This window comes from Drosophila ananassae, chromosome 2R (genome assembly GCF_017639315.1).
Source record: "Drosophila ananassae strain 14024-0371.13 chromosome 2R, ASM1763931v2, whole genome shotgun sequence".
Lineage (NCBI taxonomy): Eukaryota > Metazoa > Arthropoda > Insecta > Diptera > Drosophilidae > Drosophila > Drosophila ananassae.
The window spans coordinates 7,367,685-7,439,773 of NC_057928.1; the positions used below are offsets into that span (position 1 = coordinate 7,367,685).

At 43.0% G+C, this 72,089-nt stretch overlaps 2 protein-coding genes across 2 annotated transcripts; one reads left to right on the forward strand and one right to left on the reverse strand.

Annotated features, from left to right (window-relative positions):
* Positions 1 to 22,164: 22,164 nt before the first annotated feature.
* On the reverse strand, positions 22,165 to 50,436 carry LOC6493727 (glutamate receptor 1). The gene is made up of 17 exons (XM_032454133.2): positions 49,851 to 50,436; positions 45,784 to 46,223; positions 44,967 to 45,119; positions 44,448 to 44,575; positions 43,723 to 43,852; positions 34,966 to 35,219; positions 34,665 to 34,829; positions 32,726 to 33,067; positions 32,428 to 32,529; positions 31,711 to 31,951; positions 31,349 to 31,443; positions 31,119 to 31,286; positions 29,177 to 29,291; positions 27,169 to 27,629; positions 25,456 to 25,700; positions 24,674 to 25,139; positions 22,165 to 24,309 (listed from the first exon to the last, which is right to left on the reverse strand). Exons 2-17 carry the CDS (start codon positions 45,953 to 45,955, stop codon positions 24,205 to 24,207), a joined length of 3,342 nt encoding a protein of 1,113 aa, XP_032310024.1. The 5' UTR covers positions 45,956 to 46,223; positions 49,851 to 50,436; the 3' UTR covers positions 22,165 to 24,204.
* Positions 50,437 to 64,106: 13,670 nt separating this feature from the next.
* LOC6506222 (palmitoyltransferase ZDHHC6) lies at positions 64,107 to 65,825 on the forward strand. Its single transcript, XM_001958282.4, has one exon. The coding sequence runs from the start codon at positions 64,189 to 64,191 to the stop codon at positions 65,671 to 65,673; it is 1,485 nt and encodes a 494-aa protein (XP_001958318.1). The 5' UTR covers positions 64,107 to 64,188; the 3' UTR covers positions 65,674 to 65,825.
* Positions 65,826 to 72,089: the final 6,264 nt, after the last annotated feature.

Sequence of the window (72,089 nt, forward strand, 5' to 3'; positions counted from 1 at the left end):
TTGCAGAAGATTAATTCAAGTAAAAAGCAACAAAGTACCAAGAAAGAAATATTTGTATATTTATGGGAGGCATTATCCTCCGCGAATATCCTCATCGAGTGATTCACGGCCAGCAATTAGGAGTGCTCGCTTCTGCCTGAAGGCCAAACTAATATTTGCGGAAAGCCACACAAAATCAAATGTCGATTCCCATCGTCATTATTCTAGTCCCCTGGCCCCCCAGCAACATCCTGGCCATCAATCACTTGACTTGTTGAAAATGATTTCAATCAAATGTTGCTTAAGTTTTGTGGGCAGGTAACATGAGAAATTAAGTTGCCCCTGTTTTTGAGGCAGGTCGGAGCAGGGTAGGTGCTCCTTGGGAGATTGATGGATGTGCGTGTGGCTGCGGATGAGGCTTAAGCCCCTCAAATATTTCCATGCAAGATTTTTGGCGTCGGAAAATGCGTTCGAAGCGCAGTCGAGTGGAAACTTTCAACGAGTGGAAGCCCGACAACGATGACTCCTGTTTGGCTTTGGCTTTGGATTTGGCCAACGGATTTGAGTATTTTTTTATTCCTGTTTGTCTGTTTGTTTGTTTTTCGCCTTTGTCTTGGCTGGCTGGCTGTACGCTCCAAGGATCCTGTTTTGTGTAGGTGCTTTTGGGACGATGACGACGTCCTGGCAGTGCCAAACGTCAAGCATCATTGGCCACAGTCAGCAGCAGGAGCAGGCACTGAAAGAAAACTATAGTTAGATTAAGATTGTACTTGATTTTAATTTCAAAATTAAGCTGCGAGAAACTCCATAGTTTTCCCCAGTGTTTGGTCCTTAAAAGGGGACTCCCACTTGGGTTTTAGTGGGTGCTGCAATCACAGAGCCTCGAAGTACATCTTGTCTCTGTTCCGATTCCTATTTCTATTTCTGTCTGCATCTTTGCATTATTTGCTAATCTGAAGGACGACAAAAACGATTTGGAAATTCTATGGTCTGTGTGCGTATTTATATTTTATTTGTGCAATTCCCGAAGCATTTCCTTGGCCACCATCCTCGCCCTCTCGACATCCCATCAACATCTGTTCTACCTCTGGCTGGATTTACATTTTGATGTGTTTAGCTTCTTAGGTAGTTCGGACTATTTTCGTGTTGATTTTTAAAGTTTCTACGGATTTGACAGCGAGTGCTGAATAATGCAATTGATTTGGACAACTTTAAATGAGTTTGCAGCATAATGGCATAAATTTTGCCATTTCAGGGCAATGCATTAAGCAATTTTGAGTAGCACCTGGCATCTCACCCCGGTGAACAACGCATTACTCATGTTTTGTGGCGGCAACCACAGCTGCCTAGCTGCCTGGAAGCTGGCTAAAAAGCGGGTAGAAATAATAGAGGCTAAAATATATATATGTATGTATATAGCTTCAAAGACATTGCCGCGTGTCTCGGTGTTGAAGTGAAAAATATGTGAAATTTAATTTTCCTAAGTGATTTTTCATGTAATTCGGCACCTGCTATTATTTCTTTTCAATTTCATTCGTTTCGTTGTTGTCTGCTAACACTTTTTCTTATCCTGCCTGTATCTTGATCAATTGTTAATGCCATGTGGATGTATCTTATCTGCCACCGAAAAAAAAAATAATTCCACTCTCCTCGTAGACATTTCAGCGCCTTGTGAACTTGGTAAGGGGCCAGCCATGCATCACTGGGGAAACTTTCTTTCCGTTACTGTCGTTGGCTTGCCAGCAACTTTTGCCAAGAAATATGAAAATTACATTTTCTATATGTTTTTTCTAGAGGTTAGAGGTTGGGGAGGCTTGTTTTTTTTTTGGCTATTTGGTTATTTGGTTGGATGGGGCAATGCAGGCAGGGGCGAAGTTTAGGGGGCCTTTATGGCTTGTGGCAGGTTTTGGGTGTCTATCCCTCAGACCAAATGAGCCCTACAAATGGTGCATGCAAAGCGTGTGCGCTGATTGCGCACAATGATTGCGCAAACGGGCGAGCATGACGGAGCGTTTTGGCCATGACATTTTCCGGGAATTGGGCTAGCAGTAAGTAAGTGCAGGGCACTGCGAAAAATGACAAAATTTCTATGTTCATAGTTGATGTTTTCATAAGAAAAGCTTACTTGCTTACTATAGTATGGTGTAGTATTTTGTTCACTGCACGAAATGCATCAGATCCCGGATTAGGCGACACATTTGACATCCTGCGCACCCATTTATCGTGCCCACATAGCCAGACTCCCCACCGAAAAACCCGACACAAGGACTTCACACCCTCACGACTCTGACCCCACGTACCGCTTGTAACCCGGAAAGCATGCCACAGAAAGTTTAAAGCTCAGCAAGTTCATAAAAATCAACACAACCCAAAAACATAACTAAATGGGAATGAATGCTGGCGTTATGCAGTGTATTTTCGAAAAGTACATGGAAAATGTACGCTCACTAATTGAATTTCACAAATGATCTTAATTGAAGTTGGATTAATTGTTTATTCTTATTTCTGTGGCAACAATGAAAGTTATACGTTTACAAGTATATTAATTATAAGTATTATAAGTATGCAAGGTATTTGAAGCTCTAGAGGGGAAATAAATACTTTTTTAATAACTCTTTTGCAACAAAAATTAAATACAATTTAATTAAATTTTCTAAAAAAAAATGTGTTTACAGTTTTAATTGGATATACTACTATAGAGTTTGTTTTTAAAAAGTGTATTTAGTAGTCTTGCTTTTTCTCTACCAGGAACTTTGGTTTTGCTCTGGTTTTCGAGACGAGGATGGAGCCGCCTTCGCCGGAAGGGCGTGAAGTTGCAAGAGAGGGGTGAGCCTCATAAATTTGCGGCGCTAATGCCATAATGCCGTTTTATGAAGATGAAAGTCGTGCGTTTATTTCATTAAACAAATAATAACAGCCGAAAATAAACCGCAGCAACAACGCTTTTCCACTCCATGGTTTTTGGCTCGATTTTTCCCCCCCGATTTTCTTCATCGCTCCACACCCTCCACGAAGCCACACCACATTGCCACCCATTGGATCCAACGGCTTAATGAGTTGCTGCCGGCACATGCCTCATTGAAGGTCGAAAGGCTTACTCCAAGATACACTCCCCACAATTGAATTTATGGCAGCACATGTACGCTACTGTAGCTACTGCTACTGCGGAGGATACGAGGGGTATGCTTTCCCGGAAAACTGTGTAAATATTTCTTATGGCATTAACGCAAATTTGTTAACAAATTTGTTTGTGCCTACAAATGAATTAGCCGAGAGCCCCGGCCTCAGCATCAATTAAGTCGCTTGCAGTCTCAATCTTTCACTTTCCACATCCAGAAAAAAGACTCTGAGAGTCGCCAGTCAGCTGCGGCGGGTTAATAAATCAGACCCAATAAAATGTGCAGAAATTCAAGTTTGAGTTGCGACTGGGTCTCATATTTCAAGCTGCTTGTTAAGTGCATGTTTTATGATTATTATCGCAATAAAAACTCGGGAGAATCAGCCAAGGGGCGCCTAGGCGGTGGGCGTATTACCATTCACTTTGCCTTGGCCGCAAACAAGTAAATGATACGCCCAGCCGTCTTTGCCAAGACCTATACACTAAAGAAAAAATATGCTAATTGTATAAAATATTTATAAACAATATATAGTGAATGCCTTCAATCATAACATCATTTATCTCATTAGAAATGGGGTTAAAGAATATAAAACTTACTCTAAAAATAATAATTTCTGTGTATTTATCAAGGTGATGGCTGGGTGGCAGGATGCAGGACTCTCTGGTTGGGCCGACAGGTGGGCCCAGGGCCCAATGCCTGGCTGGGGCATTATAAAGGCAATAAGATTTTCAAAATACGACAATTTATGCAATAAACTTTGAAATTTATGCCATTTTGTCGGCACAAACGCAACGCAGACGTCCTCCAGTTTAAGGAGTCTCCTTTCTCAATTTTTTGTGCCAGGACTAAGCTAGCTTACTCCTTCTGTTCGGTGGTTCTTTTTTTCTTTATTGCCGGGGCCGAGTCCTTATGTATCCAGTGGCTGACGTCTTAAAGTCAATCCTTGCGCTAATCCCCAGCAAGTGCGTTCCCGTTGACGCTGACTTTTGACTTTCCCAGCCTCGTTCCCTTCGGCTGCAACTTTATTTTTTAGCAGAGCTCCCTCCTTTCAGGCCCCCGTAGTCGATTGTCGCTAATGTAAATTTATTTGCACTGAAAGTTCTTTGCTTTTTGGGCTTGGGATTTGCATGAAATGAGATAAGCAAGTGGCATTTTGCCCGGAAGCCATGAACTTGGCTTAGACTGTCTTTGGCTTTGTGGGGTTAATAAGTTAAAGTTTCGTTTAGTTGCTTGGAGCTTCAGATGGGGGCTTAAAGTTTTTGATTATTTGTATTTAAAACTTATTTGATTGCATTTTATTTCCTTCTCATTATTTCCCTTTCATCTGATTTTGAAACACTGAATGTGGGTCTATCGTTTTCAGAACTCTTTTATTCTCCTGGCCATTCTATAATTAAAATTTTGTTGCTTACTCTAAGCCACGTTATTCCACAGCCTCCGTTTTTATTAACTCGCAAAAAAAGAAAGGGAAATGGTAAATTATATAGCTGCTGTAGGTGTTTATATAGCCATATAGCCATAAACATTGTTCCGGCCCGGCAATGCCAGCTTTTGAGAAAAAAAAAAGGAAAAATGTATAAAAAATATATTGCCTACTTTCCTGCTGAACTTTTAAGCACCCCGCCGACCGACATCCATTCGTCAGCTGAAGCCAAAGCCAAAGCCGAGCAGAGTGTCCTGTTTTTTTGTGTTTTGTTCTGGGATTCGGATTTTGAGTCTCCTTTTTGGGGATTAGATGAAGCGGCCAAGAGCGGCCCTAATCTTTAGCAAATCAACACCCCGAAGAGGCAAAAAAAGCAGCAACATTTCGCATCAAATCTTTTTTTCGCCAGCCCAAGCACACCTGCTGTACTACCTTTTCCGCTTTCGGGCCATTCGAATGGCGAATGACCATTTTGGCTAAGCGAGCAATCCCGACATCCCTGCGCTGCCCTGCTGCCAACACCCCATAATGCTGGGACGCATTTTTTTCGTTTTTATTATATTTTTTTGGTCGGCTTCCTTGACAATATACTCGCACCTTTTGCTGATTTTTATTTCGATTTTATTTCGGCATTCGGCATTTTATTGACGCCCTTTGCCACGCCCCCTGGCCCGGAGGTCCCTGGCAGCCGGGCAACCTTTTCCTGTGATTATTACTATGACTTTGACGCCGAGGCAGGACGCCTCAGGACCCGGATCATAAACGACCAAACGAGTCTTTGAGCGTAGTTATGTTTTATATTTCTTTCTACTTTTTTGCCTATTTGGCCACGCCCCCACTACACTCGCTTGCATATAAATGTAGATGAGTGTGTGAGTGGGTGGTTATGTAATTTCGTAGTATGGCCATAAAATATGGCAACAAATTTTATGCGCAAGAAAAATCTCAATTATTTGGCAATCAATATTATAGAGCCCACCAACGGCAATCGGCGCCAATAAAGGGGCTATAAATTATATAATAAATGTCATTGCCGATGTCCTTGAAGCGGGATTAGTTAACATAATTTAAATTTATGTTTTGTAATCTACAGCCAAGCAGAAACAAGGCCGCAGACAGCTTGACCGGAAGAGCCCAGTTTCGAGTTGCGAGAGCCAAAGCCCAGAGAATGTCTCGGGGGAGTCGTTAATCAGCGTTTTTTACGCTTGCCTGCTAATGATCTGTCTGTCGGTAGTTGCCACCATCTTTTTATATCTTTTTTTATACCTCCCTACTAATACATATACATATTTTTTGTGTGTCTGCGTTTTGGCCAGGTGTTGTCGTGTCTGTCTCTAATATCTAGGGATCAGCGGCGGCAGACATTACGTTAATTTATCCTTGGGGACTACGGCTGCTGAGGACCATGAACAAAGTTTAAAGTAGGGGAAGTTTTAAAGGACTTGCATGTCCACATGGAAGAGTCTAAATAAATCACTCTTCAATTAGCCTTGATATTGAAGGACATTACTTAATCAGGTAACGGAAAAGGTTTAGTGACATAATAGGGGAGAATCAGAGAACGCAAGGATGTTGCAGGACAAACGTCTCCGGGAACAGTGTAGAAGCCAACAGACAAACACACTTACCTACGATAGCTAGTACGGTTTGTCTGTCATTTCGACACACTTTCAGCAATTACAACAATGTTTGTTTGCACACTACTGTGGTGATGGCTTCGGCCACTCCCTCAAGCTGCCAGGACTCCCACTTTCGGGCGATGATGGTGACATACTTGCAAACACCTACATAACACGCCAAGCAACATTTATAGTCGTGTGAGATGGTTTCAGGCGACGAGGGGGCCGATGGTTTTTGTGGGTGGTTTCCCATGGGGTGTGTCGGTTGGGGCAGTGGGTGGTGGGTGGTGGGGTAGCCATCTCGTTGGGTAACTCGATTGCTGTTGCATATTTGATTTCAATTGAATTGCCGTTGAGTGCTGGGTACACCAACTCGCACACTCACCCAGCACACGCATGTAGGGCAATGCAACGCTTATTTGACAGTTGATTTGACTACATTTTCAAAGTGATTGACATTTGGCACATAGTATAGGCCAGGGAATGGCTATGGCTATGGCTATGGCTGCGACTATGGAAATGGCAACGAGAGCCTGCTATCGATGGTCCATGTCAGCCTCATTTGGTCAACTAAGATTTGGCTTGTACAAATACACAGAGAGATATTTTATACAAACTTTATGTATTTCCAAAAAATACAAATATATAAACAAAGTATTATTTGATCTAGAAGGATTCAAACTATATATTGGTTGGAATATATATATAATAGATTACAAAGGATATATTACAGAATAAATTGTAAAATCAAATGTATAAGTTAAGTTTTTAAAATATATATTAAAAAACATATTTAAACTCATCTCACTTAGAAAAATAAATCCAAAATTATGATTATGATGCTTTAGCTTTAAGCCAAAAATTGTATCAAATCATTCGGAATAGCTGCTGGCCGAGTTAAAATTGTTTTGCGTGCTGCTGCATAGTTTTAAGCCCCTCGAGCTCCACTGGGCCAAGAAACACTGGCGAGCGGGCCTCGAATTAGGGCCCATCACTGTTGCTTCAAATGAATTCGAGGTCGGGAGGACATTGGGCCACATGCAATGCTTGTAACTCATAGCCCTTAAGGGTTCAGTGGGGTTAAAATGGTATCTTCTAATATTGTATGTGCTTATATATATTGTATATATACGAACAATCCCCTGGATGTCCATAAACTCATTTGCTTATCAGCAGTTGAAAGGAGCGATGTGCGAAAGCGCGGCAAATTGTTTCGCCAGCCAGAAAACTTGTTTTGAAATACTTTTGCCCCAGCCAGCATTTTGCGGGAGAAAAGGGCCCAGAAACCGGATCAGGAGCCGGAAAAGGAGCAGGACCGGAACCAGGACCAGGACCAAGACCAGTTTTCGACCCGCCCAGTGTGCTGCCAGTTACCAAGAACAAATGATGCAATAGAATTTTATGAGCCACACTAAATGTGGCTAATAGATTTCAACAACGTGGCAATAGAAAAGATACAGCCAAAGTCTAAGCCAAGCTACTTCTTTGCCAATGTGCCGAATGTGTGTGTGGGCTTGGCGCTTTATTACAACAATTTATTTTTATATTTGTTTGGCAAGTTGCGTAGAAATGGGCCAATGTGAGAGCATTGAGCTACTGAAAATCGCTCAAAAGCTTCCAACGGACGGCTGATACACACGCCCAAAGACATCCCCACACACACACACATTCACTTTTGCGACTAATGTGCATACTTGTGGGTTAGTTGTTCTCCCAAGTATTTAGCCGAAAGTATTTTAATTTGTCGGAGGCAACTTTTTTATGCCATCATAAGTTTTTGCGGCTTGGCTCGCATTTGAATTTATGTCCGGGCCAAAATGTGACTTAATATTTTGTCAAAATTCCGCCAGCTCGCAAATGATTATCAATTTTTAGCCCCCTGGGTAGGTGGGGCGTTCTTTTTGAGTTGCTGTGTGGAATGGCGGGAAGAGTCTGTAACCCAGAGTTCCACAATTCCATAAATGCGACACTCGTTTCGTTTGATGCCACCTTGGGGCGTGATTATGAATTGTGAGCGCAGATTTGATGTTCTGACTTTTACGGATGCAAATGTTCTGGCTCATAACAAAGCATCAAAAATGCTGGGTGAGAAAAAACAAAAATAAAAAGCTAAAAAAAAAAAAATAAAGAGATGGAGACTCAAATGAAGCCATTAGAAAAGTTGGCGAAGAAATTTAATAAGCTCCGCAGGACCTGCCAATAAAGTGGCAGCTGAACAAACAGCGACTAGAGCCCCGCCACCAAAAATGATTGGCCAAGTTAACCTTTTTTGGTTAGGTAACCAAAGCGCGGCCAATTGGTTACGCAAAGTATGAGAACAAAATTCCAAAGAACAAAAAAAATACTGAAGAAACCCAAACCGGGCACTGAATCAATTTGCAGGCTAGAAAGCATGGCGGAGAATATACAAAAAATTCAAACAGGAAAAATAAAACAGAAATTTGTGAACAAAATTCAGTGCAAGCTGCTGGCCAAACAAACGACCCATGTCAATTACGAGCTGAAAGCAAATATATTACAATATCATAAAAATGAAAACTCAAACAGCCAAAAGTCGACCGGCAATAAGAAGGAACTTTTGCAGCGATTCTCGTTTCTTCCTTCCCGGTTCTCGATTTTTCAATTCCTGGGATTTCGGATGGCCGCCAAAAGCGCAGTACAAACAAAAAAAAAGGCAGAGGGGTCGAGGCGAGACCTAAAAGGGAGAGCGGGGGTCAATTTTGAAGACTTTGTTGCAAGGACTCTGGCTACCATTGGTCTTCATTACGCCTTAAAACTATGAGGCACCTTGGAATTCACTTCAAAAAGCATAAATATCTACACAACTCTATCAACTTTAAGCCCTTTAAAGCCGTTCAAATTTTGTTCAACCTGAGTTGGTGTGTTTTCGAAAATAAACTAAGCTTAATTTAGTTCCCTTAGAGTATCTAGTATTCCCTTTGGCTTACCATTTACGTTCACATCCTGACTTTTTTCCAGTCTGTTTATTTTTAGCAAATTGCGCGCATTGACTAACTTTCCCTGAGCACGAAACGAAAGGAAAGTTGCGAATTGCTGGAATGGGTCAAAGGTCAGTCAGAGCCAGAGCCAGAGCCAGTCAGCCAGCTCTGCCAGTCCTACTAGGATTGGCAATCAAATGTTGCCGATTTTACTTTGTGTTGAGTGCAACTTAAATATATGATCGGAAATGGCGGAAACAGAAACAGTAGTCCTGCTGGAATCAAAGTGATTTAAGCCCGATTCCGGATGAAGTCAGTGAGGCGTTTTCATTTGAAAGGCCTTAAATTTGAAGCACTTTCGTGTTAAGCAGAGACTGATCCATGCCATAATTTGCTGTTGTCACCAGAGGAAGGGGATTCTGGGGGAAGGGGAGAAACGCGGCCAACTGGCTTTTGGCCATAATGAGCCGGGCCCAGGAGGATGGCCATAGCCATAGTCATAGCCATGACCAAATGATAAGCAAGCATCGAGGGTCCCCCAAACGCATTTCCTTTTAAGACACAGGGGGAAATAAAAAAAATTAAAATTAATTAATTACTTTATTAATTACTTAAGTTGTTCCTGTTATTTAAGAAATGAATGTATTACAATTTTTAATTTAAAAGTATATCAGAACAAGAGGATCCACAACAAAGATGAATCTTACAATTCAAATGAAAATTTTAAATATAAATTTTATCTCGAGTTGCTTAAGTATTTTAATTTTTTGAATTTTTTATAATAGATTAACAGATTTTTTCTCAGTGCCCACATTATGGTAGTTCCTGCTACAGCTCCTGTTTGTCACGAGCTTTGAAATCTGAAATCTGAGGTCTGGCCCATGTGCAATGGTGCACGAAGCTGGGACATGGGCGATAATTGAAACTATCATTAAGCCAGGCCAAATCCTTTGCCAAATAAGTTGCCTCCGCCTCCATCTGCCCCTGCCTCGCTACAGTCATGCCCTTGCCCCTTTCTTTCTTTTTTTTTTGTGTGCCACACTTCTAAGGCGCTTTTGTTTGATGTTGCAGTCGGGTCAGGTAAGCTGGCCAAGCCCATCCAATGACGTCGAGATAAAATGATGGCCAGCAGGGCAGAAGAACTTAAAAACTTTAAATCTCTGCAGCTTCAGATATTGTGTATATCTGTTTGAGTAGAGTGTGTGGGGGGAGCGTGTGTTCCTGTTGATCCTGTTAACTTTTTGCCTTGGTATGCCGCCTTTCTGGGCGTAGCCAGACTAGTCCTGGCAAAACACTGCCGGTTTGCTTATGAAATATGCAGCACCACCACTCATTGGCAGCACATTTATGCGATTAGGTGCAACAGGAAGAGGAACAGGAACAGGAACTGCCAACAGCCAGCTGTCAGCCGACACTGGGATTTGAAAATGAGAAAAAGGAGAAAAGAGTCGAAACCCAAAGAAAGTGCTGCGTTGACAGAACGCATAAAAAGCTACCCTCTTCACACACAGCCACACACACGCACCGTTTCTGAACAAAACAAAAAAAAAATGAACCTGAAAAAGAAACCTAATAAAAAGGCAACAAGCCACTGACAGTTGTTTTTTTGCCACTTCTTGGGAGAGAGAAACCAAAAAAAAAGGTGACAATGGACCTCAGATGGAAAACGGAAAAACGGCCAGAAAACGGGCATTTCCGGTCCTCAACTACTCAACTCGTTGCCCGGATCTGCAACATATGCGATATTGGTAGGAGGGAAGCCCCAAAACTAAACAACTGCTGGCGTCGGCCAAAACCAGGGCCCATTAAATTGTTAATGCCAAACCAATAAGCTGGAAATCGCTTTTGTGTCCATTTTCAAAGCTAGAATCTACACGTGCAATATAATAAAATAAAACAATTTATTTGACAAATTGGAGCGATGAATATTCAATTTCTAAAAGAGTCTAAAAAGGGCCATCTACCAGATAAGGTAGGAAGGCTTACTTGAGCCTTGAGAGATTTAATATTTGTTTTGAATATCTCTAAAATTTTTTATAAATGTGAAACATCTTGACCATTTTTCCCTCAGTGAGTATTTAATAATGATTGCTGTTTATTGAAGTGCATTTGGCAGCGGTTGTGCAAGTGCCTCGAATTCTGATTTATTCTGTGATTTCGAATAGTTCCCCCATTGGTATAATCTGTGTGCTGAGGGAGGAAAATTACCGGGATTTTATATTTTATAAAGCAAATACAATGGCGAATCGAGAACAGGAGCGTGTGCAACTGAAAAGCATAATCATTACCATCCTAGCGGATATCTGTCTGTTTATCTATTCGAATGAGCCTAAAATCGCACACCACCCGTAGGTAAATATTGCGAGTATCTGTATCGGGTTTTTGGTCGAGCAAAGATGATGCCCATTGCGATGTTGTTTCATTTTCTGGTTTTTGGGTAAATGCACTCTCCACTACAGTCGACTCTCGGCAACTACGTTTCGATGGCAGTGTAAGCCCCTTTTGCTGTGCCGCATTGTGCAAATTACAGCTGATTGAGTTTAAGCTGGAAATGCACTCGTTCGGCACAAGGACACAAACAGCAGCAAGGACCAAAAACCGGAGGAGGTGTTGTTGCCGTAAAACCGAAATTGCAGCAGTTGTTGAGCATCGGTTGAGTGGCTTGTTTGCAAATGGGCTAGCATAATTTTTGAAATGGCCACCGAGCGCTTTTGTTTCCGTTTCCGCTTCTTCCTTTCCTCTTTTTTTCCTGCCATTTCGCCATTTCGCCATTCGCCATTTTCTCGTTTTCCAATTTTTTGGCGGGCAGCGAGCGGGGAAAATTGATGAGCGGCCAGTGTGGAAAAGACAAGCGCAGATACGGTGCCTTCTTCCCATTCCTTTTTAACTGCTTTCTCCGCCATTTCTTCCATTTCTGCTTCTGCTTCTTCTTCTTCTGGCAATGACAGCAACAATAAAACTTAAAAAATGTTGCCAACAATTTGCTCCGAAATAAAATGGGCTCGGGCAACGAGTCAATCGATCAACGTGGTCGGGAAATTCGCCTTGATTTTGACATATTTTCGTCACAGTCTTCATCAGAGGCTCCTGGCACTGCCGTGGCAGTCCTTTTTTCCTGCAGTTCTTTTGTCTGTAGCGGAGTAGTATCCTTTAAAGTGGCAGCACTCGGTGAAAGTTTAATTAAATTTTCACAAAATTGTTTGCCCTCCAATAACAAAGTATCAAAGTTGCAAAACTACTGCAAGTTCTTAGGCAGCTTGCTAATTTGTTTGACAAACAGCGCGGTTACCGTTCTGTCCCCTTTTATTCCCCCATCTGGGCCAACTTTACCTTTCAGTTAACTTGGCTAAAAACTGAGTGCGAATGGTAAGGGGATTTTGGCTTGGGCTTAAGCCGGCAAACCGCATTACCACAATTAAAATTAGAAAGCAACGTGCTGGCACTTTTTGTGCAATTTAAATTGTTTGGCTTTAGGTTGCGCATACGCCACGTAAGCCGCTCAAAAAACTTTCTGCCAGCGACACTCCCGCTCTCGTCCTGTGACTGACACGCCAAATGAGTTAAAGTCCCGGAAAATACATTGAACATGCGAGCTTAGTGTTTGCTGGTAATCCTGGACAGTCCTGGATATGGCATGGAATTTATTAAAAATATGATATCTGCTTTATAATTACATTTCGATGGCTGTCCGGTCAAGAGATGGCCTAAAGTTGGCCCTAAAAAATTGATGCCAACAGCAGTACAACAATTGCCCCTTCCCCCAAACTGTTATCCTTTTCCGCTGCCTTTTGGCACATAATGAAAAATGCTGACATACTTCTGTTTGCCAGAAAACCGAAAGCAGCAAAAACCAAATAACAAACAACGAGCAATTTCGGTCGCGGGTTTTTATTTTTATTTCTTTCATTCCGCAAATCGCATTTTGTTTGTTGATTTCTGTTGTTTGTCCCCGTGCATGTTATTACTGTCGGTTGGCAAAAGACCAACGATTTTATTTATTAATGTCGCTGATTGCCATTTGTGCCACATGCATTTTTCACTCGCGACTTGCCCGAGTCCTGGCGAGTCCTGGCGGCAAAAAACTATATGAAAATAAAACATAAAGAGCCGGTGCCGGTGCAAGCTGCAGTGCAAAAAACGCACGGCATCAGACAAATTGTTAAAGTGGTAAACTGCATTTATTATATTTATTCATGTCAACGTTGAAAAAAGAAATAAAGTCAGGTATCTCTTAAAGAGGAGCTTCGATAGCCAGGATACCTAGTGTATTTCAGGATGGTACTAGAAATAGAAATCTTTTTCAGAAATTAAATAGAAATAGCCTATAATTTGTAGTTTCTCAAACCAAATATTTTTTGTCTCGTCTATTTATGTTCTTATGTTGTCTGACTATTCATATAATCCTATTTGATACCCTGTAACCTCTACAAAAAACTTCAATTGGCTCGACACTCTGGAAAAAGAGATAGCACAGCGGGAAAGTAAATTGGCAAAAACCTTTGCCTGCGTGATTATGCTGCTTAACAGCCCGTTTTGATTGACATATCCGTTCTTGAATTCCTGCCAGCCAATCCTGAACCCACAGCCCAGTGATATATGCATTATTGGATGGGGCTTTTCAGTATTTATTTTCGTTGCACTCTCTCTGTTATATTGATTTTAAATGCAATGCCCCGGCATTGATTTTGGAAGAGCTTTTCCCAAAAACTCTGAGCTGAGCGCTTTGGCGGCACTTTCTCCCTTTCCATCCAACCAAGACTCGCCCAACTTTCATTTATCATGAATAATTTATTAATTTCAAAGTTGGCACTGTGTTGCCAAAGGAAAGTAGCAGCAGCAGAAAAAGCAGCAACATCAACAGTTTCGCTGCAGCACTTGTTGCCGTTGTTGTTGCGCCGACAGTGCCGCGAGCTGCCTCAGCTTTTTGTTTAAATTTTCAAATGACAAAACTTTGCACATGGCAAGCGTTTTTTATGTGCTCTCGGCATTGGCCAAAGTTTTTAATTAGTCTTTGATAGGAAACCCACCAAACAGCGGCGACAGCGGGACGAACTTCAAAGGCTCGATCCCGATCCTTACTTTTCAGTTTTTTGGTCAAAAGTTTTAATGTTTCAATTTTAAAAAAACTACCCCTTTTTGAAAGCTAGTAGTAATGGGTTAATCAAAGTTCAGTGCACCTGAGGCCGCTTAGTTGGCAGCTTTTAGCTTTGACGAGGGCCGTTTCAGTTTCGGTTTGTGCAACTGATGGCTGATGTCGCCGTCGGCAAATCCAGAATTACGCATACGCCACGTTGCACGCAAAAGGGAAAAGGCAGCAGGTTGCGGGCGGGCAGGGAAATCGTCAGTGTAAATTGTGAATTCATATCAAATTACGAGTCTAAATCGGCCTGGCCCAGTCCGACTGCCTGCCTGCCACGTCACTTTGTCACACTTATCGCTGCGGCAACGGGACGTATACTTCATATGTCGCTGCCAGTATTCTGTGTCCTTTCTCTCTCTCTCTCTATCTCTGAATCGTTTCATCTCTTTCTTATGTTGCAAGAAAGTTATAGGTATGTGTGTGTGATATGTCTGGCATTTGTTTAATGTTTTTATGTTGCATTTTTGCTTGAAATATGCACACGCTAGTTTTATTACCAACTCCCCCTTGGCGTGGCCCTCTTTGGGATTTTTGTGCTCGCTTGCATTTTACACATGGCAGCCCCATAATATCAAGTTTGCAGAGACAGCATCGTCCTGCCCGTCTTCAGTGTCTTCTCTGCTTTCTCCCCCCTTTTTTGGTCTCATTGTTTAGCTCTAATTGCTTTTTCGCTTAGTTTCCATGTCGGTGCTCGGCTGGTTTCTGCTTCTTGATTTCCCTGCCGCATCGCATCGCATTTCCGTTTCCTGTCCCATCCACAACTAAGGCAACATCTACAGCACAGACACAGAAACAAGCACACACTCTCCACACACAGACACACGTAGATAGCAAAGTGAAAGTAAATACTTAATTATACCGAAAAAGGATGGCGCATTTCTTGCTCGGCTTACAAGTGGCTTACATTTTGTGCATCCTGTTCCCTGGAGCAGGGCGAGAGGGATCTCGGGAATAGGAATTTAAATTCGAGTTTATCAACTGCTCTTATGACACTTTAAAAGAATTTCCTTTTGCTCTAGATGGGCTTCAAATGGGATATGGTTGTGGTAATCAAAGCCATTAGCTGGAAACTCACACTGAAAAATATATTGTTTTGGGCTTTTATTTGAAATGATTAAAAGTTTCTTAGAAAAGTGTAATTATTATTTACTTATTAGTTATTTAATGTCAAGAATCAAGTATATAGATAGAGAACATAGATAACATGTAAACAAATCCTATTGAAACCCTATACATTTTCCTCCAACTTCAGCACTCAATTATCTGTCTCCGTCACCATGAGGAAAATAAAACCAAGTTGATGTCATTGCAGTCTTCAATTGCAATTTATATCCAACACTTTTGCGCACTTTGAGAACTCTTATTACCTTTCATTGGCTTCACTTCGATTAGCTATTCCACATAAACCCATATATATGTACATTTCAGCTAGCCAAAGCCATAAAACTAAGCAATTTGCATCTAGGACTTTCCCCAGTTTTCTCCAGCCCCTCCACGGGCCGCCCTCCACCTGAGCTGCTCTTGGCTCTTTAAGTTTGAGCTTGATCCCAAGCCAATTTATTTTTATGCAGCAAATTGCAATGCGCCTCCCTTTCACCAACCGACCCCGACGGAGTGTCCTTCTCGTCGCATATCTCCCGATGCCTTGAGGATTTGCTGTCATTTGCGTTCTGAGCTTCTTGGTTTGCTTCCTTTTTTGTGTAAGCTGCTTGCTGGTCAAAGGAAAAGTTTCCTCTTCGGTAGTAAAACTTTCTAATATTTTTCAGCACCTCAACACAAACGATAAGATCTCTCGCACGCTCTCCTCAGTCTTTCCTCGCCTCGCCTCTTAATTAGCTGAATTCTATGCATTTTCCACCGGCGACCGTCCACGAATGGTACAGCAGCTTCGGCACGCCAGGGAATTGACCAAGGAAAAATTGTAACAGCCAAAGGTAACAGCGGGGGTGGTAAGAAAAAGTAAAAAAAAAGTGGCCGGAAGAAGTTTCGCTCTTTTGGCATAACTTTGCTAATCTTTTGTTACGCCAAAGTTTCGATTTAGATAAAATGTGGCAAATAAAAATTGCTGAGGCGTGTGCTGAAATTCCCCTCGGTCCTTTGCTGCAGGACAATGAAATGATGACAATTTTAGTAGTCGTAAGAATGGAGTCACAAAGTTAAACAACTGATTTACTAATAGTGGCTATTTACTTTTGGTTTGTTCGCTGCGAAGCTTAAGGTTTCTTGGAAATTAGTGCATTCTAGAAATCAGTGTTTTCTTTAATAAAATCTGATAGTCTGACACACATTGGATATATATTTCCTGTGGAATAACGTGTTAACAAACCCGTATCGTTGTCACATCATTTATGTGCATTTTCGGCATTTTGCCGCACTTTCTGTCAATGCAACTGACAAGTTTTCAATCTCTGCTCGCCGGCAGCGTCAAAAATAATTGCAAAATGCATCAGTCAGCTGTCAGGCTACTGGTTCGTCTATCCTTCAGTTGGGGAAAAAGTTGAGCAGACGTTGCCGTCGTCGCTCTGTCAAATGCAGTCGCTGTATTAATGCCACGACAGTTCATATTTTGACAAACACACTCCCACAACACACCCACCCACCAGCAGCAATCGTACACTAACTCAACTTATTTCAATTTGTCGGTGTTGGCACTTGAAGGAGTCGTAACTGCTCATTAGCCAGGATTACGTCTAGACCGCATTTCCGATAATTACTCTTGTATTGACAGACGGCAAAAGTTTTCGGTTCGTATCCAAAACTAAATCGAGCACAAAGACGGCCAGGACGGGAATTCCACCGCAATAGAAGCAGAAATACAAGGAAAAGGACTTCGTCTCTGGCCCGGCATGGCACTGGCACTGGTACTGGTACTGGGATTATGGCCACAGGACAAAGCGCAATCAGCAAGTTGGCTGCGGTTTCTCGGCCTTTAGTTTCCTGCTCCTCCTTCAGAATTCTTCTCCGCCTAGTTGGCCGGCTAATGCGGTCGATGTCGCCGATGTCCTCTGATTGATTTTTACATGCCGCTTTGTGGACAATTCCGCAAACGACCCACCCCCTCTGGGGTCGGCTCGTAATACTTTTAATTGACAATTGCGGAAATGCAGGGCTGATGGCTGATGGTCGTTCAGTAAAAATCCAACAGCAGACCGCAAAAAACTTTTCAATATTTCAGCAGCAATGGACGGGCGATCGACAAGTGACGGAATGGGTCAGTCCGGTTGGCAGTTCAATGTCCAAAATGTCAGACGAATATATATATAGAGATTCATTCCAATGGGAAACAAGCAAATTGGTTAACAGAAAAACCGCAAAACCTTTTAATAATGGTCCGAAAAGAGAAGGCACTTCCAAAGAACATTTAAATGCAAGTAATGACTTCTTGATTCTTTCCTTTTCACAAAAAGTGTCAATGTGGTAAGTAGATTATCCATCAAGATTAAATGAAAACTAATTTTAGGCTACATAAAATAAACAATTGGTACTATATTTATGAATTTAAGGAACCAAGTCCATGTGTGTTTACTGCAATTGAGACATTTCCATAAGCAACCCCAACGGAAACGCAATTTAATATTCATGCCGCGTTTTGAATGTTGCGCAACTCGAAGCCAGCGCGCCCAAGACAGACCCGCAATTCCCAAAATATCAATTATAGGACCGAAAAATACGAGACCTCCTGTCAGGGCGGGGAGTGTCAGAGTCGGTTCTAATATAACTGGTAATTAGGGCCTACAAGGCTAGCAGGATGGCAGGATGGCAGGAAGGGCGGTCTGGGCTGGCCGGCGGTGAAGTACCAATCTCCCGGCGATTCTCTCCGGTTACCGTTCCTCTAGGGTTTCCGGCGACTCATATTTGAAATGCTGGCAACGTAATTTGCCAAATTACGTGGACTCTGTATTTGTGGACTCTGGACTCGGGCCAGGGCACTACTATGTAGTAGCACAAAACTTATGCGGGTGTTGAATTTCAATAAAATATGCAAGGTAAGTGATATGGCGGAGCGGCCAAACAAATGGTATCTCACTTCTGCTTACCCCGCGGCAGTCATATACAAAGTGCCGATGGTGGGAGGTCCTTCGCCGAAGGATGGATGAAATAAATTAAAAATTGTGAATGCATATTTTGCACATTAATTGAAGATGACCGCTCATTAAGCCCGTGGAAACTGTGGAATAAACGGAGCTGCACTCGTGGCACGCATGCCATGTCCTAATTGGAAAACACTGATCAGCATGGTAGAGGAATTATTATTTATGATTATGGCCGAAAGAGTTTTAACAGTTAGATTAATAAATATAAATCTAAGATGAGCCATCGGAATTAATAGTAATCCTTTTTCGGGAAATTAATGTTTTTTGAAGTTGAAGCTGAAAGTAGCATTTCCTTTTACTTCATATACATTATTAATAATGTTATAGATACTTGCTGAGCAGTGTAATCCACTTATTCTTCATGGCCATGTAAATTGAGGAGCCGTTGGCCGCCTTCATGCAATTCCATTCAACTCCGGCCGATAATTAAGATGTAAGGCAAGTGGGCGCCAATCATTTCGATAAATATTTAAAACGACAAACGCGGTCCGCATAAATCAATGGAAATTGTAAGCCAGCCGTGACAGGAAACGGCAACCAAATAAATAAACACATTCGGGCAGATTTATTAGCACGTATGCCGTTAGCCGGGTCTGAACTGGACAATCTAGGCCCTCATTATGGTAAGTGATTCGCCGCCTTTGCCTCCATTCCGTCCATTTCCACATTGCCACATTTTGTACGTCGCAACATCCAAGTTGCAGGAGGCGAGCCCGGCAATTGATTTGGCATTTGCCTTTGATCGATTAGAGCCATCAAAGCAGCGCCCTCTGGCCCGGCAGCCTATTTACTTTCGCTATGAGAAATGGCCGGGTCCGGCTGAAATGTTTGCCATTTCATCACGGAACGCTCGACTGGGCGGCAGCCTGTGGAGTGCCACTTTACGTTTTGGGACTCATTTGTTTCTATGCCGCAGACGGGTGAGGGAGTCTTTGGGTTTTAAAAAAATAGTATAGAACTGGGTCCTCGAAAAACTTACACTTTTCAACACAGTAATTCAGTGTTGTTTAAAGCTATTTAAAGTAGGATTTTGGAAAAAAGCATTGAAGTAGGCTCTGCACTTTAAAAAATGCCAATGAGGTCGATGGCAAGTCATATTCCATTCATTTGGGCTCTGCCGGTTGGGGCAGCTGGTTCGCTTCATTCCTCATTTATTCTTTTTTTTATTTTTATTCTAATTTAAATATTTTATTTTTCTTTCTTGTTTTTAATTTTTTTTTCTCAATGGTCTCTAAATTTCCACCGTGCTTTCTGGGCCTCATTCCAAACAACCCCGTGTTCATACTCTGGGTGCAGTTTTTATTTTGGGATTCTTATTTCTATTATTTCTATTATTTTATTTAAAAAAAAACATAGCTTCTGTAGTGTTTTTTGTTTTTGTTTTTTTTTTTTAATTAGAAGTAGTTGTGAGCAACACATCATCTCATAGATTTAATTTTTATTTTCTGATTTTTATTATTTTTTCCAACCATAGTGTTGGCGTTTCATTTGTTCATACTCTGGGTGCAGTTTTTATTTTGAGTATCCTATTTATATTATTTTATTTAAAAATAAAATATTGTTTTTTTTCTTTTAACTACCAGTAGTTTTCGGAGAGCAGCACATCATCTCAAAGATCTTATTTTGTTTTTCTGATTTTTATTACTTTTATCAACAACAATAGGTGACTTATTTTTTTTGTTTTATTTAAAAATCAAATGCTTTTCAGATTTTTTAAATAACTGAACGTATAATTCTGGACCTTTTTTTGACAACGTGCAAACGCTTCCAGCTCTCTTTGAGTTAATCTTATTTTCTTTTAATTAATTCGTTTATTACGGATTTTATTTTTTATTTTATGGCTTTGATAATGAAGTCTTTTTTTTTCTTTTTAACTGTTTAACTTTTGGCGTTCTAATTTTGACACTTGTCGAATGGAAATGTGCATACCAAATGGACTATTTGCAAGTGGCGGAGGTGCTGCCCCAGAGGTTCTTATGCTAATGGGAAAGTGTGCAAGCGGGACGATGAGGGTGTGGATCTTTTGAGGTTTCTAGTGGCCTTTAAGCAAACACGGGGCATCCTTAAGCCGCCCTAGCAACGCTGGCAGTTAGCAGTTGGCTGCTGGGACTACTGACTTGGCCGTTTGTGTGTTAATTACTGCGGCATGTGCACCACTCGTGAATCATGACTTCCGACTTCCCAGCCAGTCAACCAGCCAGGCACTGAGTTCTCCGCTTTCTAATTATGTTGCAGTGGTGCAAGTCGGTGGCGGTTGTAGTGGTGGTGGTGATGGTGGCTACAAAACAAACGGCAAGGAAACAATTCAACCGCAAACGCATTTAGTTCATGTTCAACACAGACGAGCGCCCCCGAGAATCCTGTAAATAGTTTACCGAAATCAGCAGGACCACGCCTAGGAGCTGTAAGGTTTGGGAGATGGATGGAAAATGCACTGAAAAGTCAATGTCAAAATATTATACAATAATGTATGAAATAAAGAAATAAACGCTTCTAGAGAGTAATATTTATTTGAATTATTTTTAAATTAAAACTTAATTTTATTATATGTATTCCTTGCAGTGCATTTGGGTGGCACTTGGAAGTCAGTGCAGTGCGCACGGCGACCTCATAATAAAGGCATCCAATCCCCCACTGATGTTGCGTTTGTGCTGGGGTATGTGTGGGCACTGGAATCTCTCAGCTGCCGCATGTGGCAAGTGCGGTAGACCGTCAATTTGTGCAAATGCTTTCAGCTACCTACGTCACTTTGCTCCGACCGAAAGCAAGACCAAGACTTCCAGCTACTACCGGGTTTATTTGCACAACCAAATTTATCTTAATTCATTTGGATTAACGACAACTCTGAAGAATAGTGACCACGAAGTGCTGACGGTTTTGCCCCAGTTGGGCGCTGAGTTATTCATTTGTTGCACGGCCAGGACTTCTATCTATCAGATTTAGTCCACTCGACACCCCCCACATCCCACATTGAAGTAAAAAGAGCCGAGACACTTAAAATGTTTATTATTATGCTAGTTTTATTTACCATTGTGTTTCTGTTTGCTTTCATTATGTTTTCACTTTGGTTTCGGGCTTGCCGCTCCTGTCTTCTCGGCAGTTAAATGCAATTCGATAACAATATGTTTGCTAAATATTAATAAATATATCAAAGATCCTGCTCCGGCTCCGGCTACGGCTCCGGCTGCTCATTTTCATATATTTAGTTTGGAATTATATTTTACAAATAAATTGAAATTTATACACATGGCACGAACACGAAAGGATGATGAGTGGTTGACAAAGGAAAAAAACGTGGGACTCACAATAGGTTTCCAGGCACAACCAGAGAACCCAATCAATTAAAATAAAAGTGTCATTGAATAAAAATACACATTTTTTGTGTGTCTCATATTCAGATTTGATTTTCAACTTACGGCTACGCATTTTAATATTAATTGTTTTTTGATCTTTCGAATATTGTAGTCATGTTGCCATTGGCAAAATTCGCTTGATTTGCCTCGGCTTTTTGTTGCGGTGTCAATTGAGTTTTTTTAATTCGGTTTCGGCTCCGGATCCGTCTGTGGCTCTGGATTTTATTATCTGATTTGATTCCAACTCCTTTTTAGCAACACATTCACATATATATGTCCTGTTATATATATAAATACATTATTTGTTTAGACAGTTTACCATTTATATTCATAGGTATTTACTCTGCACTTGCACATACATCTATCTCGGTAGTTTTATTTGAGTGTTCTTGTTTGCTATTGATATTAAATTTATTTATGCACTTTAGCGGCTTTGTTTGATTCGAGTTTTGATTTCGTCATACGTAGATTAAACAACTAAAATTGAGTTTAAATGCAATTCACCTGCAACAGTTGTTGGTTTTAGTTTCAAATGCATGGCCGATAAAACATTTAAGCACCCAAAACAAGCCGAAACATCCAATTCGAATGGTTTTCAAAATTATTTTTTCTAATCAACTTTATGCACACACAGATCTGAGCTAACAACAATAAATTTATAAATATTTTACAATAGTTTTCTTTTTTCTTGTATTATTATTTTGAAAATTTAAGTGTTTTCTTGTTATATTTTGATAATCTTAGTACCATTTTTAATGTCTTTTGATATGACTTGATCATTTTTATGGTATTTATCCCGTTTTCATTTATTGTTTTATTTTCCTGAACTACTCTCCCCATTCCAGTGTTATTTTCAAGTTTTATGTACAATAATGAATGCAAAGTATACTAGGTATGTTAAAATTTAACTACAATTAGAGTATATCTTTTGTTTTTTTTTACAATCATTAATTACACCTACCTGTTCAATTTCAATGCGGAAGTATGCGACTTTTGTTGTTTGATTTTTGCTTAAAGTTCAAACATTAATGCTAGCCTAGCCTAATAGTTAGTAGCTACTCCTCGGGGGCCAATTAAAACTAGCTTCTAACTACGAAAAGGGTTTAAGTAAACTGTAGGGATTTTGTAAATCATACTTGACAAAAAAAAAATGCTCAATCTGTGAAAATTCTTTCCATATTTCCGCTAAACTCAAATCAAAACAATTTCAATTAAAATAAATTTAATTAAAATTCAGCTTGTTGGCCACTCAATTCATGGTTTTTTTTAATTGTTTGTGCTGCATTGACGAGTTATACTATTTTCTTTATATAGCGCTAATTAATTTATTACAATATTTATGTTGGGCCCCCTCTGACACCTCGGCTACGTATTCATTCGAGTTTTTTGCCTGGGTTTTCTGTAATTTAATTATAAACAAATATGCGACAACAAATCCCGCACTGATAATTGAAGAGCAAAAAAAGAGTATATATGTATGTAAATATATCCCACTATGAACACTTATCCCATGTTTTCTATTTGTTTTTCACAATTTTTCTTTTAGCTATTGAGTTGCGGCGCATTGTTGTTTATTAAAAATATTAATCAGTCATTTGAATGCAATGAATTGCAGTGTTAATATATGTTTATATACGTATGCATTTATGCAAGCCGACACTTGTTTGTGTTTATGGTTATTTCGTGTTTTCATTTTTTTCACTTTCTTCCTCTCTGCATCATTTATGTTTGTTGTCATTTCCCCGCACGGATGGCCTTCTGCCTCACCGGCGTTCTGCTCACATTGTTTGATCTGATCCTCAGGCTCAGCTCAGCTGACTGTTAACAGTAATGCAATAATTTATCCCACCCATTTGCATTGCATTGCTGACAGGCTAAAAAATTTGCCAACTGATTGCGCAGCGCAATTATTTGAATGTGGCCGCATAAATAAAGCTGCATACTTTGTTGCACGGCTCTGTGGCAAGATTTATTGTTGAGTTTTCACCCACTTATTGCCTTTTAATATCCATAAGTGTACCATTCAATTGTGGGTGAGTAATTTTAAACAGGCAATTTCATTTTCACTGGAACTGAATTCAAAAATGTCCTATTAAAAACAAGAAAATGGTCTTAAATCCTTGAGATTTGCCTCAAAGTATGCAACAATTTTGCAGCGCAAAAAAATTTATGATTGCGGTTGATTGGATGTCATGTTTGTTTTTTGGCTGTTGTTGGCTTGGCACTTACAACTATGTCCTTATTGCTATGTCCTTATGCAGCACTTCCGGCTGCTTACTTGCCATATGGGTGCTGGTTGATGTCCGGGGAATGGCGCATCAGCGTGGCACTCCCGCTTCCGGGCGAGAGTGTGAGGCTGCCCTCGTGGCTGCCGTTCATGCTGCCCGAGCAGGTGGCCGGAACGGATACGGTAACGGTTCCGCTACCGCCTCCACCGCCCATCATCTTCTCCGTCTCCTGGCGACTGTTGGCCATTATCCGGCGGATTGTGGGGGCGCAGGGTGTGCGTCATAGGCGCGACTCCTGCGCGAGTTCATGTCAGACCTGGCCGTGGGCGTTCATGTGGAGGGCATCCCCGGCGTCGGGGGGCGTGGCCGAGAGCTGGGCGGGCGGATAATACTGTAACGAGGCGCAATTCAGATACTGTGCGTGGATTAGTATCAATGTGTGGCACTGGGTTAAAAATAGTACGTGCTTTCATCGCATGCGATTTGCGAATAATTTCCACGCAATTGAGAAAAATGGACAAAAAAAATGATCGTCTTTCTCGTAAAAAAAGTCTGTTTTTTTAACTTGATACAATTAAAGGAACATTAATCAATTCAATCAATACGTTTGTAGGATTTACCATCAAATTAATTGAATATAACTTTTTTCCGCAGCATTTAAGTTGTTTAATAAATTAAAACGACAACCATTGAGTTGAATATTAAACAAGGTAATGATTTTCATTATAAAGTTAAAAAAATATGGCTTCTAAAGGTGGAATTCTCTCAGTGAAACTCACCCCAACACGTCCGTTGTCGTAGTCGCGGCTCGCTTGGATGGTCAATTTTGCCTTGGCGTGCATGGTGTCCGTCAGAGTGCTCCTTTGATGTGTGGACGGCATCACGCCGGGCACGGCGCTGGAGGGGCCCAGCATCATGGAGCCATTTGCCTTGCCCAGGCTACCGTGTCCCCCCGATCCGCCCAGTCCCATGCCCATGCCCATTCCCATGGCGGAACCGTTCGCCGCCGAACGAGAGTCCTTACTGCGGAAACAGAATTCCAGGATGGCCACGAAAACGCTGACCAGCAGGCCGCCAATCAGGATGTAGAAAATGCCGGCCACGTTGCTCAGCGAGAGTTCGTTGTGGGAGGCCTGGCCGTCCTTGTGGGTGCTGCACTCTGTTTTGTCGTACCACCATTTGTTGCGCAACTTGATCAGCTCGCCGTTCTCCTTCAGCTTCAGCACCGCCAGATTGATGGGGTCCCTGTTGACCGAAATGGTAAGCAAAATGGGTAAGAATGGGGCCAAGAACTCGTTCCTTTGTTAGGCATGTGGGTAAGTTTTCGTTTTTTAACTCCTCAGCTTTTTTTTCTCTCACAGCATAAAGGCAGTAATTTTCGACTTCCTAAAAGGGACTGCCTTTACACTGAACCGAAATGGGGTTTCTTACTTTATATGTTCTTGGGTCTTAGTATAGTTTTAAGCTCTTTAAGTTTTTAGAATTGAAACTCTTGCTTTGGCAATTTATTTATTATAAATTGGCATTTTATGATCATATTTTACGGTCACTGTGTACTCACTTGAGGGCCGAGCCGAGCGGCGTGGCAATTCCAAATCCCTTTGTATCCATATTCCGGCCCACTTTCATCGTGTCGCAGGGCTCGCGGGCGTTCACATATTCGTTCTTGGGGGACTCCACCAGGAGGGCGTACTTCCCCTTGGAGGTGCGCACGCGCTTGATCCCCTCCTCGTAGGTTTTCACGAAGACGTGCTTGCGCGAGTTCATGTACTCCCACATCTTGATGTGGAGTCCGTTTTGGGAGCGCTGCGGGCGAAAAGGCACAAAAAGCGAACCAACCAAAAATATAAAGTAAGGATTTTTTGTGGAATGGGTCAGTATGAGTGCGAATATCTGTGTGTTGTGAGTGTGTTCCAGAATATAACGTATACGCCATGGCATCCCAAGACAATCGACGGCAGGCGAATAGGGACTTCAATTCATCCGGACATCCATCAGCATAATGCTCGAATCGAGGCACTGCTCGCCTGCCATCGGCTGTGAATGTATGTATATAATATATATACTGGAATATCTGCTCACATGGTGAGGCAGCAGAGCGTAAGTGTGCTTAAAAGCATCTCAAATAAATGTAGCCATAAAAAATAGAATTGCGTCTCATTTCTTTTGCATTTTTGGCCCGATTGACGGACAAAGCGGAGTGAGGGGGCGGAAGCCAAATTGCTTTTTATTCCTCGTCTAACGCAAATTAATCCCTGGCCCGGGAACTGCTGGCTTCTCTCAATTTTGACGTCTCAAAAGGCTCAGCTAGCAAATTCTAATGGTTTTCCAGCTCTTGACTGTTGGCTTTTATTGTCTTTGATTTGCCCATTGTGTGGTTGTCAAATGAGTGTGACATGAGTACCCGAAATTAATTTGGCTGCCAGGCAATCGAGAGGCTCCCCAGGCCACCCATGGCTCCCTTAAGGGGCTGTCTAATGGAAAGGTACATGATGTGCACAGAAAACAATCTAGTAGAGAACCCTGAAGCAAATTCGAAATCAATCTACGAATAGTTTAAGGTATTCAAGAATACCTTCAAGAATACGTTCAAGAATCGGATGATTTTTGCCGAAGATATAGCCTACACTGGGGGCGATATAGTGGCTTCATCCACTTTGATGTCTTTTGAAAGGGCATCCCCCAGCAAATTTGACAATAAATCCAAAAAAAAAATGACGTTTTCAGATTTTGATGCAGATTAATGGAGACTCGATCTACGAATTGTTTGAGGTATTCCGTTTAAGATTGGGATGAATTTTCTCAAAGAGATAGCCTTTTCTGGGGCCGATCTAGTGGCTGCATCCACTTTGATGACTTTTGAAGGGCATCCCCCAGCAAATTTAAAAAAATATCAAAAAAATTACGCTCTCAAATTTTTATGCAGAATTATGGAGAATCGATCTTCGAATTTTTTAAGGTATTCGTTCAAAAATCAGATGATTTTTACCAAAGATATAGCCTTCGGTGTCGCCGATCCACTCCATCTACTTTTATGATTTTTGAAGGGCAAATTTGACAATAAATCTAAAAAAATGTACATTCTCAGGTTTTAATGCAGATTTATGGAGAATCGATATACAAATCGTTTAATCATTCCGTTCAAGAATCGGATTATTTTTGGGTTGGGTTATTTTTGACAAAGATTATAGGAACTTCAAAATTTTCGTATCGTTTCATTCCTTTTGAAAAAGTTTACTATTTCAAAGGATTTGCCCAGTGTAGACCTACTTACCCGGAAAAAGTCCCAGGTAGAGCCGTGCAACAGGGTGCCGTATTGAACCTCCGTCTGCATAGCCAGGTCCTCCGGCGAATTAATGGGCGTGACCATCCTTTCCACAGTGAGGAAGGCAGCCAGGTTGGCTGTGTACGAGGAGATAAGGATGAGGGTGAAGAAGAACCAGGAGGCAGCGGCAATCCGCCCGGATACGGATCTCGGCGACAGATCGCATCCCTGCTGCATAAACGCGGCCAGTGAAAACCAGAAGGAGTTCCACACACTGAACTCATTGACTGCCGTCGAGGATGAGCCACCGGATCCGGGACTTCCGGCCGAAAGGGCGGCCTGCAAGGCAGCAGCGCCAGCTGCCGATTGGGCGCCTGGAGTCGGGGGTCCGGGTGGAGCCGGTATGGGTGCACCACCAATGATGCCGGGCGGCTGCTGATTGGCAAGCTGTTCGTGATGTGCATGCGGATCTGAAAGACCAAAAAAGGCATGTCCTGTGAGTTGGCCACAAAATGAAACCGCAGACGACAAACTCAGATGTCGTGGCCGGAAGAAAATCAAAAGCACTTTAAAATATAAAAATGATTTTAGATAATAATTAATATTAATATTTTAAGCTAATAATCTAGCATATTTTTTTATAAAATATATTTTTTGATTTTCAATCAACCTTAAAGGAAACATAAGTTGGCTATCAAGAGATTTATACACCAACATCTCTTCTCTATTACTTTTAAAGAAGAACCTTTCAAGTCCGTTATCCTGGATCTCCCCTCCCATTTCGGTCAGTGTCAAAGGGCAAGGATAAAGGAGTGAGCTCTCAGTACGTGCCCATGTCGACTGTCCAAGTTTCAATCATTTCGTTTGGCTCGGCTTTTTGCGCCTGCTCTAATTGATATGCAATCAAACCCATAGCAAGTGAGTTCCTATTCCCCCATTTGCTTCAATTGCAAAGCCATTGAATGCCAGGAGGAGATGTGATGACATTGCTGCTCCAGCTATTGCTTCTGATTCAGCTCATGCTTTTGCTTCAGCTGCTCCTGCTCCTGCTCCTGCTGCTGCTGCTGCTGCTGCTGATGTGGATGCTGATTTTGCTGGCTGCATGGCAGCATGTCCTTTCATTCCATTTTCCTGCACTCTCTTGTGCTGCCAGGTCTTATTTTGCACTTGGCTTTGTCCCGTCACCCAAGCTCCGTGTCCCTTGTCCCTTGTCCTCTGTCCGCCATCTTTGGCCCCTACCGCCATCGCATTGACTCTGTTTGTCTATCATTCGTTTTTACACTGTGTGCCAACGCTGCCTGCATACAAAATGTTGTTTACTTTCCGCTAAAATTACATTTAGGATGTTTTGCAGGATGTCAATAGATTGTTATGAACAGCCACTCCACTTCATGCGACTGCTGTCTCTGTCTGTCAATCGGGTCGCATTCTCCCTTCCTTCCTCTAACTGGCAGTTCATATACATATGGCGACTCCCAGCAAAAACAGCAGCGACGGAAAATTGAATCGAAATAATTGAATTTTCATGAAATCAAATGAAATTCGAATTCAAAATAAAGCCCAAAGTTGTAGCAGATGCGAGATTTTGGAGATTTCCATTTCGTTTAACGCAGAAATCACAGCAGGATATGGAGTTCGATTACACTTCTGGCCATAATTGGACAATAACTCAATGATTTATAATTTAGTTAACATTTTAAATAAAGGAATATTCTATTGGTTTTCGGATTATTTGTGGTTTTACTTTAGTAATTGTTTTTTAATCAACTCTTTATAAAATGTTTCCCAAGAAATTCTTTACAAAAATGATTCATTTATTCATTTTAATCGCAGGACCCTCTATAATTAGATGTTTTTCAAGTGGATGCTAATTTTTGAGCTTGTTTTCTTAAGCGTGTTCCCTCCTTTGTCTCTGCTTTAGCGCGAAACACAATTTAATTCAATATTTAAATACCCGAGGAGGACGGTAACAGGTAACAGGTGTGCTACGGAAGGTAAAAGCATGGGGTACACTCACCTGGCGACTGTGATTGCTGCGGCGGCTGCTGCACGAGGCGCCATTCATGTGGCGAGAAGCGCGACACAAAGAACAGCACGATGCTCACGCCAATGTAGCTGAAGATGACGCTCACCTGTTGTTGTTGGCCCCGAGCGGCAGGTGAGAAGGCGATGACGGTGACGGGACGGCGGTGGCCAAAAAGAGAAAGAAGAAAAGAGAGGGTGGTGGAGGGGATGAGTAAACATGAGACGCTCGTGACGATGAACATGAATGGCTGGCGGTTTGGCTGCTGGCTGCCACCTGAACACCTGTGCAAGCACCTGTGCTGCCACTGCCACTGCTGCTGCTCCTGCTTTTTTCATTAAATTTTCTTAACTAATTGAAGCGGAAGCGGCCGGGGGTTCGTAGAAAATAGCGAAACATTAACCTAATGGAGCCGGGACAAGGCTGGTGTGTGGGGCAGGTCGAGGGGCGAGACAATGGCAGCCAAGGACATCGACAGGAAGTCTGCCGTCGGCTGTCTGGCAACAGTTGCCACTGTTTTTATTGCTTCAAGGAACAGGCAAAAAAATATATGTAAAAATTGCTGTTTATTCCCAAATTCGTAACAGAATCCTTAGAAAGATCCTTTGAATCTTTTTCAAGTGTAGAACACACAAGAAGGAAGTCTTTTGTACTTCCCTTTGAATTTTAAAGTAATTTTCTTTTGTTCAGTGTATGGAGAGTGTGTGTGCGAGGAGGTGTGAGTGGCCGGAGCTGTCAGCACCTGAATGGCTGCCATGGAGAGCGCCTTTGTGTCAAAAGGAAAGGTGTGTCCTTGTCGCCGCTGCTTTCATATGCCTGAATGGCTTCACCACACACACACACACACACATCCTTACACCCACACACTGGCTCTTCTAAGAAGGATTTCCCGCTTTGTTGCTGTTGCTGTTGCTTTTGAGCTCAGTGTGTGAGCCTGTGTGTGCAGCTAAAATGCTTCATTTAATTTATGATAAATTTTTTGTAAAAGACTTTTTTATTAGCTTGTTAACTTTGCGCCTTGGCTTTTGCTTTTGCTTTTGCCTTTGCCCTCGCCCCTTACACTTTCGCTTGTACCCCTGGACCCTCGGAAGACTCCAACCCCTGGAAACTAATTTGCATTTGTAATTTTTTAGCTCATGTCAAATTACGCATTAGCTTTCACTTTGGCGCGCTGCTCGCCGACTTTTATTAGCATTTAATTTTGCTTTTGTCGCTGCTGTCCACAGGCACTCCACAGGCACTAAAATAAAGTAAAAGAAAAAGGCAAACACAGTGGCAAACAGAGGCACAAGCACAAAAAACTTTGTCGTTTACTCTATTAAACTTTGGGAGCTTACGTGGTGCCAAGTTGAAGCCGAAACCAGAAGAAATAAATATACAAGTCGAAACTTTGCCGCAAACTTTCCCGGAGCGGAGCAGCATTCGCCTCGAAGGCGAGTAGTTGGACCAACCGACCACCGACCAAAAAAATAAAATAAAATAAAACAGCTTCGCTGGAAATAATAAAAAATAGGGAAAAGCGAAAAATTGGCGAGCGTTAAAATTACCAAGCAGGCGGAGGCGACGGCTTTGGTGATGGCGAAATGAAGAAATTGTTTAAAAACTTTACTCATTTGTATGCAGCGCAATTTTTGCAACATTTTGACTCGTTACCAAACTGAAAATAAACACATTGCCTTCTGTGTGTTTGGTCGTCAAAGACTAGGACGGGAAATAATTAGAAATTTTGGGAAGCAATGCCAACTGGCAGTGTGCATATACGCGTCTAGGACTCAATAGTCGCACAAGAATCTTGATTAAAATGTTGCCAGCTTTGGGTCCTGGGGTCCTTGGGTTGCCAAGCTGCACCGGTTCGCTGAGCGCCAATAAGGTAAAGTGCAGGAGCCAAAAAGGACATGGGGTCCGGGATAGGGGGAAACTACCAACATATACGCACCCAAATTTCCTGCGATAAAGGATTCATGAAGCTGAACACGCCGGGCGTCTGCTTCACTGGCTTCTTAATCATGATGGAGATGCCCAGCGACATGAACGGCTTGCTAAAGTCGATGACACGTTCGCGTTCGGCGGTAATCGTCAGGGGGGAAATCGCAATATCCGCTTCCTGCAGGCGAAGGAGTTCAGAGTCAGTTTTGGGGAATCGAGGCCACATGCCAGAGGACTCACCTTGCGCACCAGCTCCCCCACCATGCCATCCCAGCCGCCGTGTTCCGTGGACTTCTCCGATCCGTAATTTCCATCCTTGACCGGGCGCAGTTCATCTGAAATTGAAATACACATAAAGAAAATATAGTTAAAGAAATTTATATTTTAAAGAGATGTACATTTTCTAATGTTTAATAAATATTTTATAGAAATATTTTAAACAGAACAATTTTTGTAAAAGGAACATATAATAATAAAAAATTATTTAGATCCAAAAAATAAATAAATATATTTTCCAAGTGCCTCAAACTATCAATTCTGAAGCAGGGACAACTACGCCCGATTAAGCAGCGCTTCCTGTTCCATTCCGAAATTACACTTACAGTTAATGCCAAGCTCCTTGGCCAGCAGATCTGCCAGATCCTTGCAATATCCCTCGAAGCGTTCGTTTCCATGCAGCTTCTCACCGAAAACCGCCTTCTTCAGCATGATGTAGGGCTCTTCCAAAACGGTGGTCACGATGTAGGTGCGGTTCTTCTCGAACTCCACATGCGGACGCAGACGGACGTATTTGGCATTCAGGGGCTGCAGTCCGGCATCGTCATTCCACTCGGCCACCTTGACCTGTGGGATACGTGGGTTTTTCAGGTTGTCAGAAAAGAAAATCCCCAAAAGATTATAAATTTCTCAGGTGGTCGGGCCATAAATAATGCAGCCATCGACACTTGATTCCCAACGGTGGACTCAGGCTAAATCGATATTTGCCTAACTTTGAATTGTGTTCTAGTTCACAGCTTGAGAAATAAGTCTATTAGATTTGGTTTAATACCTTGCTTTAAAAAATATAGTTATTAAAGAATTCTTAGCTCCTTTTTAGAACAACATTTCAAGATTAAACAGCTTCAAGTCCAAAGCCTAACAAAAAGTCTTTAAAGTTCTCAAACCAACTTGAGAAGTATAACGTTGAAAATTCCCCAAAAAGACTAGGAGCTGCATTGTGAAGCTTCCCGGTGGCTTTAACTTTTTCCCGGGTGGCTTCACCTGGTCCGGACCATTAGACAAACACCCACATATATACACTGGGCGATGTAGACACATACCATGGCGCTGTTTACTGTCATCTCGACAACGTGCAGCGTGTAATTGACGCGTCTGCCGTCATCGTTGAATTTGATGTCCCCGGTTAGGCCCTCGATTTCCACCTGCGGAGCAAAAGGGAGATATAGAGAGGCGGTTGGACGATAAAACAGGAACATTATGAGGATGGATGGGTGGGTGGGTGTTTAATTGCTTTGTCAGTTTGCCCCGACTGGCAGCTGTATCGATGTCGGTGCTGTGTCCGCGTCATCATAGGGAACATGACTACCGCCGTGGCTCTAGTTCTAGTCGAGACCTCACCTTTCTCAAATAGCGCGATATTTTATCGCCATGCTCCCAGGCATTCACCCAGCCCTTGGCCGTATTGCAGTCCAGGGCCCGGGAGGCGGCGCCACCAGATCCACTGGAATCGCCGCCGGCATAGCTGCCACTGCCACTGCCACCCGTGGAAGTACCGCCGTTTCCGCCGCTAGCATTGTAGTTGTACCCGTCCATGGACGTGGAGGCAGCTGCCTGGGCGACCATCAAATTTTGGCTGCGGCGTTGTACATTGTTCCGGAACTGGTCCGGCTTCTTGCGCAAGATTTTATTGAAGGCCTCCACCAGGACGAAGACCGCATCATACATGAGTGCCGCCTGTGCCTGAAAAATGGGATAACAAAAAGGAATTATTGGAAGTCTTCATTCACCGTCGGATTAACCCCCGGTCGCGATGACTAATCAGTAATGTGTGAATAACTATCACCCGCTTCCTCCAGCCCATAGCCTGGCGGGCAAAAAAAAGAAAATCAGAGCCATCCGGGATCTAATGAGTGCATTACACGCTGTTATTCACAATTTTCGCAGCCATAGCCCCCCGGGGGTTGGCTGTCTTTGGCCTTATTTATGGGGCCCTTTCAGGACAGGAGTGGCCGGGCGGACGAGGGGTTAAGCTAGCCGAAAACCCAGCGGGGATTCAGCCACAAAACGTGTCGCACATTAAACCGCACAAAGGAGTGGGGGGGAAAAAAACTTTGATTTAATATTTAAGAGTTTAGCTGAGCCAGTTACTAAACTGGCCTACTGGCAGTTGGGTAAACAGACTGCCACACAAAGACTTTAATGTGAATTTCCTCTTGCCAACCTGAGTCCTTTTCGCCTCAGCCCCCCGCCCTGGCACACACACTCACCACACCCACACTTACACGCGAGCCAAATAAACAAACAAACACTGCCAAAGAGAGCAATGGCAGCGCTCCAGAAGCCGGACCGGAACGGACCAAATACGGACGGAATGAGACCGGACCGGAGAGGACTGTCGTCCTGCTGTTGAATTCAACTAACATTTAAGCGCCACAAAGTGAAATCTTTGTCAACAAGGATAATGCCAAGGAAATACAAATATAAACAGCCAGCAAGCGCAAACTAAACCAACTTGCGTTTTCGCAAAGCTTCCTCGTTTACACGTCTAAAAAAATAATTAGGAAAATAAATAAATTATTTCAAGAAACTTTTAAGTTTTTTGAAAATAAATTTAAGCTTTTTAACATAGTTTTAGCGAATAAATCAAACATGCTGTTTAAATTTGGTTGGCTTGTCCAAATAATTTTCCTAATAATTTTTAATTACTTATCTCATCTATCTATCTTTTAACAAATCTACTCTCTATTTACTATCTTTTAACAAAACTAAGCTCGTAATATCGTTTAAAACTATTTATTTTATCCAAAGTGTAAATGTCTATGTCGCAGCTACAATGACAAGGACAACGAGGAACGGAGTAGCAGCGACAAGGACACATGTGCCTTTGACTGCAAGTTGTGCGATAGCCATCCGTCTCCTGGCCTCTGGCTAAAAGTGAAATCTGAAATCTGTCGCTGGGACGAATCCTTGGAGGAGTCCGTATACGAGTATTTGACTACACACAACACAAACACAAATACAAACACAAACACTGGCGCAAACAGAGCGCAAAGCACCGACAAAGCGCCGCAAACTATACTATACTATAGTCTTTTGCAGTGTCCTGTCTCCTTTTCAATGTCCCCTGCCCTGTATCCTATGTCCTCTATCCTTCGTCCAATGTCCTGCGTTCTATGTTCTGTTCCGTACTGTGCTCTGTGCCGTACGTCCCCCGGTAAACATTAAATCCTCGCAAATATTTAACTGCCAAACTAGTGGCACAACTAGTGTGTGTTGGCCTCGTTCTGGGATTCCATTCCGGCATTCGCATTCCGACGCATAGATAATGGTCTCTTACCGAAATCGATTCACGACCAGCTCCCACGCTCATCTGGGGATCCAGTCGCTTCCAGCTGTCGTAGAACTCGCGCACCAGCCGCCGGTTGGTGTCCACGATGCGAAAGCCCGTGATGTTAATGGCCCCGAATTCGATTATTTCGCTTTCCCAGCGATCGTCCATGACCTGTAATGGCGGGCAATACAAGAGGCTTTTAAAGTGATGTGATGGGGGTACAGATGGGGTCCCTGCTGGGGTGCTGCTAAGATTTGGAGTTCGGTGGCAGGTGAGGTTGTGCTGGTGGTGGAACAGTAACACTTACCAGACCGCTCAGCAAATAGTGATAGGTGCGCCGGCCCAGGCGCAAATCGCGAACATGCTGGATGAGTATTTGCTTGGCCATTTCCGTGGGGCAGTCCAGGACGATGTGCTTGTTATCGTAGCGGCCAATTTGCTCGAGAGTGTGCAGGAACTCGATGGCCATGCTGACGTTGGAGATGCGCTTGACCAGCTCCACTTGGAAGGACTCGTTGCCGGGCTTCAGGCCCTGGTAGATTTGCTGCAGGCGCAGCAGACCTGCGGAATAGTAAGTGTGATCCTGTTAATTAACTGCCCTTTGGGTAAATTTACACACCCCCCGCTCCCGTCAGACTCTCTCACACACGGACACAGACAATGGCCATATGGCCACACATACATATGCATTGGAAGGGGCACACAAATTACAACCATCAACAGTTTTGCGAGTCGTTAGCTACTGGAAGGGAATAATCCCCATTGCCCTTGGGTCTCTCCCCCTTCTACCGACAATTCTGGCTCCCAATCCCTTATCAACAAGACGAGCATTTGCAACTCTTCCCCCCCAAAACCCTATACTGAAGCCCACACATACACAGAGAGCACCCTGGAGGGTGAAATTGAGACAAGGGGTTACCTTACCGCCCGTTCACCCGACCAAAAATCGGAATCAGAGCGTTATTTACGCCGAAATCTGCTTATTCACAAAGCCCATTTGAAGTGAATTGAATTATTTTCGGAAATAAGCGCCTTACATTATGGAAATCGCTGCTAATCAGCTGATGCCATTATCTGGTTTGGTCTTGATTTTCCATAGAATTTTGATATCACCTTTGAATAGAGTTTAGACCATTTAAGGATTATTTTCCGGCAGTATCCTAAATCACCGAAAAGACTGCATTCCTTTAAATTTCTCTTCGAAAACGCTTTTGTTTTCTGTGTCGCCTGACACTTGGGCATTTGCTTTGTTTAAAAATAGGCCACACACGTCCATATACCGCCTACCGCCTACCGCCCACCCATCTACCCATCTACCCATACCGACCTCTAGAACAAACAAAAGCCAAAGGAGCAAAATCAGTTTCAATTTGAAATTTACCGAAAACGGATACAAGGATGCGTGCCTGCCACTGCATATCTGGCAGATACCAAGATACACAAACGGGGTGCGAGAAACCAGGCCAAATGCAGCAGTATGTTGGCAATGCCGGGGCCTGGGGCAAGGCCAAGTTTTGGACCACTTGGCAGGGCCATCGTCGTTATCCTTTATCCCCGGCCTACAGCTGTCCTGCTGTTGTGATATGCGGCCGAGATTCCGATCCCATTCCTCGGCTGTCGTAATTTGCATTTGTGCTTATTGAGTTATGGCTGCAACTAACTGCCGCCACCCCCATGCAGCTTTCATTTGCACTTAAGACGAGCCCTGGCTCCTCCGGCTATCATTCTTCCGCTTCGTCCCAATCCCACTCTCACACTGCCCCCATGGACTCTATCCGTTGATCCTTTTCTCGAAGGACTCGCCTCAGTCAGAAGTTTGCGAGTCAGAACTCAACGATTCAATGCGCCAGGGACAAAATGGTAGAGTGAGATGTGGTGAAGGATAAGGGATACGTACACAGGATCCACCGACAGCCAGACGGAGCGGCTGAGCGGCGGAGCGGCAGAGCGGCAGAGTGACAGACAGGCGGATGATTTATATTACAGCTACGCACCAAACAAAGAAAGGCCAAAGGAAAACTGAGGAAAAGGAGCCGGCAAGGGATGGAAGCATAGGATGGAAAAGATGGAAAAGCGAACTCGAATGGCAGGAAAAATCTCAACTGGATGTCGCATGAGACATGGCGGTGCAACTCCAATGCGCCTTCAATTTATGTTTGCGGATAAAATGGGATTTGCTTTTTGCTTCTGGCTTCTGCTGGATTTTGATTTAGACATTCTTCTTGTTTTTTATCCTCTTTTTTTCGTGTATTTGTATTTTTGCTTGTATTTGTATTGGTATGGGTTGGTGGTGCCACGCCTACAGCTACGCACGGGCAGATCGTTCTCAATACATTTCCAATTTGTTGTTGCTTTGATTTTCACCATGTCGGGTTGGGATTCTTATGTAGTTCGAATATAGGGTATTATTGGGTAGATTAGTTTATCAATTTCAAGTTAAGGAGTTACATTTTTTAATGATTTTTATTTTTTATTAAATATGACAAGGATTAAAGTATTAAAGTGACTTTTGTTTGCTAAATTATAAGTTATTTTCAAAATAAAAATATTTAGATGGCTTAGATTATAAAATAGTTCTCTAATGATCCTTTTTCCGTTTCTATTCTATTCTATTATTAAAAAATATACTACTTTTTATTTTTCTATTTCTACTCTATTTCGTTTAGAATTCAAAACGGATTCGAGTCAATAAAGAAATTGAAAAAATCCACGTTCACTATTTGGTTTTTTGTTCTTGAATAACGAGACTTTTTTGGGTATCAAATTGCCTTGCATAATACAGGACATTCTTTTTCGCCTTCCTGGCTGTGGCTGTGGCTATGGCTGTGTGCGTGTGAGTCTGTGTGTGTGAATGCGTGTATGTGTGGATGAGTGAGCGGCCATTTTTTCTGCGCTCTGGCTCTGCTCGTTGTGCAATAAATTTTCTGCCTTGCCTTTTATACAATTTCATTTGCTGGCACTTCCTTTACCCCTCCCCTTGCTCCTGATCCTGCCCCTGCCCCAGCTCCCTGCTCCCAGCCCTTGCCCCAACCTCCTGCCCCTGCCCCGGCCACTCCCCTCCCCCGTTTTGTCATTGCCACTTCTATTTGCTTGGCTTGCGTTTGGATTTGATTTTTGCGTTTTTTTCGGTTCTTTTTTTTCGATTTGAGATTTGCCGCTTGGATTTGGTGTGTGCCTGGGTGTGAGAGTGTGTGTATCTGTGTGTATGAATCGGAAAATCGAAAGTGTAATTGAAGAGCATGCTGTTGCGGACGAGGATTTTTTATACCCTTGCAGAGGGTATTATAATTTTGGTCAAAAGTGTGCAACGCAGTGAAGGAGACATCTCCGACCCTATAAAGTATATATATTCTTGATCAGGATCACCTCCTGAGTCGATATGAGCATGTCCGTCTGTCCGTCTGTCCGTCTGTCAGTCGGTCCGTCTGTCCGTCTGTCCGTCTGTCTGTTTCTACGCAAACTAGTCTCTCAGTTTTAAAGCTATCGAGTTGAAACTTTGCACACACCCTTCTTTCCTTTGCAGGCAGTATATAAGTCGGAACGGCCGGGATCGGTCGACTATATCCTATAGCTGCCATATAACTGATTGATTGGAAATGCCATAACTTTGGTGTTTTTTAAGTTAGAGGGTTGGGAGTTTCTACACATGTTATATTTGACCAAAATATCTTATGTACAAAATTTCGTAAGGATCGGCCGACTATATCCTATAGCTGTCATAGAACGATCGAAATTGGCATAACTTTGGTGTTTTTTAAGTTAGATAGATGGGATTTGGTACAGATTCAATTTTGGGAAAAAAAATCTGATTTGTCGAATTTCATAAGGATCGGCCAACTATATCCTATAGCTGTCATATAACTGATTGATCGGAAATGCTATAACTTCGTTGTTTTTCAAGTTAAAAGCATGGGAGTTTCAATGGATTCCTCTTTTGGCAAAATAATTCGATATGCCAAATTTCATAAGGATCGGCCGACTATATACGATCTTTTATATATCTAATAATATAAGATGCGTGGTGCCACCTAGCGGACTGCGACTCAACTGCAAGGGTATATCAACTTCGGCTCCGCCCGAAGTTAGCTTTCCTTTCTTGTTTTATTTCATTTTTGATATCAAAACATGTTTGTGGCTCACCCCGCATATAATTCGAGTTTCCCATCGCCCCATCGCCCCGACTCCCCATTACCTCCCTGCACCGACTTTATGGCTCGAAATTGGGGTCTCTCCTCCGGATTCCCAAAATCCGAATCGCAATCCGCATCCGCACACTCGTATCTCATGCGAGAGTGTGTGTGCGGTTGAGTATTTCCGTTGATTTTTATTGTTTTTATTTTTTTGCCCGATCTGCGGTCGGAGCTCTTTCATTTTCGTTTATGTAACGAATTTAATTTACAATTATATTTATTTTTTTGTCCACTGCCCCTCGGGGCCAAATTCAATTTGTTGTGAGCCTCGAAACTCGATCTGGAAATACCAATGCGAGTTGGAATTATACTTGAAAGCCATGTGCCATGTAGTCCTATCTGGCTATTATCTCTCCTATGACTTTATGCAAATCTGTCAGCCACAATGGCCACGCCCCTTGCCCCCTAGTAACCTAGTAACTGCCACACTTTTCCCTTAAATGCAAAAAGCAAACAAGACAATTTGTTATGTTAAACAAAAGTTAGTTTTGCGGAAATGAAGTTTTCCTGCCACCAGCACCCATAAACAGATGCAAAGATACACAGATACTCGCCGGCTGGAGATATAGAAATAGATACGGATTGTGGACATCACACACGGCGGCGGACAACTAAGACATATCCCTCCCTACATTTTATGGAGAAAGTTGACTGACAGAGGCGTTGTGGCCGAATGGCAGATAAACAAAACGTAATTATTATGGAGAAACTTTCCCCGAATACATATGTACATCAATATGTGTATTTCCTGAAGCCAGCCACTTTTCATTTCCTGCTCGAGTCTCCTCCGATTGAATATAAATCTAAATATTTCATAATTTATGCATTAACTGGATTCAACTTGACGTACTGCCCCTAATTAGGATACACAGGACTAGATGGCTTTAAGTGCCACGCCCCAATTTGGCAGCTTGTAACGCGCTTTTACAGCCATGGTCAGGACAGGCCGTGTTTGGTTGTTGTGCTATCAAAAACTTTTGCCGGTTTAATTACTTACAAACTGCGTCGTCGACGGCCTTCTGCCTTGCCAGTAACTGGTAGATGGTTGCTGGTTGCCGGTTTACTGGGGAAAATTATGCTGACAAGCTCAAAGGCTTTGCGCATATGTTTTCAATGGCCTCGAATGAAGGGAAGCGGGGGCGGCCGACTGGCATTAAAAGTATCAAATAACATGAAAGTGAAAGCGCAGTAAACCCCATAATGGTTAAATTAATGGCAGTCAGCCGTAACAGTAACAAAACAGTAAAGCGTGAAGAGGCCAAGAGCCCAAAGCCCAGAGTGGAGTCCTGGCCAAGGACTTCTCCGGTTGTCTTGTCTTAACGCAATTTGCGCTGCCATTTGACGCAGTTTATGCAAATTCCTATGCCATTTAAATTATGTAGCATTCCTCTCTAGCCGTGAACAATCAGCGCTCGCTTATTATTCATGATGCTCACTCTATCCGAGATTCGTTTCAGATTTTTATATCCACACAAAGCACTCATATCGAACGTTGTATCGCTATTGGAGATACATATTTGATGGCCTCCGATGGGTTTTCGGGATCGGGCTTCTGGATGTCTGGATTTCAGGGCGAAAAGACAATCAAGGCTTTCATTTATAAACAAAACCATTTGCATAATTCCACAGTTAGGGTTCCGTAGGGTCGCATTGATTAGTCGGAGGGTTCATCTTTAATACCTGAAGACATGTCTTTAATAAACAATATTGGACAGGCTGGCTGACTGGATGGCTGGCATTTTTGGTCACTCGACCGAAATGCTGACGTATTCATTGCAGCATGACCCAGCATATTTTCACACGTCCTTAACCCGGCGACGAATCTCACGCACCGTCCTGTATCTGTAAATGTATCTGTATCTTATCTCTTTGTTTCTGTATCTGTGTGTCCTGTGTGGCATGTTTATTCCTTTTTTCTCACTCGGTCCTGAGTAATAAATTTCATTTCACCGCAAGTCAATGTGCTGTTAACACGGCAAGGCTCCACGACCACGCCTACACCGACTCTGAAGCTGTCTCTTCTTTATAACCAGATTCCTTCTTCATTTTCGGCAGCTGCCGTGGCAAGCACACGAGGTGCTGCCCCACATACCCATGGACATATATATTCATTTATATATAGATACGCTTATGTGTAAGTAAGACATTTACTTTCATTGCAGACTGTTGATTGTATGCCCTTTCATACCGAAATATCGATGCCAACGTGTGCGCGCCAGGGAAATTGTGGCAACAACTTACGGCCACAACGCAATAAATTGGCATTTGGCCCACAGATCGCTTTATGAAGAGGTCCTGGAGAATCTCGGATTCTAGCTGGAATCCGGCTAGCCGAGCACCGCCACCTGTCACTCCTGCATGTACATGTCATTTGTTCTCGTGTCTCGTACGTGCAAATACTTTGCAATTCATTGGCACTGCTTTCGCTCCGAGATGTCTGAGGCAAATTTGCTTATACGGCTCATTTGACGTGGCTGGCGTCGATGACTGGAAGCGGGACAGCTGCTCCGAGCAGTTAGCATGTCAAATTGTGGTCCTGCCCCCAATCTACTCTAGCCTTGTCCCTGGCCCTGGCCCATCCTTGCCCTGTTCTGCTCCCATACCCATATGGAATAAAGTTATTTTAGCTTGCTTGGCACATTGCTCGCCTCAATTTTTGTGAACTGCCTTTTCAATTTCAATCACACGTGTGAAATATCATTGGGTTTGTACTTCTCCAACTGTAAGTAATAATTTTTGACAAGCCATTTCTGCAGATAGGATTTATTTCATTCGTAGCCCATTCACAGCCCATCTGATACTGCTCTAAATGAACAACTGTCCTCTTTATTTGATCGATAATTAATAGACCTCCTTAATAGACTAACAGATTTATTTGCCCTCTAATCTCTCTTAAATTCTTTGTCAATATTTAAGTACTATTTTACAAATCAAATACACTTTCCTATTGGCAGTTGTAAGCTTTTATTTTTCGGAATCGGAATCAATTAATTTCTGCCCTGAAAAAATCCCAAAATCCTTATCAATTAGTTCTATGATGCATCTAAACTAAATGCGTTTGCATATTTCACATTCTATTTTTTTCCATCAAAATTAAACGCTTAAAGACCTAATCCCTTAAACATTCGGCGCTACAATTCGCTCGCGGATTTATTTGATGACCTGTGTGTGGATGTCCCGCCCGCCTGCTAGCCTTGTCTGGGAAATCCAATAGCCGCGGGCGGCACAAGTGTTTTTTAGTGAACAATATCCCACAGACTGCCACGCACATAGACTATTGCAACACAAATATAATGTGGCACGGCCCGGGGGCATGGCACGTATTGGAATTTTCGGGCGGGGCAACAACAAAGCAAAACAACTGGCAAGGACTCTCCGAGGAGGAGTCTCTCCAAGCAAATACAATAATTTCACAGCAAAAAGGAAAATGTGTGTAAGCCAATTTCTTGGCCAAGTCGTAAATAGGAGCGAGAATAAACTTATAAGCCGGGGAGAGGCGAAAGAACCCATAACGAAATATTGTTTGTGTTTGCATCGATTGTTGTTTCTGTTGTGATTGTCGGCTTGTCCTACGCGCCACTCCTCGAAATCGTATCTGAAGCCGGCCATTGCCCATAAATAGTTATTTTTTTTGGCCTTCTATATTTATACATTTTTTTTTCGAGACTGGGCCTGGTATCTTGGGCTCAAGGCGCAAAATGTTTTCCCCATTTCATTGTAATAAACTCGTTGGCGCGTCGAATAAACAAACGAGGAAGCCATGCCACGACAAAACAGTTGCCAGCCAGCGAGATCCCAAGTCCTGGCCGAAAAACAATGGCCGCTTAACTGGCAAAAGGGACTACGTGCCAGAAGTTGCCATCTCGGCTCCCATGTAAACACGGTCATAAACCAAGTAGGCGAAAAAGAATTGTGGAAAAATGAAAAACGGTCTAGTAGTTTAGGGCCCGGAGAGCAAATACTCTACCGTCGGGAAGATAAAGGGACTTGTGCCTTCTATTAATTGGTAGTATCTTGCCTGGAGAGCATCCAAATTTATTTGCGTGTGTCCATTAGTCGGAGAACAAGAAGCCACAAAATTATTACTTATTCCTCGAATTGATTGAGTGCCACTAAGCACTAAGCCTGAAAGGGGATAGGGATTTATGCAGGAGAGATTAACAAACGGGGACATGAAGCACTGCCTCTGTTGGCTGGCTTGTCGCTCGAATTGATTGAGTGCTGTCGGCGACCGCAGAAAGATTTTCACGTGGCATTCATTAATAATAATAATGCAAACGCCAGACGCTGGCCTTCTCCGTCCGTTCGGACTCCGGACTATCCATCTGTCCAGTGTCCTGTGGCCACATAAACCAATTGTCCGACTGCCAATGGCAAGGAGCGGAGCAGACAGAAGCGCTCAATGCAGACGGCAGTGTCATTAAACTTTATTTATGCAGTCGGTAAATGGAAAATGCTTGCAGAAACTTATAACAAAGCAAATTTACGCTAGAGAGTGAAAAGGGGGGCTTCGAAGGGGTCACATTCATTAGAGTAGAGCTACACTTGGATTAAAGACTTAGTTTCAAAATTAAAATGCTTAATAAATAACATATAATTAAATTTATTTATCAAGCCTTTCAAATATTAAATGAAATTAATTAGACCTCCCTATCAGGTACTTCTTAAATCTCTTTTTAACAAACATTTTCCCAAGTGCATTCATGATAGAGTTTGCGTAGATGAGGTTGCGAGAAACGAAAGCGGAAAAATGCTTATTGACTCTTTTCTGTTCCTTTCGATTCCGCATCCTCGTTATCCTCTCCATGGCACGCCCCTCCCCACATAGTCCCCATATAGATATATACTTTTGTATGCATGCTGGTTGTACTCACCATCGTGGGAATCGTAGAGATAAATTATTTTTCGCCATCCATAAAACTGTATTGTATCAATGATGGCCTGATGATAATCCGGGCGCATGCTGAGGGCAAAGTCGAGGAAGCCAGACGATGGTGTAAGCACCTAAAACGCGAAAATTATGGAAAGTAGCAGCAGCGTCCACATTTACCCAGAGGGAGGGAGAGAATAAAAGAGAGAAAGAACAAGGACATGGCGAGTTAGTAAACATGAATCATTATTGAGTGCTCATTGTTGTTGGGGTGCCTCGTCCTGGTCTGTTTCGGGCGCGTTTTGGGCATTTGCCTGGTTGATTTATAGGCATACCCGGCCTAAATGAGGCCAAAAGTGTGTTATAAATTTTTAAAGCGCACGCACACGGCCATCCCACCCAGTACACGGGACCCAGGACACGGGTGGGGTAGGACATCATTAGAAACAAGTGGCTGGCTGGATGGCTGGCTGGCTGGCTGGTCGCCCACTTGGTCCCAGCTCACTAGTATTTATAATGATTTGTACCTGGGCGGGTCATAAATATTTGCCACTTTGTTCAGCTGCTGTTTAGAGGACTTTCACGGCCCAGAGTTTCAAGGTTACCAATTTATTTTGCAAGCCAACAGTGCGTATGATTAATATTTCATATTTAAATAGGCAAACGACCTTGAAGCCCGGCACTCGGCTGGCTACGCTTTAATATTTATTAATGTCTTAATGCGCTTACCTTTTCGGGGAACCAGGGCGTTACGAAGGGCATCTGGAAGGTGTTCGAGTACGAGTGTAGGGTATCAAAAGAGTCCGGCGAGACGGCACCCAGCATAGAGTATACGCCCCGTGAGAACTGATTGCAAACTGGGGAAAGTTTAATGAAAGATTTGTATTAGTTTTCATTATAATTTCAACAGTTATTTCATTACTAGTTTTTATATATTTTATCTAAATTAAAATCATTCTATTCTTTTCGAAACAGATTTATTTTGACGCCTCCATTAGCACTATGAAATTTATGCAATTTTATGCAATTAAGAGTTTTTTGTGGAAATCGAGCCTGGTTTCGGCTAAGACAAGAATCCGATAAAAATGCGCATAAATTAATTGATTGTCCTAGATAACGAGATATCCTAGAAAGTATTTGCATTGTTAATGAAACTGGTAATATTCAGCAAAATCAACTGCATCTCATAAATTCGAGAAAAATTGTACAAAATAATGAAGGCTATGGAGAGTTTACTGAAATACTTACTCAGTCGGGACAGCTTGAAGGCATCCGCCGTATTGATTACGTCCACGTAGGCCTGCAGCTCGAAGCGACGGGACGAGACGTTCAGGTTGTGGTTGAGCATCGCGTACTTGAAGGCCGACTGCACCTCGTCGGTGCCCTGCTCGAAAATGGCACCTGTTCCACAGGTCGAGGCAATATGCAAAGATGTGTAAGAATGTTGTTAGTGCTTTCAGCTTTCTCGGTAAAAGTTTCGATTTTGTTTCGCATTTTTTTTTGGCTTTTTTTGGGACTCCCTGTCGGCTGCTGCTTCGCCAAAATTGTCAATTAAGTTCAAAGCAAAGGCACTTTAAACTTTGTAATTGCTTTTCTGCTCGAATTTTATTTGTGTTGTTGCTCATGTAATTTTTACACAGTCTTTTCTTGCTTTTTTTTGGAAATTTTGTAGCTTCTGGTATTGTTGTTCTTGTAGTTATTTTTGGCGGGCCATTTGAGCCAATTTTTAAGTGGCGTTTGCCAGCCAGCTAATAAGCGTATCGTATCAGCTTTCAAAGTGGCCACTGGCCAATACCGAAGTTCGGAATAAAACAAATGAAACGGAAAGCGATCTGAGAGCTCGAATGAAACACAAAATTCTTAATTTCAAGCAAGATGGTGCAAATAAAATAGTTCCAGGGCTGAATTTCAAGTCATTTGCAGCTGGGGGCAAGTGCAGCTGAGCGGTTATAAAATGAAACTAAGTGCCTGGCAAGACCACGACAAAACCAGGATGGCGAAAAGGAGCAGCCGAGCAGGTCGAGTCCCTGTCAGATGCATTGGGCTTACGGTTACGGTTACTCACCTAATGGGATTTTCTCGGTTAATGATGGCTGTGCGCTGACTAAAAATCCTCCACCACCACCACTACCACTACCACCTCCACCGCCGTCTATGCTCCACCGCCAGCTGAAACTCCACGTTAGCCATAATAAAATGCTTGGCCAAAGGCAGCTCAACTTTAAGCCAAAGCGCATTTTGCAGCCCGTTGATATTGCTGCCGGTCTCCTCGTCGTCTAATGTTGTTGGCTCTGCCTCTTTTGTTGTTCTTGCTATTATTGTTATTCGGTTTTCCCGGGTCCTCTGCCCCGTTGTTTCTGCTTTTTTTTCCGCTTTTCCGCTTATTTTCTACTGTAGCTGCTGCTGCTGCTGGTGGTGGTGGTGCCTGTGTCGGGATCGCTTGTCGTCGCTGGCATTGCGAGCATTTTGCTGCACTTAGCGCAGAATTTGCATAATTTGTGTTGCCTGTATTTTAGTTTTTTGTTTTTGCCATTTTTTGGGGGTAGAATTTTGAATATATATCAGATGAAGATTTTCAGCAGATTCTGTTTAGTTTATCATGCAAATTATGTCCGTGTAAGTCGCTTAAATGTTCGGCTTTGTGTGCTTAATTAAACGTTTCCTGCTTATTGGGGCGAATTATGTTAGTCTGTATTTTATAAGTCCTCCCCTTGGCTAAGGACCTCCCCCACAAAGCACTTTGGACTGGCACGCGTTGGCCTGCACGTGTCTGGGCCACCTTTTCAAAGGCAGCTCGAAAAAAACACTGAAAATACTACTTTTCTACCTAGAGACTGTTTCTAATAGAATATTCATATTATAATATTATTATCCAAGCTTTTAGACTATTTTTTTGAGCTTAGAAATCAGACATTTTACTTAATATTTAAAGCTAAAAGGACCTGCAGCTAAGACCTTGTTAAAACAAAAATATTAATCTTCAATGTATAATAAATTCCTTTTAAAAGTATTACTTGTTGATTATACTCCCAAAACCTTGGAGATCCTTACGAAATGTCTACAAATTGTAGCCATTTTTCCTCGGTGTGGTAACAGGTAACTGAAAACTGGCACCTGGCACAATGGAAGTCGACTTGGCAACTGTCGCGTTTCATTCACTTTCCGCTGAGGCTCGCATTTGTGCGTGTGTGAGTTTCGAGTGTAAGTGCGAGTGTGTGTGGGCCCACTGAACTGTATGCAAATATGTACACCTGGTCTATATGCAGGCGTGTGGTGTACGGTGTGGTGTGTGTCTGTGTGTGTCTCCGACTGCGCTTCCTGGCGCTGTTGTTGTTCTTGGTGCCTTGTCAGTGTGTCACTGTGCCAGCAGCTTGTGCCGTTATTGTTGCTTTTGTCGCGTGTGCAGTCCCTGCCCCACATCCACGCCCACTACACCTGTTCCACCTGGCAGGCCCTCCCCTTTTTGTACCATAGTCACTGTAGCATATCCCCCAGTCGTTATCCTTTCGGTTCGCTGGCTGTTTTTGTGCTGATTTTGCGCTTATTTTAAATGTCCTTTATGCATGTTGTTTTTGTCCGCTCCTCTTGCCAGCCTTATTTTTGTTTACGTTTTTGTTTTATGCTTTTTATTGTTAATTATTTAAAATTGCACAGCTCAGGCTGACTGAATGACTGCCCGCTTGGCAGTCTCCAGTCTGTCGGTCTGCCTGTCCCCTCACAAAATGTCTCTTTCTCCCACATTCCCCCGGAATTTTTTGCGATGTCCTTTTTTTCAATCGCCCAACCGACCGAACCGTTCAAAGAAACGCGCCACCCACACGCACGCTGATTCGATTTTTATTTTTGGATTGCCGTTTTATTTTGGGGCCGCATTTTTGCGTTGAACATTTTTGCATTTCCCGTGGGCTTTAAGAACGGTTTAATTTTTGAAATTGTTTTTAAATCGGCTTATTTGAGGTACGCCGCACTCGCAGCTGGCCAATTGGTAAGGGGTTCTATCTGATAATTCGCCATCGGTTCTCGGAACCGGCCAAAAATAAAAACCCATAATATTTAAAAAAAAAATTGGGGGCTGACAAAGAAATGGCCAAAGAGCTTGTACCTTTTAGGGTTTTATTTGATTACATTTTTTCACGGAATTTTAAAATTACTTATCAAATTCATATGAAAATGGAGATAAAATCAGAGTCCCTATGGCTTGTATTTTATTAAATTTTGGATACAGCGTGGGATTTTTCATTACTTAAGCAAATAAAATGAAGACATGGCTTTTAGGATATTAGTTTAATTATTTGACTCCCTGGCATTGAACTTTAATTTAAATTTAAGACCAACTGACAGTGCCTATGCTCTTGGTTGATTTTAAGGCCGATTACCAGGCCTCTCAAATCAAAGGAGGCAATAGCTACTGAACTGTTTTATCCTCCATCCTCCGGGCTTGTCTCCCCTTTGAAGTTTGTCCCGCTGCTTAGCCCCTCTTTAATCATATCAGTTACAGTAACTAATCCCCGGGGCGGCAAATGGGAACCCTTTCTTTACGACTGGCCCCATTCATTCATTAGGCAAACATTGACCAAGGCAATCTACATAAAACCACTTGAGTGAAAAGTTGCAGTCTGTTCAGTGTCTATTTCAGCGAGCCCCATAAAAACCAGAGCTCCGGCCAGTGCCCGGGATTCGGGTCTGGAGCTGAGGGAGCTTAGTCCGTCATCAGCAAAAAGGCATCGGCGCGAACGGGATTATTTAGCGCATTTAGAAAATAGGTTAACAGACGCTTAATATTCATATAACCGTGGCCAGGAGCCCGGGGCGGGCTTCTACTTGGCCACTCGGCTACTCGGCCAGTCGGCCACTTGGAACTTTATTCGTTATAATGACGATGGCGAAACTAACGGAAAAGTGCGAAGGCCCCACAACGGATCCGGCCAGTTTCCATTAAACGAATGATCCCACTTAATTAAATTTAAATTAGAAGCCTAAAGTTGAACGTCACGGACGTTTAAGTGGCTCCAAGTTGCGACCCGTTCCTGCGGCCCCCTTTTTGCGAGTTGGCTTGTTTATAGAGGCCAAACAAAAAACGGCCGAAATACACACTCACACAGGGACAGGACCCAGAACAGGCACACCCAGATAAGTGAGACGAATGAATGGGCATTTAGAGCAGAGCGGAGGACCAAAGAGCTGCCGGAGCTCTCAGCCCGGAGGCTGAGTTGCATCGTGGATGTCTGTGGAAGCACTTCCGTTAATTAAATAATTATTTTGTAGCCACTTGCTGATTACTTTTTTGCCCTCCTCTATTCATTCGCAACTTAACACGTTGCTGAGACTCTCGGACGAGATGCTACTAACATTCTTCTCAGATACTGAGCCCGGATACTGAAAACTGACCTTTGCCAGTGACCCCTGGTAATTTACGGCTTGCCACCAGCTGATAAGCATCTCCAAAGCCAGGCTTGCTTTCACCCAAAAAAAAAACAGAATTCAAACACAACAAAAAGTATATAAAAAGTTTGCCTTTCAAAAGCGAATCCGGAGGAAACAATGTTTTTCTTCCTTTGTTGACGGGGCACGTGCGGCCCTGACTGGAAAACAAAAAGCGATGCCAGGTATTTAGCGGATACGGCGAGATAAAAATGTAACAGGAAAATTATTAGGCCGCAGATAAAATCCATAATATAAGCCAGCTCATTTGCATTTCAATGAGGTGATTAGTATGCCAATGTCATACCGAAATAGCAGAGCATCAACCGAAAAACCTATATATTTTTCCATTAATTGAGGCCCGATTCAGGTGGCTGGCATGCTTTTTTATTTATCCTCTCAGTAATTAGCTTTTCTGGGCCTGGTCTCAATGGTATTTTTGAAGAACCCCTGCCAATCAGAGACAAGTGCCCCGATAATTGATAATTTGTATTCGCGAAAACACTTTAAGGGCCATGGGAACGCAAGCCAAAGCCAAAGTCACAAATAATGAGCACAAATGCCGCTGTTTATATTAATGCTCGTCAATACCAAAGTCGGGCAGGGCCACTCACAGTGAGTCAGTAAGTCATTTAGTCAGTCATTCAGTCAATCAGTCACTCAGTCATTTTGTCAATCTGGCAGTATGGTAGACAAATTTTGGCAACTTACACGAAAGCGGGCCAAACTGCCTGTCGCTTGTCGCTGTTCATTTGCGGCTTACGATTCCTTATGCTCCTTGAGATTTTTTTTTTCTTTCTTTTTTTTTTATGTGGTTTCTTGTTTTTTTGTAAACTGTTGTTGGTGTTTTTGTTTTTGTTGGCCACACACAGGCCACTTAAATTGCGGCTTTTCTTTCTTAACTTTCTCTCTTGGCCCTCTTTTTTGGGGCTTTTTTGCGACGTCGGTTGGCACTTTCTTGAGGATTGGCTCTTAAGCGACTTCTACATTTGCATAAGCTGGCACACAATTTTAAAAATGATTGCCGCTACTTTATTATCACTTAATGCCGAAAGCGACGAAAAACCCGCGACTCCGTCCGGCTGCCTTAGCGGTTCTCCTTTCTGGCCCGAATCCGGTTCTTGGCCCGACTTCAGTTCGTTAGCCTGTTCTTCCGATTTACCGATTTTTCGATTTTCCGATTTCCGTGGACCGCCGCCAGAGAGCCGCGGTATCCTTGTCACTATCCGTCCGAAATCGTCCTGTTTGACGCGGGCACGACCGAGTACTGAGTCGCCTCTGGATGCTGGGGCAGGTGAAGTGACGTATCCTGGCGGGCGACAAAGCTACAAAACTGTGATGCCCTCTCTTCGGCGGAACTTCGGATGCTGTGCTCTCAATGTTCTAAAAAAGGGCGGCCGTCGAGAGAGCGAAAGAGAGCAGAGCGCACACGCACTTTCTCTGCAAAGGATGAAAATCCTGAAGAGAGGTCCTTCGGCAGACGCGTGTGTTTCTGGCAGTAGTGTTACTGACCTAGTAACCGTTTTTTTTTGCCTTCAAGTTTACTCTTTGGCAGGACGAGAACAACAATAACAAGAGTACAACTCGTCGTTCTCTGGTCGGTTGCCCTTTTTATTGCCAGCTCGTGAGTGCAGAACAATCTGCAATTGTTTCTGTTGCTGTTGCTGTTAGCATTTGGTTAGTTGTTAAGCCAAAGCCGAGTGTTAGGCGGAATCCATAACAACGATTCAGGATACGAAATCAATTAAGCCGATTAAAGAAATTTGTCAGAAAGTGAGGTCGATTTAGAAGAGAATTTAGAAGTGAAACGAAGGTTTTCTATTAAAAAATAAAGGGATAGAAGGATAAATAAAAGGATTAGGATTTTATACGTACATCTTTAAATTTTTACCAATATATATTGCACCTTTTCAGTATAAAGATATTTTTGTTATCCTTTTTTTGTGAGAAACCAAATTTTGTAGCATACTTTACTGGGTCTACGGCTAGCTCTCTAAACAGGGTCCGATTTATTTTAAATAAAACCCAAACATGCTAACATTTTATTAAATTCCATTTAACTTTTTAGTATTCTTTTGGTCCATTTGAAAATAAAAATCTTGAAAAGCTTAAATGAGAGCCAGCAGATCGAAAACAATCATTACTGACCCTGTGAAAAACTAGACCCATTTCAGCAATCAGTTCAAGGATAAAAGTCCATCCTGCCGGGAACGGCGCAACATGTGTGTACGCGTCGCTGCTCATTCGAAATTCAATTTTCAATAAATGCACACAAATTGATTTCCAGCTCCGGGGCCTTCAAGCGGTGTTACCAAACACAATAGCACACATGTACATCTGCTCCCAAAAAAACACACACAAATACACATATAGACTAACACCTACACCCACTTACACCTGCATTAAGTGTAAAACTTTTCAATTTACGTTCTGTTGTTTTTTAGCATCAAATATCCAGAGCTGTCAAAAGTATTTGTCGAGAGATTTTCAGATCCCTTGCTTCCCTACTGCCTGCTCCCGGCTTCCTGTTCCCATCCCTGCTTGCTTTCAGTCGGTATGGATTCCGATCAGTTGAGGTCCTTTTATTCCTCTCGTTTTTGTTTCCTGGGGCCCACTGGTTATTAGACTTTTTGCGCGGCACTTAAAGCAATTCCCTTTTTGTATTCAGTGCGCAATTTACCTTTCGAATCGCACCTCCTCTGTATGCCATATGGCATATCCTATACGCCACACGTATGCTCGCTTATCCGCGCCTGAAATTCCGCATCATGCAGCGCAAACACTTGTTAATTACTTTTATTATATCCACAGCTTCACTTGCACAGTCACGCAATTCATCGGTACGGAGTACGGAGTACGGGTCCGTATCCGGGTCGGCGTCAGCCAGCGTCCGTTTACGGGTCGGAATACGGATCGCAGGAGCAGTTGGGCAAGTGGGTGATGGCGATGGCGGTGGCGATGGCATTATTGCCTGTTGCTTTTCCCGGAGGCTCCACTTGCCCAACTCCCACATTCCCCTCATGCCTTCTGCCCCCAGCCCTCCTCGTTGCTTGCCCAAACGCACACTCATCCGCCACAGCTGATGTGGTCGGCCGTAAACATGCGGCAAAAGCGACTCCGCTGGAGTAACGGGTCGTCGTCACACACAGGTAATTGCAATCAGCACCTTGGAAACGAAACGCAGAGAGAGAGTGCTGTGCCAAAAAAAGCCCCGCCACAGACATATATATATTTATAAGGAACCGCTGCCCCTTAACCCGTATCCTGGAGTCCTTATTCCTGGGAATCCGTAACTCACGATGCGTGCTGTCGTATATCTTAACACCTGAATGCCAAACGAACTCTTGGAACTCAGCTCAAGCGAATGGATTTAAATTTATTGGTAAATAATGAGATTTTCTTTTCATTTCCTTTTACCTTGGATTGTGCGCCGAGGAGAGTCCTTTTTATTCCGTAAATCAAGTGATTCGACGGCGTTCTAGTGTTAAACGGTCATCTGGCAGGCTGTCAGTAATTTATATGCTAATTAAGAATTCTTATGGGATTATCCTTGTACGGGGCAGATGAAAACTGTCGCAACGGTGCGTATGTGGAATGAGTATGAGGAAGGGGTTCTCCCACACATTGTTTGCTTCTGGTTAATATTTATTATTTGCTTTAATGATTACAAGCATGTTTTTAAATAATAACTTTACTAAACTAAAAGGTTTAATAAAAAAGAACAACAATCCCACAACCTCCTAATTATGCGGAGACAAACCGAATCACACACCTGCCATTGAAACCACACTGCGTATACGCGATGCTGGGCTAAGCCAATTTTCCGGGTAACGAGTGCCGCAATTATGCGGCCGTATTCCACGTGGAAATTAACGCGAATTGCCGAACATAGCCCAAGCCATGATTGGCATTGTTTTCGTCGCGTGTCACTCGTGTCACGGGTGTCACAAGAGGGCACGCGTGTCGCAAATCAATTGAAATCAAATATGCAACAATAAAGTGCGACGCTGGTTACATCCAGCCAGTCGTACGTATCGATTGGCTGTCACTTGAGATGCGCCCGTGTCAGCCCCGAGTGGTAATAATTTAGCAACTAATTAAGCGACGGAAATGAGGAGAAATAATATCAGATAGACAAATATGTACCTAAATGTGTATATCCAAACATAGACACCTATTCATATCCCCTAAAGCTACGCAGGATTCGAAAAACAGGCAATCATACACACTCATACGCGCGCAGATAGCTTTTCCAATTAAATTTATAACTTATTTATGATGGCAAGTAATCTTCTTTGGGCATTAGGAGATGTAATAAAAATGATTGAAATATAATTGAGAATTGACATAAAAGCCAAACAAACACCCAATCACCCACCCTCGGAGACACCATCTACTTACTATGTGGCTTATAAAATCCTGACTTGGCCTGGCCTGGCTTGGCATTGGCAGGCACTTACAATCAGCGATTACCTTTACACCTGCCATTGTGAAAATAAGCCATAAGCGGAAATTACATCAAAAGGATATTGTTATATCGATGAGCAGCCAAGGAGCAGGCGTCACAGCTGTACCCGTAGCTGGAGCAGCCAAATAGCAGAAAAATAAAGTATGGCAAGAGGTGCCATAAAATAAATAACATGAGAAACCAAATAAACATTTTGGCAAAGGCAAAGGCAGTGGCGAAGAAAGAAGGACGAAGGACTATGGCAAAGGGAAGTCAGCCAGAATCCAGAATCCAGAATCGAGAATCCAGAACGGATCCAAAAAACTTCCCAAGCACCATGCCATGTGCCACGTGTGTGCTTGTGTATTTTGTGGGGGGCGGATGTTTGGCATAAAATAGACTTATCCTAATGAAAAAAGTCTCGCAGGCACGTTAAGTAAGATATGTGATACCAGGCTACCACGTTGGAGGGGCGGGTGGCATTTCAGGATGAAAACTGGAACCCTCAGCCTCAGCCCCAAGCAAAAAGGATCTTTAAGGCGTCGAAACGTTAAAAGTTAGGCATGGCAATAGTGAAAGCTAAGCGGCTTACGGCCCAATAGCAATGGAATACACGGCAACAAGGGCATTGGGAACAAGGTAGCAAATACCTCTTAAAGATTGCCCCCGGCAAGATTTCCTGTCTCATTTGCCTAGTTTGCGATACGATAAGAATTTAAATTGAAATAGTTTTTGTGCCAGACATATAGCCAGTCAGCCACCAAGCCACCCAGCCAGATAGCCTTATAGCCTTGTAGTCCTGTAGTCTTATAGCCAAATACAGCCGGGGCGCTTGTAGATGACGACACGAAATTCGTGTATTCTGACTAATTTTGTAATTTATGCAGGCCCTACAATTTACATAGGCAAATGAATGGCCATGCCTAGGCGATGTTGGCCAGGACGTGCAGATCCAGATCCCTGCGAGGGCTTTTAGTTGTATTAACTTATGTTGATGGCAATGGAACGAGTACTTCAAACAGGTAGGCATCGGCATCGGCATCGCTCGAATATTTTCAGATGCCGGCAAAAGATCATAAAGAATTCACATTCACGCCGCTGCATTCCTTATTTGGGTCAATTGGAGAGCATTGGAACTTTATAGCCAGGGTCCTGCCGGCCGTCCTGCCAGCCATCCTGCCCAGCCATTTTGCGCCTCAAAAGAACACTTGAAACCTCAAGGACCCGAGAGAAGTCGCCGCCGCGGCTCTGGCTCGCTTCATTTTGTCAGTCCTTTGTTTTAGCCTGCGGTGAAATGTTTGCACTGGGCATTGTCAGCGACAGGAGCAGCCAGCAGCCAGCAGGACGGCCAAAAGCCAAAGGAGTCAAGTGTTCATTATGCTCGAGGATGCCGCTTTGCGCTGGCCACTTGAGCAGCGTGAAAAACTTGGAGCCACAGGAATGCCGACACTGTAGGAAAAGTAAGTTATATATATTTTTGGAAGAAGTGATTGCTATCCATAGTAAAAAGGATTGCCAATAGAAAGGATACTCTTATTTCGGCCTTTTACTTTTTAGCCCAAAAAAGTAATGGCCTTTTTGTTTCGGTGTAACCGACTAGGCGGACAGCAGTCTCCAAGATAAAAGTGGTAAATAGAAAAGCTGCAGATGCTGCAGCAGTTGCAGTTGCAGTGGCAGTGTCATTCTCTGGTTATTATTGTGGCTGCTTTTGGCGGCAGGCTCTTGACTGCTTAAATACCCGGCAACTGGCCACCGTCTGCAGATTTTCAGTTTGATTCTTTGGGCAGAATTTAATTGGCCATCGAGGGCGTTTACGAATTTAAGAAATAAATCAAATGACTGTCTTCTGTATATTTTTTTAAGGTAGATGAGGATGCCGATGGGGATACGGCTGGAAGATGGGTTGTTAAAAGGAAACGCCGGCGGGCACTACGACGACCTAATTGCCAAATGACCTGCATTCGGGCTCAAGATACGGGACGCAAGTGGTTGGCCGGATTCAGGAAACAAGCGGAAGAAAACGGCTGAAAGGCAAACAAACAAACAAGAGGCAACTTTTTCGTTATTACCTTTTATTAACTGAGAAGCTCGGAGTTTGATGGGGTCCCCCAAAAGGTCCTGGCCCCTAGTTTATTTCGAGTGTCTTCTTTTCAAGAATTCAAATTTTGTGGGAATGAAAAGTATAGTGGGGATTTGTTTGAAGGGTATCCCAGACTTCGTTGCCAGGCTTCCGCATTTCCACCTTTTCATTTCTTGTTTCAGTGCCTCTGGCCCGCGGCATGTTTTCCATTTTCCTTTTCAATTACCCCGCCGCGACGTTCAGTTGGCGCGTTTCTCATACTCGTATATATTTTTTCCTTTCGGTCTGACTGGGAGGATTGTTTGTCTAAAAGCTGGGATGCTGGCGGAGGTGGAGGTGGCGGCTGCTGGGGGTGGGGACAGGATCCGGGCACTGCTCCTTGCACGGCTGCATGCATTTAAGTCTAATTGCGAGGCTGCATTGTGTGCGATATGATATTTCGCTTCGTTTTGGCCCCAGGTCCGCGGGCTTAGGCTAAGCGCCTCAGTTAAAGCCTTTTTCAGCTGCCAGCTGGGGGATTTGGAGCCGCCGTTTTAAGGTGGAGGTTTGTAATAAGGAATAAGGCAACGCAAATACCCGGGATTTAAATCAGAAGTTGCATGCAAATATCGGGAGTAGGAAGCAGCAGAGTCCACTCACCGCCGGAAGTGGACGAAAAAGCTTCGTTTCCTGTTTATTGCGGCCAAGACACGACTGCCAAGAGGATGAATAAAAACTGATGGGCCTTGCTCCTCGCCGGGCACCTAAATACACCAAATTTGCGTTAGCTCATTAAAACAGAAATCTTGCCAAAAGTGCTCCCATCGCCGTCCCATCCCACATACCGTCGCCACATATCCTTGCGGCAATTGTAGGGTGCGTGAACATTTCGTATTGCGGATGCAATAAAGTGCACGATTTATGTCCTTGCTGCCTGGCAATTGAATTAGATTTTCCAATGCAGCCGCAATCGCGTCCTGGGGGTGTCGGGTGTCCTGTCTGCAGTAATAACTGTAATTTTTGGCAAATGCGCACGTCCCTTCAATGTGATTGCAATGGTTATGGTGGCAGGATCCCTGCCTACTCCTGCTCCTGCCCCCGCTCCTTAGAAGTCACAATGTGCAATGTGGCCACTGGCTCTGAAGAAGGTCTGTAACTGATATTTATGTCTTAATATATGCACACACGGTCTGGGCAAAAATCTAAGTAATAATTCTTAACATCTCAAAGGTCCTGGGCCGGAGGAGTCTGCTTTTGTCATTTGGCTGCTCGTGCAGAATGCGTAATGAATTATTTAGACCTGGCCCATGACAATTTATCGTTGCATGCATTGGCATTAGTTAAATGTAATTATGTGCTTTCCGTATCGAAATTAGTTTCTGGCCGATGATTCAATGACCCAGGACTCTGGTCTGGCTTTAACTTGATTTCATAATTGCTTGCCTGGCGCCAGGTTGCATCAAAATTTAATACTCCAGCTAAGCTCTCACCCCCTCTCTAAAAACCATCAACAATACAAAAAATGATAATAATTAAATATGCAAACTAAGTGACAATGTTTCTAGTTATTAAAATCGAAATTGTTGCGCGCAAATTAATTTACAATTTCACTCGAGGGATTTGCCAACGAAATGCCTGCCTGACTGGCGCAAAAAAATGCGAAAAAGAATAATTAAATAAATAAATATCGACAGCCTGCAATCAGCTTACGTCGTGCAAAATTTCAATTTTAATATGCTTTGGGTTCAATAATTTATAAAAACAAAAAAATAGAGGGGAATCAACTATTTAATATTCATCATCTTGCCGGTTCCCGTGTCGGTCTAAATTTCTGGTCAATTCTTTAAATTTTTGAATATGGCCCCGAGAGCGGATGGTGGCGGAAGCCCTGATTTTTGGCAACCGAATTCCATTGAATTTGCTTTTGAAATTTATGGTTTAGAAAAATGTTGCCAAAAACTAGACCGGAATAGTGGGTGGCGGTGGCCAGGACTGGATAGTATCCCACTACCATCCTATAGAAAAGGAGCAGAAGCGGGCCAAGCCGAGCCGAGCCGAGATAATAGCTTTTGATTACAGTTTATGGATGTCGCCTTTAGCTTTTGGTCTCCATGTGTCCTGGCTGGCCAAAAACTTCCATGGCCGAAATGGGGCGGTGGCGACAGAACGGCGGCAACAGCAACGGCTGCTGGCTGCTGGTTGCTGGTATCCTGGAACTAGGACTAGGACTAGCCTACGCCGGCTTAGTGGCTCTGCAGAATGTATGGCAGGCGTTTGCAATTATTGAAATTGTTCCATGGCACGAAATCCAATTGACTTTTATGCAAATGAAATTACGCGATTGCTCCCGTTTCGTTCGCTTCGATCGAGTAAAAGCAAAACATTGATTTTTATTTACCGTTCTGAATTAAGTGCAGCGGCGACCAACAAAGGCGGCAAAGGACGACAAAAAAAAAAAAATAAATAAGGACCAACAGGAGGGGAAAACACGGCGGCGAGCCAGCCACATTTTCATAACGTAAGTGAATAGAAAATTGAATCAAATCTAATAATAAATGCTTTTATGCAGCCCTTAAGCACTCTGAAAAGATGACGACAATGCAGACGCTTCGCTTCATTCCTGGCGAGGATGAGGATGATGCTGATGATGATGATGGCGAGGATAATGAGATTGGGGCTAGAAATAGGGCATCCTCCTCTCTCTTGGCCAGATTGGTGTTGCTCGACATGCTCCGATAGCCAAAGCTGCAATGTCGTTGCCACAGCCAACATGTATGCAGAACAGAACCGAACCGAACAGAACAGAGCGGCGACGAGAGAGTGCATTAGTGTGTGGCATGCCCCATTTGGCCAAGTTGCCATTGCTATTTGTGTCTCTCAACAGTTACTTAAGCATGTGGCGCGGTTGGATGGCAAGTTTTTGCCATCCAGCTCCAGTGCTCCATGTCCTTTGCCTGTCTTCCAATTTGATTTGCCTGTCCTTAAGCAATTTAAATGAGTTTGCATTCTGGCTTTGTTGTCTGCCAGCCAGACAGACAGCCAGGCAGCCAGCTTGTCTATCCATCTGCTTATCCGACGGACTTTTAACTACTTTGACTTGCAATTCATTTAGCTTTGCATGCCAGATGAAACGCACCTGGTGCACCTGTCCTTCACAAAAGGACATTCCCCCAAGGGCAACGACGTGTTGCTAGTTGCCAGTCAATTTTAATAATTCAAGCCGTAAACAGACGGTGTGGCCAGAAACAAAGCCATTTGCCATAAAATGAGCTGGCCAACTTATGGCTGTAAGTATTTCTTATGATGCCACCAGGATGCCCAAATTACAAAAGGAAAAGATCCGTGAGTCTGCACAACATTTCTCAAGAGCTAGAGACACCTTACAGGCTCACAAGCAAAAGGACAATGAACTTATGGTGCGAACTAGAGCATCGTAAAAAAATCGCAATAGAAAAATATATAAATTTCATTTGATACAGAATGGTCTAAGTTGCGTTCATAACAGCATAAAGTGTCTTGAAATTTTTATACTGCGACTGTTTATCGATATGGACTGCCAGGATACAAATATAAACTTTTACACCACATAAATTGCTTGGCATTTATATTATTTGCTTAGCGTCGTTTATCAGCCAGAGTCCGAGCTCTCGCGATCCAATTGGCCCGCCATAGAAAAATACGAGCTCTGGCTCCCTTTTGCTTCTTTATGGGCGGCCACTTGGCAGGACTTATTTATTAGTCGGACTTTTGAAAATATCGCATATTTATATTGTATTTATTGTGGCCGCCGTTCGCCGCTCGCAGCTTTAATATTTATTTCCGTTTCCGGTCCCGCACTCTCTGTATTTTTTTTTTGTACCATTTGTTTGTATTTTTGTTTGCCTGCAAAAAGTCCCTCAAGCTGCAGCTGTGTACTCATTACTTCACTTGCGGCGTACGTAATTCATGTTGGTCGCCTCCTCGGACTGAAAGGCGGATGCCAGGACTCACAAACACAAATGTAAACAGCAGCGCACAGGATACGAACACATACTTGCGAAGGATTCAGAGCCAGCCGGACACCCGGACACCCGGACAGACGAAGGGCGACAATTGGGAGTGACACAGTTTTGTCGCGTCCTTTTTTGCATGGTAACTGGAAAAGTAAAGTATCCCCCATTTTTTAGATACTTTAAGACATTTAAGTTCATAGGCCACAAAGTTTAAAAATTTACTTATGATTGAACTCGTTTGTAAAATAAAACTAAAGCTCACAGTCCCCTACAACTGATTGGACTTTAAATATTAATTATTAAAATAAAAACTAGCCCTTAATTAACAAATCCATAGCTTACTTTATAATCCACTTTTGGAATACCGCTTTTTTTCCGCTTTCTTTTGTATTTGCATTATTTTCTCCATGGGGCCTGACCCCGGGTACTAAAGATTTATGTGCAAGTTGCTACTTCAAATGTAATTTACAACAGACTCTGGGCAAATTTATGCGGGTCGCTGCCAAACAGGATCTGCAGGATCTGGGCCAGGACTCCCATCCAAAATCGCAGACGCTGTCTGAGCTCTTTTTAAAAGCTCCACACGGCTCCGCGATAACAATTCCGAATAAAGTTGTGGCACATGAATTCACCATTAACGAGATAATATCCGAGCTACCTACCACTTTTTTCCGGAAGTTTTCGCGCTTAAAGGTTGATGCAATTACGGGAAACTGATTACCCGGATATGTCGGCACAACAGTAGCCCCAAAAAAACACAGTCTTTCATCTCCGTGGAGTTGGAAATTGTCTAGTTTTCTGTCAAATGTCATGGACCGAGTTGAACTGAGCCGGGTTATGGCACTTGGAAACTGACATTTGCACTTTTTCCCAGGAACAGGCTCTCTGTTCTTGGCGCTTCCCCCTTTTTTCTCCGTTTTTTTTTTGGCTTTGACTCCATTTTTCGTTATCCTTTTTAGATATTCATATTTTGGCATTGATGATATTTTCACTACTTTCGTATGCATTACACGTACGTCGCCCGCACACACACACACTCTCCCAGGCACACCTCTATATGTATTTCTCTTACTGACTTTGGATGGGAGGTCCTGCGGGGCTTCTAAGGGATCCTGGGGGGTCCAGGAAGTATGGGAGCCAGGGAGCCTGCTGCCGTTGGGCGTATTAACTCTACCCGGCCGTGTGCGCCCGTCCATGGCTGTGTGCGTGAAATTTGCATATTTTTTGACTTAACACATCCTTCAAAAATTGCGAAACGCGTTTGCGATAGCTTTGGCATTTCCTTGACGTCTTTCCGCTTTTCCTCTATTCCCCATATTTTTTGTTTGCCTGCTGCCAGCCTTTCTTTATTCTTTTCTCATTTTTTTGGTCCTATCTATTTGCCTTTTTTTTGTGGGATAGTTGAAAAGTTCAGGCCCATTAAAGCGGTAAGGCTTTAAGTGCGAAATGCGAAATATTGTGTCCACAGACTGGCGGGTCGGCCTTTATGGGACTCCCGTGAACTGGCCAAATTGAATTGGCCGCATTAAGCCCGCCCTCGTCCCCGTCCCCGTCCCAGGGGGGAGGCACTGTGTGTGTTCGCATGTTTGCTGCGAAATTGATTCGCAGTCACTTTAATGGCCGGAATGTATTTAAATTTCATGCCGCAAAGCGAACATGGTGGCTGGCGGTGGTGGCCCTCAAGAACAAGTGGCGCTAATCCTTGACTTTGCTGCTAATGCACGTCGTATGTCAAACACCAAAAACGTTTACCCCCTTTTCATGCCCGCCTTAAACCATGAGCGCTGAGCAACTCCTCCTTAAACCACCCACCCGTATCCGCATCAGAATCCGCCCAAGTAACGCAATTTATATGCCTCCTTCACTGGCTGTTCGGCTTGTTTGTCTTGGCCCGAGCATCGTCTTTTGCTCCTTTTTTGCGTTCCTTCCAGTCTCAGAGTCAGCTCCAGCCCCAGTCCCCTGTACTTTCTCCGCTTTGTGTGTGCCATGCATTTTTCTGCACTTTTGACTTTTAAGCGTGCACTTGGCCGGGCTCGCAGCTCACAGCTCACAGCTCGCAGCCCAGAGATCCTCGGTTTCAGCTTCTCGTTCCTTGTACGCGTTGTTTGTCTTAAGGGATATATATGTATGCGGGATATACCGCACACATATATTTATACTTACATATATACTCTTATTTGCCAGCACTCTGCCAGCCGCAGGCATTTTGATAAGAAAAACAAACATACTGAGAAACAGCCGCAGCAGCCGAGCTGCCCGGGCTGGCTCAAGTGTCATTTATGCGTTTTAATGCCGGAATTTAATTTTCAAATTAAGTAAATAAGTTTGTGTAAAAAGTTTCTGTGGATATATGTACTCAGTACTCTGTATACAAAGGGAGGCCCCTTGGCTATGCACTTTTCGCTGCATTGCGGCATTGACAATTTCCACTCATCAGCGGGATGGTTAAAAAAGAAACATCATGAAATTCCGTGATAAACTGCAAGATATATGCACTCGACGGCATTAAAGCCACTTGAAGCGCAAATGAAGCGATTTGAGTGCACTGGGTAATCCGAGTATAAATAAAATTTAACCCATTCACTCGAAGGCGAGTTGACTTTGAGATAGAGATACTGGATAAGCTGGATAGAGATACACTTGGTTACAGATACCCTCAGATGTTCATCTAACTGCACATAACGACCGACTCGCTTTGAAGTAATTTTCGATACAGATATTGATATCGGGGTAGATATAGATTGCTTTTCGTGCTCTTGGCATTTCCGGGCAATTTTCTTTGACTGCCTCGCCGACTATTGTATCAATTTGCAATTATGTTTCAATCAATTTTATTGCCATCTAATCTGTGGAGGAAAATAGATTGCTTTCGGTTGTCAGTCGCTGGGGTTACAAGGCGGTATAGGTGTGTGTGTTGGCCACCTTCTCCACTCGGGGGCATCTCAGGATATATATTTTAAATTCCAATTGACTTTATTTACGCCATTTTTTCTTGCTCCGTTGGCACCTTTGCAGGTTTACACCTCTGCTTTGGGCCAATTGTCGCTTTTGTTGGTAAATGGCACAGCTTGTTAGCCTAGTTAGCTAGCTAACGGGACTTGCAATTCGCACAAATCCCCGTCCGGAGACTCATTGCGGGCCAAAGGGTCGACCATGTGTGCACTCAGCCGGATTGGGCCACTGGCCACGGCCACGGGCAGATTGGCAGGAAAAAACAGGCAAACGGACAGGCCGCCATTATGGCCCTGCAGGCGAGTAATTGGCCTAAACTGCCCCTCTCGCAACTATTTCATAAACAAAATCAAAGCACCAGCTGGAGGTCCAAAAACAAACTATTCAGGCCAACACAGAAATGCAAAATAAAAAGCCAGCCAGCGGAATTCCGCGATGGCTGAATGCGATTATTTTTGGCCATTTTGGTATTTGCTACATAGACAGAAATATTATGATATAATTTTGATAATGTTTTGATAATAAAATTATGATAATAAGAGTTTAAAGTGGATTATAATTAGGGAGAATTTGGGGGATCGTATAAGAATACGATCCAATGATGCCAAGGCTTCAATATTCTACCAATACATATTTTATGAATATTATTATGTCTAAAATATAATAGAAAAATAAAATAAATATTATTCCTCCCAGTGCATATTGAAAGTGCGTTCTATTGCCCTGCTTCGATTACGTTTTGTCTGCGTGCGGCAAAACATTTATCATCAATTAATGGCATTAGTAAATGTTTGCCAAAGAATTTTGGCGCTACCAAAATATTATTGTTATATATATAGTCCCATAAATAATACCAAAATGCCGTTCATTGTGCCCCCACACACACAGACGCACAGACACACCCGGATCGCAGGCATCTCGCATATTGAATGCACTGAATTTATGGCACATTTTAAATTCAATTGAATTCGCACGTTGCTTTGTTGTGGAACATGCCACCCGCACCCTTGTGGGTGTTATATACACTTTTTCGATTTATTTTTTAAGCCACAGAGCAACAGCAAATATTGCTATTAATTCTTAATAATAATAATAACACCAACAACTCGGAAAGGCTTACCATCCGCCCAACGATGCCGACGACCGTGCATCACTAAGGCTGCATTTTATTTATGGCCCGCATTTTGCACTTTTATTGTTTTTAAATTTATTTGCATTTTTTATGATTAAAATATTTTTCATTTGCGGCTTAAGAGCAGACACATACGTGCGTATGTAGAGGGCCAGGACCGCCTGGCCAGGTCTCAATGCCTGTTGCCAATACCTGGGTATAAGTTTTATAAATTATCGCGAAATGGCTGTTTTAAATAGTTGTGCTTTATTTAATTACACACATCGCCGCGGGTTTTCTGTGGCCAGGCTCTTTTAATTAATCCGGCATCAGGGGGGCCAGCCACTGGTTCGGGCGGGCCAAGTAGGCTGGCCAGTAATTACTCTAGATTTTCGGGCTCAAACGATTTCAAATGACAGTCATAATCAGACTCTCACACAAGTCGGATATTCAGTCACTTGGATTTATTGGAAAGAAATATATAAAGAATGAACGAGTTAAAGGACGATCTGCGGCGTTTCCTGCGCTGGGGACCGCTGGTCGTCTTCTCGTTGACCTTTTTTGTGACCTGGACTACCTTGACCATGAATTCGATGTGGTGGCCGCCCAGTACGTCCCTTGGATCACTGATCAATTATGTCCTGATCTGGATCAACACGCTGGGACTCATTTACAACTTTGTAAGATGTCTGATAGTGGGTCCGGGATATCTGCCCAGGAAGTGGCATCCAGAGAATCCAAAAGACGTGGAGTTTCTGCAGTTTTGCCAGAAATGCGATGGCTACAAGGCGCCTCGGTCCCATCACTGCCGCCGCTGCAACCGGTGCGTCCTCAAGATGGACCACCACTGCCCTTGGATCAGCAACTGTGTAGGATGGAACAACCAGGCCAGCTTCTTCTTCTTTTTGATGTTTTTTCTCACAGGAGCGATTCAATCGTCCTGGATCCTGGCGTATGCATTCATCCGAGGCGTCACCAAGAGCTGGTTGATCCAGAATGGGTACCCTGAACTGGCAACCGTGACGCTGAACCACCACACTGCCTTCTCGTCTATAATGTCCTTTGCCATAGCCGTGGGCGTGGGACTGGCTTGCATAAAGTTGTTGCACATGCAAGGAAGGGTTATTCTCTTGAATCGCACCGATATCGAAACATGGATTCTGAAGAAGGCAAGATATCGCCGCGATAAGGACATTCAGAACTGCATCGAACCCTTTGATTATCCTTACAACCTTGGTTGGAAAGCCAACTTAAAGGAGGTCTTTTTCCCCAGAAACGACGGCATCAACTTTCCAGTTCGTCCTGGCTGTCACCAGTACACACTCACCATTGAACAACTGGCCCAGAAGAAGGACAAACGGGCCAATACTCAATTATTCAAGTGCATTCGTGAAGCCACCGGACATTGGGTGCCGATACTCTCCCAGGGCTTGCTGGTTGCCATGCAGTTTCCTTGCAACGACGATCCTCGCATTGCTCTGCAGCCGGGAGATCGTATTAAAGTGACTCGCTTTCAGGCTTTATGGCTCTACGGGGAGCGGGAAATCACCGAAGAGGAGAAGAAATTAGGATCAAGACGTAAAGGTCCCATTCGAGGCTGGTTTCCTCGCTGTTGTGGCATCCAAATTCCTCATATGATTGAAGATTGGGATCAGACTCCAGTTAAGGAATTGCCCACTAGCACCATTAAAACTCCTGGTTCCGGCAATCGTAATGTAAAAATTTGCAAGAATCGGAAGAAAAAACAATCCAGTCAGATGAAAGACAAGCCCGAAATATCTCGTAAAGAACCCTCTCCGAAGAAAGAGGTTTTTAAAGATGCTTCCAAACTAGAAGACACCAATGATGTTGAGAAGGTGGGAAACGATATCGAGGCTGGTGGGGAACCTGCTCAGACGAACTTGTGGAATATGGACTCCCCCTATGGACCCCCCGATGCTGGAATACTCCGAAAGCGCCTGCCAACGCCGTAAGGGTATTCCATCGTGCGACTTAACACTTTTTTTTTTAAATATAAATTGTTTCGGTCAACCGCCGCATTAATCTTTTAATACTTAATGCTTAATGATTTTCAATAATGCACAAATAAATAAATACTTTTGCCGACCCAAGGCCAGCAAGCCAAGTGCGTGTGTGAATGTTAATCCCAGCCGATCCGATCCGTTGCAATTCAATTCGATCGACTTCAGAGGGAATCCTATGGCCGCTTGCCACTTTCTGCATGCCGCATAATTGAGTTGCCGGGCCGATTTCACGGCACATTGGCTTTAAAGCGACAGGAGCAGCTGCCAGGGGACTGTGTGCATCTGCTGGCAAGTAATTTGCGGAGCTCCATTGTTTTTTATACATCTACATATATATTCTTTTATTTTTAGTTAGGCATCCGTGGCAGGAAATGGATATACCCACCCTCTTGCTCGTCCCTGGATATACTCGCCCAACAAAGCCTGGGTGTTCCAGGACTAGTTCCACGACTAACATGAAAAACAAACGGCTTTCAGCTTTCAGCTTTTTGCTCTCGGATGGGGAATCAATTGAAATGCACGACGACCTGTAAAAGTTGAGCTGAGTCGCGGATTTGCCATTGTACTATAAACATGGACATGTAAATCAATACAGCTCCCGTGTACTCCTCCGCTGTACGGGATTTGTAGATGGGGAGTTTTGTAGAAAGGGGATACTGATGGCATGGAATATCTGAATGGCCCAGCTAGTGAATCATTAGCTTTGAAAGCCAGTTGATCAATGGGATTAGGCCTTCGCCCCGTGCCACTCGAATGGAGTGCAAATAATGTTTGCCGAGTGCAGAAGGCATTGAATAATCACTTGCTGCTCTCTCGGCTCAATCATGTTTGCGGTTAACATGATCAGAGCTGGCCAACACACGAAAACAAAGCCCATCATCGCTTGGGGAAATCACACATGTTTCGAGCAAAGTCCAAGGCTGCGGCTGCGTGTTTAGACCGAAATTAGATAAATGCAATTTGAATTGTTGTGTTGTGTAAGTTGCAGGAAATGTGCCTCTGGGAAATCAGATGTCGTTGTCACGAGTTAATAGGCGCTGGGAATTGGTGCGTGGTGTGAAGGTGGTGGTGGTCCTTCATGGCCCATGTACATATGACAGCCAGGATGATAATTCAATGCAAAAGAGCTCCAGAGTCAATAAATATTTGCACAAAGTGTTGGGGTCCAGGGGAGCGTGAAATGGTCGGGATTAGACAAGACCTGGCTGGGATGTCTGCATGGGATTTGCTCTTCGAGATGCCATCACATTCAGGCTGCCCTGAAAAATCCTCAAAACCCATCCTGCGTTCTGTGTTGGGGTCATTTGGGTGACGGCGTGGAAAATGCAAAACAAATAATCGCTTCTGGCCAGTGAAAAATCAATAGAAAAAAGAAAGGATTTTGTTTTTGTTGAATTCCGGACACCGGGCACCGGACTTTGGACTCCGGACTCTGGCTGTCTGGGGAATTGAGGTTACAAGAGGATCCCGGCAGTAGCAGCTGAAGAATATGCAGTAAAAATAGCCATAAATAAATCTGCGTAAAAATAAAGCATGTGCCAACAGCCATAAACATAAACAATGCAACTTTCTGTGCCGCTTTTCCCGCTCTTACTGCTGGTTTACTTGTTTTTTTGCAGTTTTTATTTCTATTTTTGTCTCTGGCCCTCTATGACAGTGCTTTTATAAAGCGGAAACAAAATAAATTTTACATAAACATTTGCCACATAACAAAGGCGAACTTTAATGACTTTTGTCGTTGCAAAATAATTGTGCGTGAATTTTTTCGCTGCCCCATCCTGGCAGCAATACAAATCGCTTGTATTCTCGTTTTTTTTTCATTTTTACATTTTCCCTGGGAACTGGAACTGGAACTGGGAATTGGGAGGAGAGCCAAAAAGGGAGTGACAGGACTCAGCTCGCTTTCAATGTCCTGCTGGCATTTAATTTCACGGACTGTCGTCCATTTTATGCTTTGGCAACACTTTTGACTTTTATTTTGATGCACCCCGCCTTTCTCTCCCTTTCGGCTCTGTGATTTTGTTTCTCCGGGAGATTTTGAAATAATCTACCCCAGCCACCCACTTCGTTCGCTCTGCGATTGGGAAACTGTAATACTGATACCCTCGTTTTAGAAAATCCGAGCAGCTTTAAGGACACCGCCTTGTCCGCCCGGGCGATTATGTGCACTTTGACGAGGACTCGGCACTTATCCGCCCAACAATGACAACGAAACAAGACAACGAGGACGAGAACAAGGCGACAAGCAGGTAGGGAGCACTCATATCACTTACAGTCTGGCAAGCAGAACAAAGGCAATTATGGCATCATTAGAGCCAGATGCAGCAATTGCATCGGCAGGAAGCACTTATCCCATATCGGTAGCAGCCCAAGAGCCGGAGTGGATAAAAGCACAGCAGCGCAGCACAAAGACAATGCCAATTGCACACACATGCAAATGGGGTGGACCTGAAGGATATACATTCTCTTCAAAAGAATCACTTACTTAAAACGCACTAATAATTAATTCCAGATATTGCAACAGAATCGAATATCCTGAACACACTGCGTATGAGTGATGTTGTAGGAACAGGCCCATAAATGTGTGCTATGTTTTATTTGCTAAGGATTCTTGTCCTGACTCGTTAGGACATGAGTTAGAATTTAATCAAAATCCACAATTAGCCTTTTTTGTTAATCAAGATATTTTATGTAGAAACTTCTTTCAACATTTCTTTCAACATCGGTCCACTCAAATGGTCATGAAACTTTCAAGTCTTCAACACATCGTGGGGCGAGGGCAACTGTTTAAGCCAACTGCTTAGATTTAGTGCCACCTTAGAGTTCGATGACGGCAATCGCAATCCAATCAGAAAGTTGTAAAAATGTAAAATGATCAAATGGTCCGGGGCGCTGAAGCGTTCCGGATTCTTGGCCGGAGTTCGCATTCCGTGGAATCTGGCATGTTGTAGCCGCCACATTTCAAACTTCAATTTACTCCACTCACTTTTCGGCTTGCTATAAATTCCCGAAATTGATATTGAATGCCTTCCACCCCACTCCACCAAGCCCTGCTTCGACCGACCACCACCCATCCATCCATTCGATTTCCATTCATGTTCCGCATCGCATCGCATCGCTCACTGGCCGGCTGGCTTTCAATCAATTCAAATGCCAAACGTCTAACAAATTGTACGATTTTCGCTTTCTTGCCACGGCTCGGACTATAGCTTTTTGTTATTAATTTTCGCCCAGAGGAGCGAATCGCAATTCCGCATGGATTAGCGCATCCTGTCCAAGGGCCTGCCTAGGGCCGATATTCTCCACAACGGCGGCCCGGTCCTGATCTGATGTTGTGGATCATTGAATGGGCAAGTTGAATTGCAAAAACCTGAAGTTGTAGAAATTGCATTTGGACAGACCGCTTTGAGTTCCTGCAAGTACCAGTAAGTCCTGGCAAGTCGCTCCGAGTGCTCCTTGTCCTTGCATTCGACTTGTTTATTTATGACGCAAAAGCAAAGCAATTTTTCATTATTTAAAATGAAGTGAATTGCAGTCGGTTGTTCCTGTTTTTCACATCTTGGCGCTGCCTCTACTTTCCATTCGTTCTTCATAAATAATTTATTAATTATAAAAGTTTCTGGCACTCTGGGCGCATGCAAATTTCGGACCCGGCTCCCAGACCATCCCGGTCCAGCCCGCAGTGGCAACAGTTGCAAGTGAAAGTTGGGCCAAATATAGCCAAAATATTACTTGCAATGTCATCCAGCGACTTGGCAGCAAAACTTTTTATTAGTTGGCACTGGCACCCATCGTCCATCTCCATCTGCGGACGAATCGGTTGGAGTGAATGGACTTGCCGGCTGATTGGTTGGCCGACTGCCGTATTTTTCATATTTTAATTGACAAAACTTTTGGCCAACTGAGCTGATGGGCTTTTGCTTTGTTTCCTGTTTCTGTAGCCTAATCAAACAGAGGTGCCCAAGAAACCCAGACCTCCCTGCCATTCAACTCGGACGTTTGCAATTTAAGTTTTCAGTTAATTGAGAGCCAAGTTTTTTCAGATACTACTGTTTCACACAGAAAAAAAAAAATGGAACCCACTCGGAGTTGAGAAAGTTCCATTCCTCTGCGAAGCGGCAAACGTTGAGACTGCAATTTAATGGCTTTTGCCAGGCGTATGCATTTGTGCGTCATGTTTGATGCATGTGAGTGTGCATGCAACCGTCGTCACTCAGGCTCAAGGCAAATCCTGTGGCAGACGCGCACTCAAATTGTCGCAGCAAATTTCCAGAACGCCTCCCTTTTCGGGGCATCCTCGAAGTGTATGTGGGTTTTGTGTCAAGGTTTATGTCTAAATATGCAAATAACTGTAGCAGCAGACGGAAAACAGGATACAGAAGAGCCGGGAGATGGTAGTCAGGAGGTGAGAAGTGGGAATGTCTCTGAATGTCTCATAAATTCGTGATTAATGTCACCCAGCCCTGCTTGTGCTGCAGTTTGCTTTGATTTTGTATGCCGAATCAGGTTTTAATGCAGCTGCCACTTAAGCACTGCATTCACTTGTCTGGATCATGCAGCATTAATGGCCCGACGACGGAGTCTGCTATTATTGGCTTAGACTTTCGGTTAGGCCCATTCCAGTCTCATATTGCGTCTCGTTAATGTGTCAGCCTAACGAAATTAGCATTAAAATTTACCAGATTCCATGTGTGACTAACTCAATTTGACCCACGAGAGACTCACCTCCCGCTTTTAGTGCTTTAGCTTGCTCGGCGAACAAAAGACATTGATTGCCGTCGACACACTTCTAATGAGCCATACATATGTATCACTATTTAAGGTATGAGGAAAGTCTCTTAGAAAACAAGAGTTTCTTAATTAATCTGATAAGCGTTCATAAGTAAATTAATAACGAAAGCGTTTATAGAAATATTTTATTTTTCATTTACCTGGCAGATCCAGTTAAATTTTAAATCAAAAAAGCTTAAGGAATAAAACTATATTTTGAAAAGATAATAATTTACAAAAATCTGTTGAAAAAAAACTAAAAAAAAATATCTCTTTTGTTACACTTTTTAGCAAATATTTTCGACAAAATCATGATCCTCTTCAAACAATTTCCGAGCTTTTGAAGAAGTTTTTAGGGCATATCTTTAGTACATAATCGTAGCACGGAGTACCATTTATGATTATGATATATATGTATATTCCCCCATGCATTCAATGATTAGGCAAATGAAGAAATCAAAATTTGGCTCATTTTTAACCAAAACCGCTTAGAAATATTTCGAAAAATGGGACAACAAATTTTTTACAAACTTTTGATAGGGAATGATGCTACTCGGATTTCTTACACCGGGAACGTATGAAATTTAAGATTCTTCCAAGTGTTAACCGAGATATGCACATTTTTATTCCAGGAAAATTCAAAAATTAACAGCACTTGACGATGTTATTTTATTTCACCAAAATATGATCTTTTGCACTTTTCAGAGAATTTTGTGTTGTTTTTTTAGGGAAAACTTTGGAACTATTTGGAAAACTGAACTTGTCTATTTTAATGTCATATTAGTACATTCGATGAGGCTTTGAATAGCTGATAGAAAAGGAAATGTCGTCCCCTTTTAAAACATTTTAAAGCAGAAAACTTTAAGCCTTTTTTAAAAGGATTGCCTTTATTAATTAGTTGCCAGCACTCTGGCTAAAAAATAAATAATACCAGCCATAATAATAACTATAAATATTGATGAGATGGCCGTTTGGGTTGGGTTTCAGATACGATTCCATTTCAATTTGATTGAAAACAGTGCAGAAATCGATTAAATTAACTGCTCTATCGAATTACGCATACGTCGCGAGGGGCGGCGTTCATTAAATTGCATTTAATAGCCCGAACTGAGTGGCGAGTCAATATTTATTAACGACATAATCGATATTTTTTTTATAGATGCTTCCCTTAATGAGATTAAAGTGCAGGCAGCTAACAAAAAAAAAGTTAATGCATTTAGTTGTGTCATGCCCCGAACTTTATGAGAGTTATTTTTTCCTGCTCTTTCCTTTTCCGGTTATTTTTTCCCCCAGACTGCTTTTTGTTGCTTTGTTTTTTTCCACTCTGAACTTTTCTGCACGATTGCGCCAACTTTCATTTCCCGCAGAACTTTTGAATTTTCAAGTAACCATAAACTGGCTAAGCAAAAAAAAATATGAAAAATTTTGAGAATAAAATGTAAGTGTGTTTGGGTGTGCCTGGTGCTGGTAGTGGTGGTGGGTGTGTGTGTGTGTGTGTGTGTGTGTGATACTGCATAATTAAGACCCGCAGTTGGGTGACATTAAGCGACATTGAAGCGACAAACGCCGCTGGCAAAGAGGCTTTCCAACAATTT

Excerpts from the sequence above, each read along its gene's own strand:
- LOC6506222 (XM_001958282.4), top strand. The coding sequence starts at position 64,189 with ATGAACGAGTTAAAGGACGATCTGCGGCGTTTCCTGCGCTGGGGACCG.
- LOC6493727 (XM_032454133.2), bottom strand. The coding sequence starts at position 45,955 with ATGCGCTTTGGCTTAAAGTTGAGCTGCCTTTGGCCAAGCATTTTATTA. Across the intron at positions 34,830-34,965 it reads ACTATTTGCTGAGCGGTCTG|GTCATGGACGATCGCTGGGA; the intron begins GTAAGTGTTACT and ends CCGCCATTACAG. Across the intron at positions 25,140-25,455 it reads CCGCTCGGCTCGGCCCTCAA|GGACCCCATCAATCTGGCGG; the intron begins GTGAGTACACAG and ends TTCGGTCAACAG.